Source organism: Anomalospiza imberbis, chromosome Z (genome assembly GCF_031753505.1).
Source record: "Anomalospiza imberbis isolate Cuckoo-Finch-1a 21T00152 chromosome Z, ASM3175350v1, whole genome shotgun sequence".
Taxonomy (NCBI): Eukaryota; Metazoa; Chordata; class Aves; order Passeriformes; family Viduidae; genus Anomalospiza; species Anomalospiza imberbis.
This window is the reverse complement of record NC_089721.1, coordinates 9,768,434-9,840,522: the sequence shown is the minus strand read 5'-3', so window position 1 is coordinate 9,840,522 and position 72,089 is coordinate 9,768,434. Positions and strand designations below refer to the sequence as shown.

The 72,089-nt window shown below is 41.6% G+C and overlaps 1 protein-coding gene and 2 long non-coding RNA genes across 4 annotated transcripts; 1 reads left to right on the top strand and 2 right to left on the bottom strand.

Annotated features, from left to right (window-relative positions):
• Positions 1-18,841: 18,841 nt before the first annotated feature.
• On the bottom strand, positions 18,842-22,875 carry LOC137464701 (uncharacterized). Its single transcript, XR_010994369.1, has 2 exons — positions 22,684-22,875; positions 18,842-19,012 (listed from the first exon to the last, which is right to left on the bottom strand). It is a non-coding gene; the product is annotated as an uncharacterized lncRNA (long non-coding RNA).
• A 12,094-nt stretch (positions 22,876-34,969) lies between these two features.
• On the top strand, positions 34,970-36,564 carry LOC137464970 (uncharacterized). The gene is made up of 2 exons (XR_010994512.1): positions 34,970-35,117; positions 36,424-36,564. It is a non-coding gene; the product is annotated as an uncharacterized lncRNA (long non-coding RNA).
• A 22,301-nt stretch (positions 36,565-58,865) lies between these two features.
• SUB1 (SUB1 regulator of transcription) lies at positions 58,866-71,266 on the bottom strand. Of its 2 annotated transcripts, none has more exons than XM_068176582.1 (5): positions 71,178-71,266; positions 69,203-69,275; positions 67,655-67,774; positions 61,807-61,915; positions 58,866-59,114 (listed from the first exon to the last, which is right to left on the bottom strand). In XM_068176582.1, the coding sequence occupies exons 2-5, from the start codon at positions 69,272-69,274 to the stop codon at positions 59,035-59,037; spliced, it is 381 nt and encodes a 126-aa protein (XP_068032683.1). In that variant the 5' UTR covers position 69,275; positions 71,178-71,266; the 3' UTR covers positions 58,866-59,034. The 2 variants fall into 2 exon arrangements, with proteins under 2 accessions (XP_068032683.1, XP_068032684.1); XM_068176583.1 differs by lacking the exon at positions 71,178-71,266 and adding an exon at positions 70,261-70,401.
• Between the last annotated feature and the right edge of the window lie 823 nt (positions 71,267-72,089).

Here is a 72,089-nt window from a genome sequence, read left to right as displayed (position 1 = left end):
ATCATAATATCTTGTCAGAAGGCTTTCAGGCAGCTCTTGGACTGCACTATGGTTTCTGTTTGGTGTCAAGCAAACATAATATCAGTATTTTCCCTGCTGACTACTATTTACTGACATGATTTTCTGGATGGCACAACAAAAGATACAACTTACAGAACATACTATTACGAAAGAAAGTAGAAACAAATGGAAGTGTTGTTTATTTGGTAGTTCAAATTATTTTATACCTAAATCAAGGAAGGATATCCCTGCACACAAAACAGGGAACAAATTCCTGTGAAAAGGAAGCAGCCACAGAAGCCCAGCAAAGGATATACTGTAATATTAACTGCCTGTCTATTCTCTGTGCATGTATGCACAGCTATGACCAAAAGGCAGGATGTGATCCTGGCAGAAATTATTTGTAGGTTGAGTTTTTAATTTAAAGATAAAGAAAAATGTGCTGAGAACATTTATGCATGTAATGCTACAGAATTACGCATGACTTGGCTGCTGCATGGGATATCAGGTTCCTCCATAAGCACAGAACACTCTCCTTTATATATAACCTAAAATATTGAAAGGTTGATACGTTTACCTGATTCCCATCAGTTGTTGTTAATCTCTGTGTGAAATATGCCATAAAACTCACTGATTTATAGGTACTACTCTTCCTTCTCAAATCAAAATTATCCATGAACTTGAGTTTAATTTTTTTATTTCAGATTTGCTTTTATTTATCCCAGTCATTATTTTCTACACAACAAATTTTCCATTAATCAGTAAAGTGTTATGAAAGAGATCAGAAATGCACAACGAAGTGTGAGAACTAATAGTTATTAATAACTTTAATGAAAATATTGCTTCTCCGTCATTTCTTTTCTCCAAGGACAAACTGAAAGATGTAAAATTAATCCTCTTTGCCAAAATTAAGCAACAAAACTTCCAAGGGGAATTTTCAGTGAACGCATATCCAAGAAGAAAAGTTGAGTGTTTTTGTGGTTCTCTAACCATCTGTGAAGCTGTCACAGAAAGTTTTATGGCCCTTTTTTGAGATGTTATAATTCTCTCGTAAGTGTATTGGACATAATCCAAACTCTCGTAAGTATTTTCTGGGTACCATGAACATCAGTGCTCTCCATGCTAGCATGAGTTGTGTAGAAGTACAGCAGATACTTTTCCTCTGTTTAGACAAAAAAGGGCTCTTTCTTCATATATAAATGGGACCCTTTTGGGTACTGTGTGTAATTTTTTAAGCATTTTAATATGGTTAATTAGTTCCTTTGTGAAAATCTGACTTGTGTGTCGTGAAGTGGAAATGTAGAAGCTCTTGAAATGTACAAATACTTACATGGATACTTAGTGAAATTTCTCCACTCTTGGTGGAACAATTAGGAATTCCTGCAGCTCGTACAGCTCCCCTCTCTCAAGTTCATTTTCTTCTGCTAAACTCAGTCTTTGAAAAAATGTTAAATGGATTAAGTTCATCCTTCTCGGCTGGTGATTGTTCATAAGGTTAGAAGTTCATGAATTCAATTTTCACCAGTGCGGGAGGACCCAGCTTTCTGGCAAAGAGAGCACTAACATGTTTGTGGAGAGATTGAAGCCTGTCTGTCAAATCAGTGGCTATTTAGAGATCTTCTACATCTAATTTCTATGTTCCTAGACCATGGCTAGACCATGAAAAAAATAGTCAAGGGCAAGGAAAAGATCTTTAATTACCCATTGCCCTCTGCAAATGGGATCACCAAGGCCACGAGCTTATTCAGCAACCACCAGCAAAATGTTTTGGTAAGAGGTCAAACCATAACCACATGCCAGGCTCTCTCCAGCCCCAGCTGCATCTCTCCCAGAGGGACAGCAGCCTCCAAGAGTTCTCTCCTGGCAGGCTCAGCTCTGAGTCATCCTCCAGCCTCCAGGTCCCTATGACAGCCGTGGTATTGAGTGCAGGGAAGAATAATAGCTAAAGAGAGAAGTTTACACTGGCCATATCTGTACTGGGTGCCCTGTGCACCCTTCTGGGTGTCTTGTCTTTACAGGCCTAGCTCTGGTCTGGTCCCAGGGGCCAAATGCCTACTTGTGCCTCCAGCTCTCCTGATGTACTTCCATCCTTGTAGCACCAAAAAGAGAGTCCAGTTCATACACCCTGACACTGCTCCACGATGCAAAACAAACCCTGGGAAATGGGAACAGGACATTGTCTTCAAAAGCACTGCTGGTCCACACATCATGCCTAAAGGTCGGAGTCAACCTCTCCCGACAAGTGCACCCACTGTCCTGCTGGGGCAGCCATTCCTGGATGGTTCTCTCACCTCCTAATTTGTTTCCTAATCCACACAAGTACCAGTAATTAGCAGGGGGAGACTGACTTGACTCCATGGCACCTCATGAATCTTTTTCTATTCCTCATGGACTTTGCTTCTCTCATCCCTCTGGGAGATTAAAGCCCAAGGTCTAGATAAGCAGTAAAAATATTTCCAATCAATTTTTCATTGTGCACCTGGAAGAGGTGGGGATCAGAATTAGGCAGACAGTTTATTTACTACATAGAGGTTTATCCCTTCCACCTAGGGGAAAGAATTTTCTGTGTGAAGGAAAGCAGCACTTCTCTTTGCTTTTGAAGCCGGCATCTTCCGGCAAGCAGCAGATGATACATCTCTATTGGAGTTCTCCATATAAAAAATAAATTATTGGCAATTATTTACAATGCTTTCACGTTTCTGCCTTTCACTTTAGTCATTGCATTAGGTATTGGCATTGCAAACTCTTGGTGACCATGGGCACAGTGGAATGAGAACTAGACCCCATGGTGTCACGGCAGGTCGAGAGGGGAAGGAAAAGTCACAAACTGCAGCATGACACAATTAAACCTTTCTTATATCCACCGTGCCCAAGACACATCATCCTTTAAAAGAGAATTACTTTCTAGGGGGAGTGTAAACAAAGGTATGGTCTTTAAAGGAAAATAATTTGCTTCACAAACATTTTGAAGCCTTAAAAGAAGACTGACCTCTGGCCTCTGGGCAGCAGTCTGACTGGCTACTGTAAGCCAGCAAAACAGCCAAAATGCATTTCACTGAAAGTAAACAAAATCACAAACCTAAGCATTCAAAATAAATTTTGAGAGCATAAAATAAACTTTTGCCAACAATACGGTGTCTATTTCAATGAAAGTCTTGGGTTCTATTATTTTAAAGAGGAAGTTTTCATGATGTACAGTGATATAATTCAAATACTTCAGTAAGCTTTGCTTCAGTTAGGAACTCTGAAATTCTCCCTCCTGAAGGGAAAAACAAAGGACACTTTATGCTTTAGCAGAGGTGAGGAGGAGAGGAAGAGTTTCTGTCCCAGGGAATTTGTTCTTTTTTGTCCTGAAATGTACAGACTGTGTGACTAATCTCCCTTTGATTCTGAAATACCTCAGTGACTTGAATGGAAAAGCCCTTCTTTCCTCCACGGACAGTCCTGATACCATTTCCTTATGCATGGTCTTTGACATTTCTGTGCAATTCCTAGAAATCTCCCAGCAAGCTGCCTGCAATATGCTTCTCCTCAAGGAGTTTCTCATATCCAGGTGCAACACATCTGCCTTAACCATCCACCTTGAAAACATTTAAGTTCCTCTTTTATACTCACACCTCCTTTCCCTGTTTTCCTCCTCTTGCAGCCACTGCAGGTGCTGTGCAACCTGCCCAGAGCTGCACAGAGGGTACCCCTGCAGACTGACCCTCTGCAGATGGCATGAAAAGAGCTCCACTTGGTAAATGGAGGGCAATTTTAATTATTTTAGAGTGGGAAGTGTAAAGTTCCGTGTAACTCATCCTGTTCCTCTGGCTTCAAATCGGGTTGTACCAATGGCTCTGGAGCAGATGACTGAAGTCAAGAGCAATCTCTGCACCCAGTGGACTTTTACCCATGGAGCTATAGCCGATATCCTACCATGTTCCCAGATTCCTTTTCTAACCTTGTGTTAGCCTGAGAAATGTGTTTACCTATTCCTCTTCACTCCCAAGGAAACTGAGTGCAGCAGTGATTACCTCCAAACAAATTTTCAGGTTCAAAATGAGGAAAAGTACAACAGAAAGGCACATTCCACTACAGATTCGTCTTGGAAACAATTGCTTAGAAATGTTACTAAATGCTTTCGTTCAACCTGCATTTATGTTAGGGAAAAAAAAAAAAAAAAAAAAAAAAAAAAAAAAAAAAAAAAAAAAAGCGGTGGTCTTTCCACTTCCCTTCTCCACAGGTCGTTATCTACTACTTTTGATTTAGGCCAACATCTTTTCAGCAGGCTTACAAAATTCTTGTTGGTTTCAGTCTAACCATTTTCCTCCATTGCACAGGTTTTCTTGCTTTTGTAGAGAAAAATGTGAAATACATACTTGTGCAATAAATGCACAAAAAAGAAAAAAAAATAAAAAGCAACCCACAGGAGGCCTCACAGCAAGGTTTCACTGATGACTTTTCCACAGAAAAATGCTGGCCAGTCATTCTGCATCTTGTGGTTCTGTCCAGGGGTGCTGAGACCTCCAAAGTCAGTTCTGCAATTTTTGTGCCCATACCCAACCATGCTTGACTGTTTCCCTGTTACAGCTCTATCCTCTGTGGTGCTGGTCATCTCACCACCATCAAACCACAGCTCCTACACCTCACAGGGCCTGGGACAAGCAGAACAGATTCATAGCCATTTTCCCTCCATGCTCTTCCTTTTGGCTCTTTGGTGAGGATTAAGGAGGTGAAGGAAAGGTGAGCATCTCAGTGAATGTGATGGATTACTAATCAGGTGTGAGGACCTTTTGCTTTCCTGAGTTTTTTTAAACATGATCAGCACTGGTGGTATCTGGGAAAGGACTGAGAGACAAAATGTCATTTGAGCAAACAAAAAATGGCTTATCTACAAAACACCCTGACAAACAAACAAAACAAAACCCAAACCAACAAAATAAAACAAACCAACAAAAACCCAAGCCAAAACAAACAAAAAAAAATTAATGGAGTTGTCAGAATGGCACAGTAAAGCAGAATTGGAACTTAAACATCTGTGGGTTCTTCCTCGGGCTGGTCACTGTTGAAGGCAATAGACATACTTTAGTCAATACCAAAAATAAATCCAGAGTTTTGTTGCCATGGTCTCAGCATGGTGTCATTTCTGTACAGGGTGATTGGATAAAGAGAGACCTTGCCTTTCTTCCCAGTCAGTATGAAAATATAAAATCATAATGAGAGGTAAAGATTTATAACTAATAAAGTATATGTGCACATTTATCACTTTTCTTCTCTGAGGGATGTCATAGTGATTTTATGATGCTGCTAAGGAGAACCTTTGGCTTGGATTGGTTTGGAAACACAAATTCTTTGCATATCATAGTCATTAAGTAGCCTAGTTTAGAATTACACAATGTTAACCCTGATCTACATGTATTGGAAACCCCTTGATATTAAGAGATTTTTCATTCAGTAACCAAAAAAAGCATTTTTTCACCATGGGTCCACACTTAAAAAAAAAAAAAAAAAAACAAACCAGCGCAAATGCTAAATGCAAAAATGAACATTTACACTAAAAGCAATTTGTCTAAACTCATGCAACACTATTTCTTATATTAAAATTGGAACTATTTCAACAATTGTTGAAAACAATTGAGGAAAACAGTGAGCCTTGGAGCTCAGAGAGCTTAAGGGCTGCTGTGGCAAGTTTCACCATCCCACTGCTGTGCTTGGAGAGTGTTGTGTCATCACAGTGAGGCACAGCTGCGACGTTGGAGGGCTGAGTACGTAGATTTGGGTTTGGCTACAGTCCTTGCTGCCCCCAGCACGGCACAGATGTGCACCCTTTTCCCCTTATAGCAAATGCTTGAGCCACTGCCAGCAGCAGGGAGCTCCCCTTCTCAGGGGGAATTTGTTCAATGTCTCTCTGGCCTAGTTAACTGAGTGACCAAGGAGTCCAGGGTTTAAGTATTTCTGTAAAGAGATTATCACTACAAGAGCTTGATTGCAGAAACAGGAGTTTCTAACAAGCAATTTTAAAGTAACGAGTCAAGGTGCAGGATGAGGAAGGAGCTGCTACTTGTGTTGTTCCAAAAATTGCTTATTCACATTCTCATGCAAAACTGCCTGTACCACATCTCCTGGGTATTTTTAAATGAACAGTTTTTTTGTCCATCAACCAACAGTGATAAAAGTTTCCTACGATTTAAGTACGTAACAGAAGCATGACACACAGGGTTTCTGGTAAGAAGCTGTGTTCTGGTTTCCAGCTCAAGCCCCAGGATGTCATTCTGGACTAAGGACGTCACTGTATGGCAGGTTGCACCACCTGGGGCTGGCAGGACAAGAGGCTGTGGGGTCAGTTCTGGCTGCAGACATGTGAGCACTGCTGGGGCTGCAGCCACGGGCAGGGATACAGGAGCCCTGCAGGATGGCCTGCTGAGCCAACTGTTTGAGTTTGTATACAGCCAGGATCAAGAAAGGATTTTAGCCTACATTGGAGGATGTTTTTTAGCCTGTGCAGGAGAGTTTTTTGTCCTTCCACAAAGAATGGTTGAGTTGGAGGACATACACAGGAGAAAAACGAGCTGTGGTAAACTGCAGACACTGAGGGAAATGTTTCTGAGACAGAAGGGAAATGAGTTGTGTTGAGAGGGAAGAGTCAGGGTGAAAGACAGAGCAAGTTGGTGAAGGGAACTGGTCACATGTGCAAGAGTAGGAGCAACAAACATGTAAAAACACTGCCTGCTCTTTGGATATCACACCATGGCTTACACAGCTCCCTCCAAATGTGAGGTAGCCACAGCAAGTAAAACATCAGGAATAAAAGATCCCACTGCAGAGATGTTTTACCATCTCCATTTGAGATGAACTGTTTGGTAGGTTTTTTTCTTTTAAAATGACATTGTTTTCTGGCTCACAACTCATCATTAATTTTGCCTGGGAGCCTCAGGGAAAAGCAAGAGAGTCTTGGCAAGGAATGTCACAGTTGCAAAGCTTCTTCTCCGGGTCTCCTGAGCAGAGCTGTGCTCCTCCAGATGCATTGCCCCCCGTTGTGCTTCTGCAGCCTTCAACTGATGAATTTGGGCTTGTTCAGAGGGGGTTTGGGGGCACATACAAGGATCTCCCACAGAAGACAGTCCTCCACAAATCTGAGCTACAATTTGACTCCTTCCCACACACTGCAGCTCTCCACGAACTGCTCCAGTCTGGTCCCCTCTACGGGGTACAGTCCTTCAGGAACAGGGTACTTCAGTGTGGGCCCCCCACAGGGTCACGAGTCCTATCAGCAAACCTGATCCAGCACGGGCACCTCTCCACCAGCCACAGGTCCTGCCAGGAGGGCTTCCCATGGGGTCACAGCCTCCTTCAGGCACATCCACCTGCTCTGGTGTGGGCTCCTCCAGGGGCTGCAGGTGGATCTCTGCTCCCCCCTGCCCCTCCAGGGGCTGCAGGTGGATCTCTGCTCCACCCTGAACCTCCAGGGGCTGCAGATGGATCTCTGCTCCCCCTGCACCTCCAGGGGCTGCAGGCGCACAGCTGCCTCACCATGGGCTGCACCTCAGGCTGCAGGGGAATCTCTGCTCTGGCACCTGGAGCAGCTCCTGCCCCTCCTCCTCCACTGAGCCTGTGTCTGCAGAGCTGTTGCTCTCTGTGTTCAGGTTTCCTCCCCCTTCTTAAATCTAATATCCCAGAGGTGTTGTCAATGTCACTGGTTGGCTCAGCCTTGGCCAGAGCTGGTCCATCTTGGATCCATCTGGCACTGGTTCAGGGGAAGCTTCTGGCAGCCTCTCACAGAAGCCACCCCTCTAGCCCCTCTATTAGCAAAATCTGGCCCTGAAAGCCCAATACAATAAGAAACCATTATTTGTGTGGTATTGGAACAGATTGCATCCAGATTCTTCCTCTGTTGGAGCTCACTTGTATTTTATTCCACTTGGAATAAAATAACAGCCCTGGACCCGTCTTGGAGGGGTGGGTTTGCATTTTGGATCATTGACTGACAACTGCCAGAACAGGACCCCTCCTGCAGAGGTAGCTTATACCACAGGGGTTTTTTCAAGGGCGTGGAGTTGTGGGAGAGTGTTACATTTTTTTCACAACACTTAATATATAGTGACTCAGAGACCATTGTGGTCTCATTTCTGCTTCATTCAGCCCATTGTTAACTTTTTGCCTCCTTCTCTAAAAGTCAAGGGTGGGTGAAACATCAGTTGGCTCTGCAACTCGTGCTGTGGCTGGAATTTGTCAAGTTAGAACTGAACAGAGTAAGTTCCAAAAGCAAAGTTGCTTTGGAGGTTTGTGGGATGGTTTGGTGGTTTATGGTTTGTTTGGGGAGTTTTAGGGGGGTTTGGTTTTTTGTGGGGTTTTTTGCTCCCATTTGTCAACGTGGGTATTTTGCTGCAGCTAAGATCGTTGGGCAGCAGCTGACACTTTAAAACTGCTGTCAAGGCCCTGAGGGCACCAGTAAACCCTACTGACCCTGACCAACATGCCACGGGGCCTCCCTGACACACACAGCACCCTGAGACAAGTCGGGATAGATGAAGACAAGGATGGAGCCATTCCTCTGATATCATCCTGCTTAGCTCACTACCAAAAATGCATGCAGGTGATGAAGGAGAACCAGAGGGAAAGTAACCAGAAGAAATTACTGAAGAGATTTGTAGGGAATGTAAAAGCACAGCAAACTGTGTTTTTTCAGATTATTGCAAATGTGGCATGTAACAGAAATCCTCTCTTTTCTGCTCATTCCAGCAGAATTTACTGTTATGGAGGTAGTTTGATAAGCTGTCATGTCACGGACAGGGTCAGGACATGACCTGGGAAAGGTCCCAGCTCCCAGGTCTGTAGCTCATATGGTTTAAAAGGGTGCCTGGGTGGAAATCAGTATTACAATGTTCGCCAACAACAAGCTGCTTGCAGTTCTGAGGAATGTGACTGTACCCACTTCAGTGGGCCAAGGCAGGAATTTAATGGCCAGAAGGGTCACCTGGTGCTGTTACTCTGCTTATGTAGCAACACTGAACCTCCTCCAGCCGACTGACAAAAAGCATTTTTTGGCCTTGTATATAGCAGCACAAGGGAAACAAAAGCAAGACTGAAACATTTTTCACAGCGGTGCTGTGTCTTTTTAAGTGTTTTAACTCTTTCAGACAAACATGTGTAGTTCAGAGAGCACTGAGATAGATTACTCAGCAAGGCCTGGAAACACAGACCTGTCGGTGAGCTCTCAGGTATCTCAGGTATGAGCGCAATTTACCTCGCTGGTTTTCCAGTCCCCTGCGTGTTCTCAGCTCCCATACCGCGGCCGGCGGTGCCCTCTAGCTGCCGGAGATGCTCCTGGTCCCGCCAGCCTGCTCCAGCCTTCCCGAAACAGCATCGGCTCTTATCGCTTCCGCTGAAAAACATCTTTGTTTTCACTCGAGGCGTGAGATAAAAGGCCGGTGTTTCTGCGCAAGTTGTGTTTTACTGCGCTTTCAGCCTGTTCGTGTTTTATTCATCCTGCTTCTCTCCTTTCTTCTGATTTCAGTCAGTTCTGGTTTCAGTCAGATGCTGCTGTGATTGCCTCTAAACCTCTTTCTGCAAAGAAAGAAACATTCCCCTCTCCTCCACCTGCAAACTATCATCGGCTCCTCTCTGATGTCCCAGTAAGTTGACAAGAAAGAAGATATTATCTATTCAGATTTTTATATTTCTTTACCACTATTCAGAGGAAAAAAAAAAAAAAAGAAACTTTTTCATGCAGATCAGCACTGTTACTCATGAAAGTGTCAGCAGTTCTAAAGAGGATTTCATTGTGAAAGAGTTCACCCCTCAGTAGACTCTGTGAGCCACTGGAGACCTCCTGGACACTCCCATCATCAATGGATCCAGGCTCTGAAGCCATCCAACACCTGTGCAAACAGAGCTGGTGTTAAACAGGCAGTGTGCCCTGCCACAATATCCCTGTGCTGGGCTCACATCTTTCCAAAGGGAACCAGTGCAGCACTGCCCAGGGATGACACTGCACCTACATGGTGAAAAACTGACATGAATTGATCTCAGGTCTCACAGAAGCATCACAGGATGGCCACGTTTCTGCCATGACTCATTTGTCCTGAGGTACTCTGAGCTGCTAGTAATCTGGCCATGAGGGAAGATACCATGTTCTGAGTCATACAGGGCAGATGTGAAATACCTGCAACTCAGCTGGTGCTCATTAGCCACTCATTACCCCTCTGCCTATTCCAGGAACTGGTCTCTGCCTGCAGAATATGGCCCATGCATCTGCCATGGTGTGAGAAATGCAGCCAAAAAGCCTGTGCTTGACACTCAGGAAAGGATCCGCTGGGATGGGGCTGATGGCTTCTCCCTGAAAAATCCCATGCTGTGCAACATCAGCAGCCAGCTGCTCTAATTTTGCTTGGGTGTTCTCTGTGTCTGTGCATTCATTACTGCAGAGCATGTCAAGGCAGAGGTGGTGGTGTGAGAAAAGAAGGAAATGGATGGCTAATGGAGTTAAGGACAGACCAAGCTGAGCAAGCTGGAAACCAGGACTATGTGGATAAGCTGTTGCTAGCACATTTGTCAGAAAACTGAAAACCTCATTTCTGTGGCGCATATGAATGAATGTAGACAAGTCCTGAGAACTCAGAAGGGGGGTCTGTAACCCCTGCTGTCCAAAGCTCCTCTGTGCTAGAAATTCCTCTGTATTACCAAAGGTTCATCCTAACCAATTTCTTCAGCAGCAATCCCAGCAATTTCCTTCTGGACAGGATGGAAAGCTGCCCCCCACCTGCACCCTGCTTTGTTTGCTGTGCAGGTGATGAGGCAAAATATTGGGCTGTGACTGCAGGTAGGGCCAGTGGTTCAGCCTTTCACATTGCAGTGAAAGCTTGATCCTTTGGACTGTAAGAGCCTATTTTCAGGCACTTACAATGCTGCCAAACTATAACCATTTGGAATGAAATTTTCCATGCCAGGTATCTGCCTCAGGCTGAAGTTTTTGGAAAATGTCCACAAACTTAGCCTTTTCCAATAATGAGGGTAAGGAAAAATTCAATGTTTTGTCCAAGTTAAAAAGCAATTGTGACCTTTCCTTTGAAAAGCTCTGGCATCTCTCTTCCTTGGAGAGAATTTCCTTTCATTAGAGATATCCCCTTGGCCCTCCTGAAAACCTGCCCAAATCTGGCTATGTTATATGCCTTTAGGAAGCTGAATTTGAACATGCTCAGGGGATAACTCAGATTCCTTTCATTTTAGCAGTTGAACTCTTGAAGTTTTCATCCTTGCTGAGCAGGTTCCAACCACAGTTCAAGCAGGACTTCCCTTGCAGTTTCAGCTGTAGACTTTCACAGCCCATGGCAAGGCCAAGCACCCGAAGAAGGAGAGCCAGGAGTCCGTCTCTTGCACTTTTGGTGATGTTCATTGGGGTGAGACAATGTGGAGGAGAAAAATTTCTGGATTCAAATGCAGAAGGGACAAGAGCCAGATGTGTGGGTAGTGATGGGGGAGTGAAGAAGACTCAGGAATCCTCCCAACAAGACAGGCAGAAGGACAAGGCTGGGGATGGCCCGTGGATGTGACAGGCAGTGTGGGGTCAAGGCAGGACCAGGGTGGGAGTCAGAAGGATGTGGTAGCTGTGGAGAACAGGGGAAATGAAGTCAGAGGGGCAAGGATGAGCCCAGACAAGTCTTTTCTCACCTGGGACCTTGGTTCCCTGGAATAAACCACAGAGCCTGGAGTCAGAATTTTTGCCTGCCACATCTAATATGTGAAATGCACAGCCTCAGCCCAGACACCAAAATTAATATGTATTCTTTCCATTAGTCTTCACAGCTGGTGAGTGAAAGGGACTCATTTCCTTCACATTAGAATGATGCTGTAGAAGTTAATTATTTCTGAGAACTTGACTATAAAGGCAAAATATCATGGGAAGAAAAGTACATTAGAAATCAATAACTATTTAGGGAAAAGCATGAATAGCAATACATAATGAAAAGATGTTTTACCGCAGAGGACAGAGTTGAAATTCCACAGCTAACTTTAATTCCAGTGTTTCCTTAGCTGTTTGCTATTGAGATATCAAAGTCATGTGATATGCTTGTAATGCTGCCTTTCCTTTACTGACTAATTTTGTTGTCAGGGCTGTCATTGTCCAGAGGTACTGACTGCCAGCTTCTGCTGCAAAATGTGGAACAACAACGAGCATAGATACCAATGAAAGCTGGGATCTGGTGTTGGGATGGGTTATTCAGAGATTAAAAATATGTGGCACAAGTTGTCCAGAAAGGCAGGCAAGACTGGAAAAATCTTCTGGAAAGCTGATTTGGAGGGGAGAAAATAGATTATTATTTCAGAAGAGGAAGTGATCCTGGGAAACTCTCCTTCTCTATATTGCATTTTCTTTTAACATTTTTTCTCAAGGATACTGAGGAATGTATACATGAAATATGCACGTCTACATCATATAATTAGATTTAAATTCACTTCCTAGGAATTTTCATTTCTCCTAGATAATGTCCAGACTCCTGCAAACTAAAAAAAACTTTTAAAACTCTGACTAACATTTTGGAAAAGAACTTTTGAGGCATCAACAGGCTTGTGCTGACAAAAGGAAGCATTACAGCTCTCAGCATGTTTGCCTGAAGTTCTTTGTAGTGTATTGAATGAATGCTTGTAGCTGTGCCACAGGCACCCACTCTATTTGCTAAAACAGGCACTGGGGATGCTAAGGACAAGCATGTAACCCAAAACTGTGAGGAGCAGGCTAATGGCAAGAGCTTGTTAACATTGGAGTGCTGACAGCACAGTAAATGTTTGGTACTAAAGGGTTGGTTTTATAACAAAGGGAAAACTTGGACTTTCACTGTTGTTGAAGTCATGTGAAGGGGACTTCCTCACTGCATGACTGCAGGGAGCTTTGTGTGTCCTGCTCAATGACTGGACACAAAACTCCTGTCTGGGAAAGTGACCTCCAACAAGCCCTGCTACCTACAGCAGCTTCCCATGCAGCAATAATACTCTCAGCTCCTTGCTGCTGTGATGGGAAGTGCATAAGCACTGGGGCTGAATGGGATACATTTTTTCTTGTGAGAGATATGTCTTATATATGCAGTAGTAGTAATAATTACTGGGCAATTTTTACCCTAAACCATCACCACCAAAGCAGCCTCTATAACTATTATTTCCCAAGAGATCTCTGAACCTGGGAAGGTTTTACTGTCACTTATTTGCATGCCACTGGGGAGAGGACAATTACCATGCTGAATTTATCTCATCCTTCAGCCTTTGGGCAGCAAAATGTTCTTCTCTTTATCCAATATATTATCTATAGAGGGGCATCATGGTGTTTGTTTGATTTTTTTTCTCACTGCCCTCATGCTTCTAGAATCAATAAATTTTTTCAAAGCATCAGAAGTTTAGAAATACAGGAAACTATTCACACCACTGTCTGGAGTGTGGGTTCAGCTTGAGTGAATATTCAAATGTTTCTCCAAAGCTTATCTGGCCTAGCCAAAACCTCCTGAATTTACAAAATTGGGCTGGGCATTTTATGAGAACAGGATGTCTTACAAGATTTTCAGAATTTCCTCTGCTAACAGAAAATACCGTGGGATCAGCTTGGAAACCAGAATAATTTATTTTGATTCAAAGTGGACCATAATGTTTCCAGATCCTAAAAAGATTCATAGTGAATTGGCTTGTAGAAATCAATTGAGAGTGGAGGAGAATGACTTCTTTTATTTTGCCTTCCTTAATCCAGTTTGCTCTTCTCCAAAGGCATCCAAAATAACTCCACTCTTGGCAGACGTGTTTCCCATTTCAAACCCAGCCCTCCTCTTGCTCCAACATCGGCTTGCTGTTGGAGCACCTTGTCTAGAAACAAATTATTAACTTTAAATTCTAAGCCAGCAATTAATTTTCTTAAAGGTCAGACAGATCAAATGACTTCCACATCAGCTCAAAGCTCCTCCATCAAAAAGGAGATGAAAGTGCTGGTGGTGTTGCTGATCCTCATTCCAGTCTGGCATCCCAGGTTTCAAAGGCTACCCTTTGGTTTGCAGGCTGAGGATGGACAGCTGGATATCTGGAGGGGTTTTGTTGTGGTGCTGATGATCTTTCTGCTCTTTGAGCATTGAGCACATATGTCAGATCTTTAGCATTTGTGCTCTTCAGGGTGGCTTTTTTTTTTCTTTTTTTTCTTTTTTTTTTTTTTCTGTCCACAACTGAGCTGGGTTTATCTGGAGCAAAAACTGAAATGCTACCTCCCAGCAAAGCCCAGGTGAATCTGTGCTGTGAGACATGGCTGGCATGGTTCTGCTGAAGGGGAGGCACAGCAGCACAGCACCTCTCAGCACCCATTGCACCTGCACCTGGCACACACCGCCCAGGCTCCTGGGGAATGTTTCAACACAAAAGGGTACTTGCAGTTCTTAAAAACTTTCCCCAGAATAGTCTGTTTTCTTGTTGTTGCCTGCAAGAAGGAGTGCAGACCCTCTGGTGGCTGCAAACACACAAAATGTAGACACCAAGTGTGGTGGAGCTCAACCTTGCTGTGGCCCACTGGACAGGGCCAGGAAATCTGCAGTGGCTGCTCGCACCTGCTCTGCCCTTCTGTTTTCAGTTTGCTTTTATTATTTGTTTCTCCTCTGGTGAGTAGTTGACTTTGATGATTAAATTGTCCCTTTAATGGCCCAGAAGACTTTCAGGCCCTGATTGTCTGCTTTGTGCACAGACTGTCCCATTCCCTGATCTGTGCCAGGGGGATAACAAAGGTGACCAGAATGGGGCTACTTTTCTCCTGCAATGCCAGTTGAGAAAAACATGGTTGTGTGTGCCTCTCCTGAGAGGCAGTAGCAGCAGTGTTAGATCTTTTTTCACACTGCAAGGAAAGCCAAAGCCAACTTCAAAGAGTATAACCTAGTGGCTATGGCTCAGAGAACAGAGAGATCTGGCCAAGTCTGGACTGCATTCACAAATCTCATCCAGAGAAGCCATAGCCCTGCCATGATGAGAAGAAGCAGTCATTGATCTGACATAATAAATGTGTAAAAGCCCCTTTAATATCCTGCTCTGAACTACAGCTTTTTATTTTTAAAAACTTGCTCAATGTCAGAACTTGGAAAAGTTAAATAATTTGAGAGGGAAAATCCCACAGCTGCCAACAGATGAGAGAATGAGTCCACTGGTCACCGAAATGGGAACAGTAGAGAGTAACTGTACAGCAGCACTCTAGGTGATCTGCAATCCTTCTTCCATTGATTTAATTTGTACAGCCTGGCTTCCTAACAGTGATGTGTTGAAACCCAAAGATTGTACAAGACCAAGCCCTTGGGAATGCATTTTGGAGGGGATGGTGTTTGGCCTGGTGATTTAAGGTGAACAAGTTACCATGGATTTAATTTTACTCCAAGACAAATAAGTCTTCCTTTCAGGACATCAGAGCTAGCTAGCTAGATACATATATAGTCAAATATCTGTATTTCTATCAATATATAAACTTTTATGACAAGAAACTACTTAAAACTAAAAGGGAAGCTCCCTTTAGCCAATAGATCAATCACTTCTCACAGTGCAAATCTGAGATCAATGAGGCTGACTTGTTGGACTTATAAACTAGAGCAATGGCATCAGACTGACGTATTTCCACTTACTGAAAATAGGTGTTAAGTTACTTAACTGGAAATTGAATAAAGATTTAATGACAAATACAGCTATTTACCAAAGCAGTGTATTTGTGAGGTGGATACTAAAGCAAATCAACATTTTCTTTAAAAATATCCCTAACTCAAGAACACATACTCAAAACAGTGGTTAACACAGGGAATTCTAAAGAGATCAAGGTAAATAATGTCTAAAAGACTTTCTGGTCTTGGAAATTTGCAACAAATATGCAGCAGCAGAGAGGCTGTTCTTGGGTTTAAGTGGCCTAGTTAGTTCCTAGTGCTTGAAGCTGAAGTAGCATCTTTGAAGCTGTGGTTTAGGTGTTACAAAATCATGTAAGTGGAAAGGGAGGGCTTATTCAAATTCCTTTCTTCTGTCACACCCGGTATGGTCCAGGCTGTTGGAGAGGTACAATATTCCCTGTACATGGTGGTGTCACCACTCAGCAAATACTTGGTGACCACAACAGAGCCTTGGCTCAGATATGGCTGAGCACAGGAGAGAGATCTGCATTCTTTCCCTTCTGAAAGGTGAGATATGAGTCCTTTGAACAGCTGTGTGTATCCTGAAGTCATCCCCTTCAAATGCAAAGAACTGCCTCTCTCCAATGCAGTCCAGACAGGGAAAAGGCAAAGATTCAGCAAGAAAAGGCCACTCAAAATACAGGTCTTTATAAGAAGGCATTTCATAGTGTCCTCCTCTCCCTCAGTCCCTGAAGATGTCTTTCAGCAAAACACAAAGCCTATCTATGACTTGAGACTGCACAGGGCACACCAGCAGTAAGTGGAGTTTAGAGGGCATGGGGGAACTATTGTAGGGCAGCTCATAAGGAGATTCCTCCTTAAACAAAATGTATTTCTCCTTATTCCCAACTATAGTGGAATTAAAATAAATCTAAAATTACCAGAAAAAAAAACTAACAGAAAAATGCAGAGGGCAAGGGAACAAAAAAATTCTGGACCTGTGTCACCCTTGCTGCCAGATGTCTGTCCTGTGTCCTCCTCTCCTGCACACAACATGGTTCATATTTCTGCTTCTCCTTGTTGGAAAACCCTGGCAACAAGCTCCTTGACCAGTTGAAGGATCCAGGTAAATTTTCAGGAAATGGCATCTCTGGTGTCCTGGGATAGTACACAAACCTCACAGCTCTTGTGGTAATGTTTAACTGGGACCTTTTCACTGTGAGCTGATTATTAACACGGATTTCACACCCCCGAAAGAATGTTCGAAGCCTACAAAGAAAGACATTGTGTGCTTTGTTTAACAAATGACACTATTTCCCTTCTGCCTAGCAACCTGGCCAGAGGATTTGTAACAGGGAGCAAAGAGGGTGAGCAGGACAGAGCAACTCAAACTAGCAAATAAATCTCATCCCTTCATTGCACTTTAGGTGAGAACTTGTAATAAGATAAAAAAGCATGTCTCTCTTAATCTAATAACTGTAAAATAACTCCAGAAACTCAGATGCTTACCAATCCATCAGAACTATAAGAAAATACAGCTTCCAACACCATTTCAAAATACATTTTTTGAAAGACTGATTGCTTTGCATATATTTCCATGCAGACAGTAAGATCATCACATTATCATGCTCTTAATTTCTGATAAAATAATGTAACAATGTCACTTCAAACATTAACATATCCATAAATCTCTGACATTTCTCACTTGTCTTCAAAGGCATCATTCTCTTATCATCTCTGACATGCTGCAACTGAAAGTATATATGTCTTTTAAAACTTCCGTATTTTATGCCTAGAACTGATCAGGTTTGTTCATAGCCAAGCTGTATGAGTCAGGCTGTGCCATTCACACAGAGGGTGCAGTGGTTGAAGGAAAGAGTCTGGCCAAGGACTGAAACAGCCAGCTTGACCAGTCGCTGATGTGCAGGTGTTGTAGCTGCAGTAGAGCTGGGGAGGAGAAGAGAGGATACTGCTGCAATATAACTAGATATTTTTGTCAATCCAGAATGAGATGACAACTTGGTAAAGCAGTGGGGAGACCACAAGGCATGTCAGGAAATAGCAGGAGCTGGATGCTCTGCAGGGGACAGCAAGCTAGAGCCAAGGGTGACAGCAAGGCCATGAGGGAGGTGACACCAAAAGCACCATTCCTCGAGTCCATGGATGCTCAGACAGGGTGAGCCACAGCCCTTTTTCACTAGGGCTTGTAGTGATAAGACAAGAGGGAATGGCTTTAAATTGAAATCGAGTAGGCTTAGATTAGAACTTTGGGAGAAGTTCTTTACTCTGAGGGTTCTGAGGCACTGCTACAGGTTGCCCATAGAAGCTGTGGATGCCCCATCCCTGGAAGTGTTCAAGGCCAGGCTGGATGGGGCTCTGAGAAACATGGTCTAGTGGAAGATGTCCCTGCCCATGGCAGAGGGGCTGGAACAAAATGATCTTTATGGTGCCCTTCCAACCCAAAACATTCCATGACTTTGTGATTCTCAGACAAATCCACAGTGATGAAGAAGCGCAGAGGCCAAGCTGCGAAGGCAAGTCAGTGGTTTAGGGTGACTGGGAGCAAGGTGCAAGGCTGGATACTGGCATTTCCACAACACAGCTCAGAATGGCACCAATGGCCTGTGCTTTACTGGAGCTGATGGGCAAAGCAGAGGAGACCTCAACCAGGATTCCTACTTCTCTTCACAATTACTGTTTTCTCAGTATCCTGGGAAAGTGCCCCTTTTGTATCAAGTGAGTGCTGGCCAAGGAGCCTGGGCATCACAAATCCCTGGGTGTGCACAGGGCATGGGCAACAAGTGTGATTTGACACCTTACCAGCTTCTTCCTGGGATGGAAGGAACTGAGAGGTGTTGAGTGTATTCACATACATCTCTTTTGGTCATTAAAGACCTCATTAAAGCCCCTCTCCTGTTAGTAGGGGTTGAAACATTCACATGGAGGTGGCACTTAGTGTCCCCACCAGCAGATGCTTTGACAATTGTGAAATATAGCTCAGTTTAAGGGGAGATTAGGCTAGTACTTAGGAGAGAAGTCCATTGAGGGTTACTAAATGCACAGAAAACCCAAGCAGCTGAAGAAATTTCGCAAGCTGAAGAGAGAGGTTTGGGAGGATGGTCCAGGGAAGCATCCCATTTGCTTTTCCTGGCTTTGCTTCTCACTGTTTATCACAGCCACTGCTGGAGACAGGATACTGAGCTGGAGGAGACCTTGGTCTGACCCAGGACAGCTGCTTTGATGAACACACAAGTGACACTAAATGATCAATTTCATCCCTTTTAGACTAGGAGTGATTCAGACTCCCTGCATAGAGGAACCTGAGTGAAAGGCTTGGCCGAAACTCATCTTCCTTCATTCATCACTCAAAGACCATTCCCTCAGAATCCTGTGGCTATGTAGGATCAGACTTGGTCTTAATGTTGTTTCCGATCCTACTGCAAAAAGAAGACAATAAAAATAATTTGCGAAGTTCTTATCCCTTCAAGAATTACAGGTGAAAGTTGAAATATCTTATTTTCTCAAATAATTGCAAAACTGGACAAGTAATTTGACTCCTGCTGTAAATGATATGGTATTGTAAAAATTTCCTCTGAGGATACATGTAATGGTATTCTTCATAAAAACAATCCTTAGATATGTAAAAAACTTATCCTTTGTACAGACGAATGTTCTGGTTTGTTGCATAAGTCATCAGGTCAGATGAGAATTTTTTTGCAGATACATTTTTCTATGCTGTTACATTATCTCCTGTATATGACAGAGAAGTTCTAAACAGGCATGGCCCTGTGAATGATCTCAGAGTCCCTTTTGCTCTGCCTGAAAAGGCAGGTATCTGTGCCCAAATAAACAATCTTCATTAGGGAAAAGCTAAACAAAACACTAAAAAATTCAAAATCTGTCTACAAGTGGCCCAGCACAGCATGCCCCAGCTGGAGCTGTCTGCACCCGGTTGGCCAGAAGACATCAGAAGGTGCCTGCAAAACAGCTGGAAAAAAGCAATAGCACAAGCAGGCTCTCACAGCCACACACAGGCAAGGGAAAAAAGTTAGGGGAAATATAAGTTTTAAGAGAATGTTCAAAGCTTGGCCCAACTTCCATTTAATTGTAACTGAAAGTCATTATTGCAGGACAGCACAAGATGGCCTCGAATTTTATTTTCCCCTAGGATGGCTCTGTGAGTTTTTGAGCACTACAACAAAACGTAAACCCAAAAATATTCACTGTGTTTGGGTTCTCTTTCAAAAACCAGGATTTAGAACTTAGATTAAGGTTTCTAAGCAAGTAGTGTAACCCCAGGTATCAGATAATTAAGCAATACATTTAGTTTTGTTTCATTGGTAATTCATCTATATACAGGAGTGCGCAAACATATGCAAAGTAGCAGTGAACTTCATTTTTTTCGCCCACATCACACGGATTCTGTGATTATTTTAACAGGAGCATTTGTTTTTCCTTATTCCCATTGTTTAATTGGAACAAAAACAACCTGCAGTCCCACTCGCAAACAGCATAAATCTCCCAGTTCAGTAATCTGTTCAGATGAATTGTGTTCAAGCTCTGGGGCAGTATGAGAACTCAGGCAGTCCAGGAAGTGTTTATGGAGATAAGAGATTTGCAGAGAGAGGAGGGGTGGGGGGTGAAGAGAGTGATTCCTGTGGGATTTTGGTTGCTCTGGGGCTCAGGGGCTGCAAAGAGGGCTACAGGACCACACAGCTTTGGTCCCCTCGGAGGGGCTTTGTCCCGCTTTGAAGTACCATAGAGATGCACTGAGTGCCAGACTGGAAAGGTTTGGTCCCATGTGCGTGTCCAAATTCAGGCCTGAGGGGCTCCTGGCAAAGTCCTTCACCTGCAGGACTGGAGTGACATCACATCAGGACTGACAAACAGGCACTTGGGGAGACGTGAGCACCTTCCACGTTTCCCGGAAAGCTTGTGATGGGAGAGTTAAAGAAACAGAGAGTGCATTGCGTGGCTAACAAACAAAGGCCAAAGTAAACAAAAAGCAATAACTTATCCCTCAGAAGTCATTGATTTCCCCTATTCTCACACTAGAGTGCTGCAGCGTCAGGAATCTGTGTCCACAGCCAGCACCAGGAAATCCTGACTCCCGCGGTCTAAAGCTCAACGGGATCATTAACTCCGGCAGATCAGCACACAGCTGGGAATGAGACATGCGGGAGCCTCATGTGGGCAGAAAGGGCCCTAGAAAAATGGTAGTGAATGGAAAAGGGCGTCAGGCTGTGTCCTCTGCTGCTTTCACACTGGGAGAGTCAGGCACGGCTTCAGAGGGCAGTGAGAAATGTGAAACAAGATGTCAAGGTGCTGAGAGTTTGAGTTCTGGAACATGGATTTTATGCAGTTATACACAGCAGGGAAAAGAGGGCTCTTTCTAAATTGCAAAAATAATCAAGGAAAATATAATATTAAATGCTTATTAACTAATTAAAGGCGTATACAACCAGTTTCCAAATTAATTTGCTCTGGAGAGCTTGGAAACTCTTGGAAGTTGTTGAATCCAATGTCAGAAGAGCACAGGAATACAGTGGCAGGGTCTGCCTTCCTATTTGCACACGGTGAGCAAGTAATTTAATTTAATGCAAATAATACAGGAAGTTTCCTGAGACCAGCCAGAGGACACATTGTGATCCTGGAAAGGAAGGTGTTGAAGAGGCACGAAAATTGAATAAATTACTGATTTCATGGTCCCTGTAAAAGTTGTTGAGAACTGGGTAAACAAACTCATTTTCCCAGTAGCATTAATGTAGTGGGAAATGAAAAGATTAATTTGATTTAACTTGTGACAGAATGCTTACAAACCGTGCTAAGGGCTTATGCCTTGCAGATGGGGTGTTTTTAAAAGCATATCCCTTCTAGCTGTGTTGCCTTAGCTGTTCAAAGCTGAAAATTTCTAAAGACATTTCAGGGAATCTGGTTTAAATGCCTGCCTGGAGACATGCAGCTGTCACACAAGTAAGTAAGTCTGCCTGAAGCCTTTCAACAATGAAGGCAGAAGTCAATGTTCCTTAAATTATTTAGATTAACAGAGAGGATGTGGAGATTAAGTAAGAGTACTAATGGGCAGTACAGAACCACTAGGATGTCCTGGCTTCTTGATTTGTGTAACTAAACAGGACAAATGTGAAAGCAAGGTTTCCAGGTTTGCTGTTTGGACTTGGCAAATCTCTGCTCAGATACAAAAATATGTGAAAGCCTCTACAATATTTTGGAACAAGCAACTATCAAACATAGTTCAGAAGAGATAATTGAGGGATAATAATGCTGGAAGCAAAAATTCACAGCAGGAAATACATGTTTAAAATGCAGGTGCTGTATCTGATTGACCAGGGACATAAGATTGAGTTATTACAGATGAAGTCCTTACTCAATGTACAGCTGCAGACATGAGCTGCATTTGAGGTGATAGCAAACACACTGCACTTTCAAATTTAAAGAGACAGGTTTTTAATTGATCAATTTAAGATACACCTTTTCCCATTTTACATGCTTTTCCAGTGCTGTCTCACAATTGTTGGCTCCTTCATGTATACAGCCAAAATGGAATTGCTAGGTGTCAAGGACACCCTCAGAAGGTTCACTGCCATCATCTCCTGGCTTCCTTTGGATCCCCCTGTGGCTTTGACATAACAACTTACAGAGCCATCTAGACACAGGCAGGTATGATTTTACATGATGAGATAGAAAGGATGATATGAAGCTCTTACTTGGACAGTTCATAGTAGACCCTCATCTCCTCTAAAGCAGCTGCCTGGACACAGGCAAATGCATATGGATCTTTTAATCACACATCTATGTTCTGCACATGGCCCAGCAGCAAGGCAGAGTGCTGGTGGTTTTACTCTGCCACTAAATTGACCCAGGCTTCACCTTGCTTTGTCAAGGAACCAGATGTACTGGGGACTAGCAGATATGATGTCACCTGCTGCTCCCCTCTGTTAGTTGTGTGCAACAGGGCACACAAACCCTGCCCTTATCTTTACCCATTTCTTCTATTCTAATTAAATTCAAGCTGGCGTCTTATCTCCACAGCCTCTCAAGTAAGTCCTGACAAAACCAGGAGTCAGTCCCTCAGATGAATTGCAGATACCTCTACTTTCCTGATCCCCTCAGGTCGCTGTCTGGGAGGTCTCCAGCTCAGCATATAGAGAGTTACAAGAAACACATGCCTAAGGTTCTATAGCCCGTGGCCTGCTGTGGCACAGCTGCCAACTTCCCACTGCTGGTCCTGTGATACTTTATCCTATGTCCACTTTAGAGCTATTGGGATTCTTTTGGAGATTTTTGCTCTGTTCAAAGAGCAGCCACCCTAGCTGTGCTTCCTTGCCACACCTGCAGAACAGGAAATGGCCCAGTATCTCACAGAAGAAAGGGCAGAGGCCACTGTTCATGCAGTGCATAGAGAGGATGAAGAGGACCAACCCCGCAGCTCTTCATCAGTGCTCTGAGTAAAACCAGAGCCTGGTGGCGGGGCCCAGCAGAACAACCTATGTCATTTTTGTGTGGAAGAGCTTTCAGCCTGACTATCCCATCAGCAATGGCTTGCTCCTACCCCATCACCCAGCAAACTGCTGTGTTCATTGGCATGCTCCCCTGTTTATTTAGGTGTGACAGGTTTCCATTGTTATTTGGATCAAACCTGCCTCAATATGTTCATTCCAAGCACTGCTTGTGTGCTGTTTTGTTGACATCTCCTAGGCATGCAGGGCACCAAGGAGATTAATAACATTCATCCAAGTGTTTTTGCAGAGGTCAGTGCATGAAAGAAATACTGGTTCTGACCTTGCAGACTTGAGATACAGATAAGAGGCATTCGGAATATGAACGGACTTAAGTCTTGTTGCAGCAGAGGGAGAATGTTACCATCCACAGGATTTCAAGTTGGTTTTTTTATTGTTGTTGGTTGGTTTTGTTTTCGGGTTTTTTTGTTTGTTTTTGTTTTTGTTTTTGTTTTTGTGGGGTTTTTTTGTTTGTTTGGTTTGGTTTGTTTTTTTGTTTGGGTTTTTTTGTTTGTTTTGTTTTGGTTTGGTTTTGTTTGTTTGTTTGTTTGTTTGTTTTTTCTGGAGGCTCAGTGCTACTCCCTCTAACGCAGGACCTCAGGTCAGAACCTGAGCTGACCTCAGGTCAGCTGCTCTGTGCAGCTGGAGCCTACAAAGGAGGGTGGTTGAGCACTGCAGGAAAAGCCTCATGCAATGTGTCTCTTCAGAGTATCACCTCACCATCATCTTCAGCACACAGACTGTCCAGTTCTGTTAATCTTTAATCTATGCTTATCACCTGCAATAACCTGAGGAGTGATACTGGGACACTGACACACACAGTAATACTTTGGGATCTCAGTTCCAAAGCTTGCAGGAGGTATAGCAGGAACAACCACAGCAGTTTTTAACTCTCTGGAGCCAGAAAGAACATCATTTACCTGCTGCCTAAGAAGAATCTGTGCTGGCACTCACAATACTGTAAATTCAAAAAAAAAAAAAAAAGTAACCAAACTTAGGAGAACAGAATTGAAAAGGAGGAAGCTGTACAAGCTTCCTCTTGCCAAATGCAAGGCTTTGGGTGGGTTTCCAGCACCATCAGGACCTCCTAGGATCTTCTATATCTCAGGACTAGACTTTTAAATGTGCAGTTACATGTACTGATGATTGGATTCCTTCCTGACAGACAAACACACAGTGGGGCCCCATCCTCAAATACCAGCCCTTCCATTGGCTCTATTCCCAAATGCCAAGGGGGATCCAGCCTGCCTGACCCCGAACATAACATGGCACAATGATCACAGAACTGAGAGGCCTCTGATTGACCCCATGAAGTCTCCTGAGGGCAAGGTCTGAGTTTTGCACAGCCGTGTACCTGGCTCAAGGAGTGACCTGCTGCTGGGGACGTAGGAAGACTTGCTTCCCAGCCTTCTGCAGGCACAGCAGCCCTGTGACATCATATCTGTCCCCCTGATGGCACAGCCACCACCCCTGTAGAGTCACTTGTAGCTTCAGAGCCATGGAATTGCCACAATGTGTGCCACCAAGGCCATTTCCAAGCTGTGACTCAGTTACAGACAAACTCCTTTTTCCTGGTCTGCTTCCTGTTTTCCCACTTCCCTCAAAGCCAAATTTGCTTCCTGCATTAGAAGAACTGCAAAGAGTTTTCTTCCTGCTGCCAAAGTGGAATTCATTGTCTTTCACCATTCCATTCTGGCCCTTGACACTTTCTTGTGCATCCTATTCTCCCTCAGATACATCCATGTAAAACCAGGCTCAGCATTCAGTATGTGTCCAGGTAAGAAATACCTGACTTCCAGCATGTTACCCTGTGGGGCAGTACCTGGGGTCCCTGCATCTGAATGATGTTTGTCCCCTTGGCCCTTGACATTGTGCTGGTTTTGCCATCTATGCCTGGCTGCAGTTTTTTAGCAGCTTCTGCCCAGGGTTCTTGTTCTTGGTTGCTTGGTTTGAGCACTTCATATTCCAGCTGAGGAGCTAGAAGATGAAAAAGATGAAGAACCTTGTCCTTTCCACCCTCCAAGACTTGACTACTCATGTCCCTAACAACCTGATCTAATTAGATTGGCTTGGAATGGAGGTTGGATTCAGTGGTCTTTGAAGATGCTTTTAAATTTAAATCACTCCTCAACTGCAGTGCCTGCAACAGGGACTCAAGAAGACTAGCAGTAAATCGAAGTGGATGATCAAAGATGAGGTTAAACATGCAGCAGAGGAGTGTGAGACATCCGTGAGGCCACAAAAGCAAGGCTGAGAGAGCTGGCAGCTGGGCAATGAAACCACTCGAGAAAGGTTCAGGAAGCCATTTAGTGCCAAGAAGGTTGAGGACAATCAATGATGTGGAGCCCTACAGTACCAGGCAGGAAGCTGGTAAAGCAATCTGAGCATTTGAAGAAATCACCTAAGCAGAACTGCAGTATTTGGGAAGAGAAATATAAAACTTTATCTTTAGTAAGGGTACTTTACATCATCAGGATAGTTAAAAATTTAACACTGCACTTACAAAGATCAGGGACCCCTTCTCTGCTTTTCTTGGATGAAAACAAAACAGCAGTTCCATGAAGAAGAAAAATGTTAAAATGTATTAAACACAGCACAGTCTGTGCATTCACAGCACCCCATCAATACAGAAAAATATTAGACAGGCATGGGTAAGGACTTAAATACTTGACTTTTATATTCTTTTATATTTTGACCAGCACAGATTAAAGGTATTTGTCTCCTTTCCTTACTAAATACAAACCCAGATCTACCATTATCAAGTCTAGAAGACAAGGAAATATTAAGGTAAGGTAAGGTTCATGCTGGTTTTGGATGAAGACAGGGTGCGAAACCCATGAGTGACTTCATTAAGAAAATAAAGATTTACAAAAGAATTTACCAACACATAGGCAACAAGTGGAAGAGTGCAGAGTTACACTTCCAGGGCCAGTTGGACATGGGACATAGGGAGATTTTATGTGAAGGCTTTTTGTTTTCTTTCTAACAAAATATGATTCTACAAGTAGAAATCATGTTTATGATCCTTTTCATAAGCCTTTAAAGCCACTTGTTAGTGTTGGACACTAAGTGGGATCTTGGCAAAGAAGTAACAAAGGAAGAAGCCTAACAATCATTAAAACATTCCAGAGGAACAGAGTAAAACACATATACCTTGTGACAATTATTATCCAGAAAAAGGTGATTTTGTCTTTGAGGGATACAAGTGAGGTCCAGTGATCTGCCCTCTCAGTGAGGGTAGGGAGAGGAGAGCCACACAGCAGCAAAGACCCGAGGATTATTGATGTATTAGAAACCACAGAAGAACCTAAGAATGGTCCCACAGGAATTAGAGCTTCTTCCCACAAAAAGGCTGTGGGATCAATATCCCAATTGAATGCATTTACACCAATGCACGCAGCATGTGCAAAAAACAGGGGGAGCTGGAAGCCCAGGAGTGGTGGATAAATTGCAAGGAGGAAATTCTAAAGGTACAGGAAAGTCCCCATGTGCTGAAAATTGAGCCAGCAGGGGAGAAGATTGGCCCAGCTAAACAGAGAGCTTTGGCTGACAGTCAGGGGAAAAAAGAGAGTTAATATCTAGAAGAAGGTGCAGGTTACTCAGGAGGACTAAAAAGATATTGTGAAATTATGCAGGGAGAAAATTAGAAGGGCTAGAACACAACTACAATTTAATCTGGCTACTGCTGTAAAAGGCAATAAAAATGTTTCTATAAATACAACAGCAACAAAAGGAAGGCCAAGGAGAACTTATATCCATTACTAGACATAGTGGAAACATAGCAACAAAGGATAAGAAAGGCTGAGGTTCTTTATGCCTTCTTTGCCTCAGTCTGTAATAGTAAACCCAGTTGTTCTTGGGGTACACAGAACCCTCGGGGTACACAGCTCCCTTCCTGTGAGCTGGAAGACAGGGATGGGGGGCAGAGTGAAGCTCCCATGATCCAAAGGGAAATGGTCAGTGACCTGCTGCAGCACTTGGATGCCCACAGATCTGTGAGCCAGATGGGATCCACCCAAGGGCACTGAGGGAGCTGGTGGAAGTGCTCACCAGACCTATTCCCATCATTTACCAGCAGCCTTGGCTCACCAGGGAGGTTCCAGCTATGTGGAGGCTGGCAAAAACAATGACCATCTACCAGCAGGGCCAAAAGAAAGATCCAGGGAATTACAGGCCTGGCAGCCTGACCACAGTGCTGTAGAAGGTCATGGAGCAGATCATCCTGAGTGCCATCATGGACACACAGGAAACCAGGGGATCAGGCCCAGCCAGCATGGGTTTGTGAAAGGGAGGTCCTACTTGACCCACCTGACCTCCGGTGACAAGGTGACCCATGCAGTGGGTGAAGGAAAGGCTGGGAATGTGTCTACTTGGACTTCAGCAAAGCCTTTGACACCATCTCCCACAGCAACTCCTGGAAATAGCTGGGTGTGAGTGTTGATCTGCTGGAGGGCAGGGAGGCTCTGCAGAGGGATCTGCACAGGCTGGATCCATGAGCCAGGGCCAGTTGTGTGAGGTTCAACCAGGCCAAGTGCTGGGTCCTGCCCTTGGGCCACAGCAACCCCCTGCCGCTCCAGGCTGGGACAGCACGGCTGGAGAGCTGCTGAATGGGAAAGGACCTGGAGGTGCTGGTTTTCAGTGGCTGGACATGAGCTGGAGTGTGCCCAGGTGGCCAAGAAGGCCAAGGACATCCTGAATGTATCAGCAGTGGTGTGGCCAGCAGGACCAGGGCAGTGACTGTGCCCCTGTTCTGGGTACTGGTGAGGCCACACCTCAAATCCTGGGGTCAGCTTTGGGCCCCTCACAGGAAAGACTTTGAGGTGCTGGAGTGAGTCCAGAGAAGGGCAGTGGAGCTGGGGAAGGTCTGGAGCACAAGTCCTGTGAGGAGCAGCTGAGGGAGCTGGTGGCGTTTATCCTGGAGAAAAGGAGGCTTAGGAGGAACCTTGTTACTCTCTACAATTACCTGAAAGGAGAATGTAGACAGGTGGGGGTCGGTGTCTTCTCCTGAGTAAACAAGCAAAAGAACAAAAGGAAATGGCCTCAATTTCTGTTAGGTGTTGTTTAGATCGGATATGAGGAAAAGGTTATTCTCTGATATGCTATCTCTTTCAAGCACTAGAACAGGCTGCCCAGGGAAGTGGTGGGGTCACTGTCTCTGGAGGAATTTAAAAGTTGTATAGAAGTGGCACTTAGGGACATGGTTAAGTGGTGGAGTTGGCAGTGCTGGGGTACTGGTTGCACTTCATGATCTAAAGTTCTTTTCCAACCTAAATGATTCTGTGATTCTATGAGTCTAAGCAACAATCCCAAGCAGCAACTATCTGCACTGACAGCTATATTAATTCATCTGAACTTGGTTGGAGAGAGGGACATCAGACCTTTAACTTCAATTCAAGTTACTTTCCAAAATCAACATTCGCCAAAGTCTTGTTGAAATGAACAGGCACAGAGCCAGGATTGCACATTCATACCACTATGTTCAGCTCCTATTGAAGTTAAAGCAAGGTCTGCCTTTAGCTGGAGCTGGGGTTTTTTGCACACAGCTGATGTCTGGTGAGATTTGGGAATGGTATTTGAAACCTGATGACTCTGAATCTGGTTGATTTATTATATCATTAACTTATGTTTTTCATGCTTTTGAGATCTAGTTGTGATAGCTGACAAATCTGTTTTGCTTCCCCATTCCACATCCAGCTTTTAGACACCTAATTTTACTCTAGTATAATCACACTATTTATTAACCGAGACAGTCTCATGCTTGAAATTCATTCCAGACCTCGACCTTCCCAGAAAAGACATGTGATGGACTGGTTTCTTCAGTTATTTTCTTACATCAATCTGCAGAAACTGGGCATGGGGCTTGGAAATCAGGTACCTCTTCATTGCTGGATACATGACAGCAAGGCCAATCTTGTGGATGTCCAGCTGGCATGTGTTCCCAAAGGTCTCTCCTATTCCAGCAGTTTTCCAGACTGTGGGGTTCTGGGCTGTACCTTGGCAGCCTTTGTGCCTTGCCTGCTGACATCTCACCAGCCTTGCCAGAAGTTGTTTCAGGGAACATAAAGCAAGACTGCTATGTCTGTCCACCCCAAAGGCCTGGCACGAAGCATCCCAGCCCTTCCAAAGCCTCGCGTGCTGCACGCAGGGAACCACAGTGCATACTCCAGCACCTTGTGACCCACTGTACTTTCCATTGCTTTCACAGGATTATAAGGAACTGAAGCTTCATTAAAATCTCGTAATTGAGCTTCATATTTCTTTGCTGTTTTCCTCAAGGGCTCACACATTTCAATGTGTTTTGGTCACAGACTGTGAGGGACTGGGGTGAGAAAGAGGGCGGAGTGAGGTACTTTCCTCCTTTCCCAAAACTGCAGCCACATCAAAACATACCATATTTTTTATGGCAGAAATTGCATTTGTCACAACCCAGAAAAAATCCCTTTGCATGCTGCTGTTACCCCTGATGGTAACACTGTTGAAAGCCTCTTCTCCACACTGTGGCTCTATGTTTCACATTCCTTCTCTCTGAACAACACCATGGGTCTATCCCAAATCACACCCCTTGGTCTTCACCTCAGGTCTGTGGATTGCTCCAGCAGGGCAGATGCACTGTGCAGGTCAGGACAACTTGGCTGACTGTCCTGCTCCAGACTGCAGTGTTCATTCACAGATCCAAATGACAAGGATGTCCCTGCACAGCCCTCATCTGCTGATTTGCTTTGCCTAAGTTATTTTCTCTCACTCCCAAGTAAAAAATCCATCCTGCTTCAAATAGCCACCTGTGGTCCTGGCTTTGCTTCTTTTATACCGTTTTTTCACTTTGTCTTTGGTTAGCAGCTTCACTTTGCATCATTCAAGTAATGACTCCTTTCACATCTTTTGTCTGTAAGTTTCACCCACTTTTTTAAACTAGTTTTACCCCAGGTTGGGTTGGTTATGTGCTTTCCTAATGCCCAGCAGATTCTCTCACTGCTACTTTTTTAGTTGTCCTCCAATGGATTCTTCATCCCCAGAGATTCAGGCAGATGCATAGCATTAATACTCAATGTTGGCAATAGTTCTGACCTAAGCAGCAGGCTGGACTGGATCCTTGGGTTACATAGGAGTCTCCACACCACTATTTCTATGATTCCTGCATGGCACAGCACCTGCAAGGGTGTTTGGGACCTGTGAACTATTTCATCATATAGTCTTTGAATTACAACTTTGTGCAGTCTCTGCTTTATTAGGCCTACTTGTTCATGCTCAGAACAAGACCTTCACAGGAACTAAAATAGCGTAGGATTTCAATGAAAAAGGATGTTCTACTAAAACTCAGCCACACTGACAGCCTGTCTGCCAGGGAATAGATTTAACAACACTCCTCCATCACTTGATCACGCGATGCAAAACTTCCAGCAGGCTGCGTCCTTTCCTGCCATCACATAGTTATTTTGTTGTTGGTTCCAGGCTGGAGAGCCAGTGGAATGCATTCTTGCAAAGCCTAATCTTAAAACCATTGAGATTTGTACAAAGTATTGGATCAGAATTCCAGAAATGGGCAGATGGCAGAAAGCAGAGTGTATTCTAAGAGAACATATTGGAATGTCATAAGAAGCAATAATGAGTAAAATTTGTTTTCATAGTGAAATATTTAATATGCATGACATACACTGCACAATTACTCACATTCTTAAAATGAAATGGATAAATGTTTCCAGCAGGCATCATCTTCCAACAATTCTTTCAAGTTGATGCCAAAGGAAAAAAAAGTAAAAAAGCAGCTAGTAAAATTTCTGTACAGAACATACCAATATTGTCTCCAAAGCTATCAGACATGTTTTCATGAAGATTAAAGTCAGGTTAAGAGAGAGGCATCCAAAATATATTTTTTCTAAGGGTGGGGATAAGTAAGTGAATCACGTAGGACCACTGTTTCACATAAGATATTGTGTTTCCATTAGAAAAGGACTGTGGATGAGTTGGAGCTCCAAACCATATTTATCTGTATTTACAATGCTAATTTAGCTTAAGCTAGGTTCAGATTTGATCAAATGTCCCACTAGATATGACTCCCAAATGGGTGAATATTTGCAGAGGAGTGTAAAACTCTGAATGGTAGTGTAGCTGGCAGCACCAAAATCTGTCCACATTTTAAAAAGATGCTTCCATCCCAGGTTTACAGAAACAAAACCAAAAAAAGCTGATTATCTACTTTCTGAATGCCTTTTTATTACTAGCCACATCCTTCTTGCACACAGCACTTGAAGCAGTCCAAAACACTGTCTAGTCAATGTCTACCCAATCTTTCAATTTCAAGTCTGTCTCTTCTTTATCTGTCTCTTCACCTGCTATCTGTACAACTCTTTCCAAGTAGTTTTAGAAAATACATTCCAATATTTTTGCTTTAAGAGGTTGGTGCTAACTTCACACTGAAATAATCTGTTGTTATTGCCCCACCCTTGCATCTGTTTCTCTGTCTAACCAAACTTTTTATCATTTCTTGTCCATCACATGCCAGATGCTGACACAAATAAATAATAATGTTCAGCTTGCAGGCTGGGATCATATCTAGGTTTTACAAGAGAAAAAAAGACTTTAGTTATTACCCACTATTATTGATCTGTTTCTGAACAGTGATTTCAGATGGCACCTTGGCTACTCTGCAAATACCTCAACCAGAAACATTCAAAATGTGGGCCTGTGATTGCTGAAGTGGTGAGTGCAGGGCAACAATCAGCAGCCAAGATTGAAACAGGCCATCTAACAAACCAGGATACACACACAGCTATGCAAAACTGGGCAGGGAGATCCAGCCTCGGGACTGGGCAGGTCTTGGGAATGGGAGGGATTGCTGCAATTTAAACTCTCAGGTTCATGCATACAAAATGTTCACAGATTCTTTGTTATGCTCACTTTTCACACCTTTTTCAAGACTTCTCCTTGAAGCTGGTGGTGCTCTTGCTTATTTCAGCAGGTTTTTTTTCCTCTCTTAGCTGCTCTATTATTTTGTGTATTTTTTCCAAGACACTTTCTTCTCCTTTTCTCTTTCATGTTCTTACATGTTCTGAAGTCTTACATGTTAATTTGCTCGGTCTTCTCATCATTTGAGATATCAGTCATGGTTGCTACCTATTGTTTGCAGCAGTAACATATTGCTTGCCTACACTTGTAGTTGGACACAAGTAAATACCATGGAATTTACCATCTTTGCTCCATCCACTGGCCTTTTCCATCTCAAAGGCATGGACACTGACGTGGCTGCAGGTTCAATTGCTTTGTCCTACTGTTCTTCCCTTGAGGAAGCTCCTGTCATGGGTACCAGCTGGTTGACAGCTTGCCATGTGGATCGGGTGTGAGTGATCTGGACAGTGAGGTGTCTGGTTCTGTCACACACAAATGGATGCTGAAACCACCCATATATGTCATGCACAGGGTCTCATATCCTACATCAAATCCTATTTAGGAAAAATTAATAGGTTAATTCATTGCTGAGATCAGTAGTTAGAAGGTAGATATTGCCTGTGGCATTAAATCATGGTGAAAATCATTATCTCATGCTATAAACTGTTGGGCCAGAAAATCCACAAGCCTTATTAGACAATTCTCAATATGACTAATGATGTGCCAAAAATATCAGACTGAGTGAGTGGTCTATAATTTTCCTTCAGCTTTTCTCTCTGTAAAAATGATCTATAACATTTCTGCAGTATTTTCTGCTGATTAGTCATTGGGTTACTCATTATGCACTAAATTTCCAGGTAAGTAACTCTCTGTGAAATGCTGTTTTTATGGCATGTTATCCAGCCATGTAGCTACGAAGAGTTAGAGCTATAACACCTCCCTGACCTACACTGTTCATGAAAAGCAATGCTCTGTGCTGCAGCATTTCATCCCTAATTGCCCCCTGAAATAGCTGCAAAATGTTTAAAATCAAGTGGCAATTGACAGTCTCTGCAGAAATCTAGTTCACTACTTCATCCTTAAAAGACTCTGAGATAATTTAACACAAGACATAGGAAAAAAGCTAAGTTTGTTTTCAGGCACTTAGGGTCAATTTGTTTCAGACCTCTTTGTCTTCTTCTGGATTCTTAACTATCTTAACTCTTCTTTCCTGCATATTTTCTCCTTTACACAGTCCAAAATTCTTCAGACAGCGATTGTCTCTTTTCTCATGTAAGGAATGTACCTACTGTGCCCTCAGTTCTCCAGCCCGTGGCCTCTAAACATAAAGACATAAAAATATTATTACTCAGGATAACAGAATAATGAAATGTCCTCAGAATCCTCATTAATTCCATGTGCCCCAGTGTGTGTCCTGTTTTTGTCCCCTCCTTTTGACCGATGACTGGGCATATGAAAGAAGATGCTTGATTCAGGGTTACCCTGCAGAGACTCGTTTGCTATTCTAACCAAGTTCTGGGAATAACAGCACATTTTTCGTCTTGGAGAAACAAGATACAATAATAAAGAATATAAATCAAATATTGTATTGTGTTCTCATCTTTGGTGAGCCTGAAACTATTTTTCCACACTAAAAGAAAATAAATAATTAATAAAGAAAGCTTTTTTGTAAAGGAACACAAGCTGAAAAACATCCTATAAAGTTACAAAGTAAAACGCAGTGTGTTTTTATAGTGGCCTATGAAATGCTTATAAATATTGTTTATTTTCAGTACCATGGACCTCTGAACATGCAATAGATGACAATTAAGTATCTGATTCATTTTATAGATATTTTTCTCTACAGAACCTGGTTGCATATTTATTGAAGCATGCCACATGCCAATTCTTCTCTGTTTGTCATATGAGATGCCAAATGCCATCTCAGCTGGAAAAAAGTGTCCTACAAAGACTAGATTGTATAACTCAAAAGAAAAAGGGATTGTAATGCCAGTGTGTTCACTGTTTTTGAAAGGAAAAGCATCATGTTTTAAAGCATTCAATATATGCAGGAAGCATTCTTCAGGATGCCTCTCCTGGTGTTTTTCTTCTCTTACTGCACTGCAGACAACCCCTTTTGTTATTTCCCTTTTTTTCCATATCCTAAGTGTAGTTTTCCCACTCTAGATACATTTCAGCACAATGGGAAAAATGTTTTGTCCTGTGCAGTGTGTAGTAATTTCCTCTGAAATGCCCTCTCCCTGGAGAAAAAGAGCCTGTGTGTCTGGCAGCACAAAGTCCCATTTTCCAGTGGTCATGCACAGCTCACAGGGTGCTGCTTGGTTCAGAGACCATTCACCCAGGAGGAAAACTGGTGTTATCATGGGAAGGTAGCCTACAGGTTGTCTCAAGGAGGACAGAGGAGCCCTCATGTCCCACCCCAGCCAGAGGGAAACCTGCAAGTTAGGATGTTATAACGCCCTGGTTACACAGCTCTGGTTCAACTGCTGGTCTCTGCATGAGACAGTGTATAAATACACACATAAATTAGAAATCCTTACTGGTATGACTCTGATTTCCAGGGAGGCTGAGCCCAAAACCAGCCCAAACAATCAGACATTTTAGCCCTTGTCTTTAAGAGCATTTAAAAGCCTAACTCTGGAGCTGGTGTGCTTCATCTTTTGATAGATTCAGTACCTACTCATTGAGCAACCTTAGATGGGTTCAGATGGGTTAGCTTATTTATCTGATCTCCCACAAAGCAAGAGCAGAACCATTCTGCAGGGTTTTACAGCACATTATATGAACATTTACATAAAAGATTTTAACCACTATACAAAATTCAGAGAAATGGGTTCTCCTCTCCTAAACCTCAGTTTTTGGCTTCCTGTATCTATGTATTTGGCATAGGCTGCAAGGAAAAGAGGTTTGCTTTGCATGATGCATTTCTGACATATTTTGTTAATAGGTTCTTAACAGGGAATTCTGTGGAATTCCCTAATTTCCTGGTTTTATTTGTTGTTTACTGCATGACAGAGGCACGTGGAGTAAAGGGATTCAGCTGCAATCTTTATATCTGCCTGCTCTTCACCTGGGCTGTTCTGGAGCGCTGGGGCTCAGCCTTGGCCAAACTTTTACTTGGAGGGTGGGAGTGACCCTTAAGGTAAAGTGGCATACTAATTGAAATACAAATAGTGTTACAAAGTAATAAGTAATTGCAAACTCAGATGAAATGTGTAGATGGTACCAGATTTATCAAAATACCCAAGGAGATGTAGCCCTTACATTAACCACAAAAATGAGTATCAAGTGGGGTGCCATGAGATTGCTAATGAATTGTCTTTTGGAGGACTTGGTGGCTTTCTCAGGATATCTCCTCAAAGCTGATCTGGGTCTTAAGGCCCTCAGTGTGGCTCTGACCCCCCTCACACAAGTTCCAGTTGGCCACTGAGCTGTGTGAGCTGGAAGCCCTCCAGTCACCACAAGCACAGGACAGGGCTCTGGGGCTTGAACAACTAAAAAGGGCAGAGGGCTCCTTTTCAGGTGGTGATTAATCCTACTGGAGCAAACAATTACACTGCAGCAGAAATGAGTAAAGGGATCACTGGAGGGTGGTTTTCACTGTGAGTTTCACTGCTCAAGCTGGCAAGGTGTAGGACAGAGGTGCAGCCTTGAAGGGTGGGTGAGCCCTGCATTGATCCAAAACTGCAAGCACTGTAGTTACAGCCAGATACACAAGAGCTGTGCTAGCGCAACATCACAGTTCCAGTAAAATTCACAGCATCCAACTGAGTTTGGACCAAGGGAGATGCCAGAACAAGGGAGCCATCAGTAAGGCTCCCACCTTCAACTATAGCTAAGATGCAGCTTCCTCCTCCACGACCTGTGCAGTAGCTCTGCATCTGTGCTATCTTGCTATTTGGCAGGAGCTCTTAGGAAAAAATAGAACATAAAAAAACCCTCCAGCAACACAGAACAACATACTTTTTGGCAGATCCTTCTCAACCAGACATGTCTAGGTCTGCAGGCAGTTGGTCCTCTGTGACCAGTGGACATTTCGGAGAGTTGGAGCATGCACCTGGAGCAGCCCCAGCCCACTTGCTGCATTAGCAGAGATTCAATCCGTCATCACTTGGAAATAACAACAATGGAGAAGTGGTTGGAAACACAGGTGCAGAGTGAGGCATGACAGGAAGTTCCACTGAAGTCATAAATCTGGGGGGCAAAAGCAGATGCTCACCCCATCCCCAAAACTGATTTTCCCTAATGTGAATCAGGCCAGGCTTCAGTTGCCCACAGACAGGGTACATGGTGGGAGCTGCCTGGCACACTGAAAAAGATGACAGGAAAAAGTAGTGTGAAGATGCAATTTTCCAGGAAACCTCATGGGTTTCTAAATTCTCCTCTCAAATACCATTCCTTTGTCTCTGCTTCTTCTGCACTCCCTCTTTCCACCTCTTTATTGGCAGGAGGCACTAAAGTGGGAACAGCAGAAGGAGTTGGTGGAAGAGCTGCAGCCTGACCTCTCCTTCAGGAAGGTGTCCCACCAAAATGATGTTTCATCAACTGCTCTGCTTTCCTCTTTTCATAAATTTGAAGGCGTGAACAAAGACCCTTCCCCACCTTTTTCAGCAGGAAAAAGAAAGTATGGGAAAGGAAAACAAGCTGAACACTGCACATGTAATTTGAAATTTAATTTGTACTGTTTAGAGGATTTGGGGGATTTGAAGGCCACCATTCTCTGCATCTCTGCATGCATTGGGATCACAGCCACACAACAGGGCAGCCCTCCTGCTCAGGGCACAGTGTCACAGCTGCATCAACTGCACATGTCAGTGTACCTGCAAGGGTGTCTGCAAACCTATGAGAGTTGTTGGCAATGGTTCCAGGGTCTCTGCAGCTGGCAGGCTGGTGGGCTACCATTAGCCAGGATTGTTGTGCATGCATTGCTAATCTCATCTAAGTCTCATCTGCCCCTCTCCAAGCAAATGTGGCAGCCTATGCAAGAGAAAGTGGTGGAGGGTGCATTGAAACATGCCTTAATTTTCTGGTTTCTTGGCTCATTGGTCTGGCTGGAGTATTCAGATTTTGGCCACAAAATTCGGGCCTTGCCCTGTGCAGATTTGAGATGTGAAAAATGTGCACACCTATATTTTAGAGTTCAAAAGTGCTTCTGCATACCCTGAGCCAAACACAACCTGAGAGCCTGGTCACCCAAGAAGAATCAGAAAGATACTGAAGCCTGAATAAAAGGAAACTAGACCTGTCTGGGTTTCCTGCAAGGGAATGCAATGCAATTCCAGTACATTAGCTCTAATCCCATCTACAAGGCAAAGTTACACACTAAGGAGAGCCAAGAAAATGCTCTCAGCAACAGCGATGTGAGTCTGAAGTTTAGGATTTACTTTCTTCTGACAACTCAGATTACTCAGTATATCAATTAATGTCCCTGTGCTCCAATGATGACTCTTTTAACTGTGTTACCGTGTTTATGGGAACAAAGTACATTTTGTTGCATGTTCATATGTATGAAATATTTCACATGCTGGGCCTAAAAGTTAGACCAAGCACAGTATCAAGCACCAAAGAGCTATAGTCTCTCAGTAATTTATGTTATACAGAAAGAATAAAACCATGCTTTGAAGACAGCTTGGTAGACTATGAAAGGCATATCAAAGGAAAGACAGCATTCAGGACTTCTGGCCCCTATCACTGAGGAGTTATTCTCTCATACATTCTAACACTAGTATTTTCTATATAATTAGACATGTGCCACATAGCTACTTATCTCCACATCAGACAGGCACAACACAGCCACTAATTCAGAAAGCATAACATTTTATCATGTAAATGTGAGCCAAAGAAATAAGCTTAACTTCTGATTAGGTCTCAGATTCCAAAATAAAAATCCATCTTGAGTCTTTTCAGCTAGGAGAAAAAAAATTAACACAGTTTGGACAAAGTTAAAGTTCAGTGTAACCTTTCCTAAGAAAAGCTGAAAGCCACTAGAACAGCATTGCATACAGCCTTGTACCCTTGCAGACGTTCTTCCAAAGAGCCTGGTTTACTGTGCCCAAAACAGCACTGAAGTCCAGTGAAAATAAAGTAACAACCCATGTGAGACACCATCAGTCACTGACTCCAGAGGATTCACGTAGCCCATAGAGATTACACTAAAAACTGCTGCAACTGAGAAAACAAGGTCATGTTTCAAGAGTGTTTGACTGGAATAGCTGATCAGACACTGGCTTTGGCCTTTCCCCCAGGAACTGCAGCAGATTTTTTTTTGTTTTTTGCTTATGTAAAGCAATATGCTGAAATAGGATCTGTGTTCAAAGAGAGTAACGTGTTGCCAGAAGATGAACAAACATCTCTGATCGCCAAGGAGCTGCTGCAGCAATGCAGTGTAGGTAGTGAGGAGTTGGATATGTCCAATGCAGTACTCCTGTGTGCTGACTTTGCTGATTTATAAAAAGTGATAATATTATGAGCAGCATCAGCAGGAAATCAAGCAATTGAAGATTAATTTTTAACAATGGGAAAATCTCTGATCCCATCAATTTTTACTTTGGAACAAATTAAGAGAACTAATTGCCTTTCTTTGCAGAGCAATAAGTAAGATAAATAATTCCACTGGGATACACACTCTGGACATAAAAAGCTGCCTAAACTATTCCTGATTCCTGTTTGTAATGATGAACCAGATTTAAGCAGCCCATATCTAGGGCTCAAAAAAGGCAAAACTAATCATACGTGAGTCAGTTACTTCAGCAAATGTAATAGCAAATGAGGGTTGTGATTTTCAAACCAGACTGTGAACTGGATGCTGGTTTACCAATGAGAACCAGAAGGATTTGGGTGAAAAGGATCATGTGATAAGAGAGATGAAGATTAGCATTTTAACCTCTGTGTATTATCTCACTGACCTAAGGATCACCCTTTTAAAACAGGGTAAATGGTGTTATGTGGCTCATATTACACCAAAGTAATCTTCCTGAAAAAGTTGTTTTCTTTCTCATCCCCACTTGAGCCCTAGAGAGGTTCCAACACACACAAGGTGTGCTGAGGGTCACTTACCTACTGTGCAGAAGAGGCAGCAAAAGAAAGCACTCTGTTCTTTCTATGTGTTTTTTTTTAATATTTCATAGGCATAAATAAACGACAAAAGATTGTGAGATGTCCAGATGTACATTTTTGTGCGGTGCAACAGAGATTTAGTCAGATATAAACAGTCCCGAGTCTTTACTTTCCAGGTTACCCCATTCCTTCCAAAGGACTTCAGTCCCTTAACTATTCAAAATATGCTAGGATAAAACAGAGTTTACCCCTCATTCATATTCTTTAAACTGAGGATGAATGTCAGGGTGTAGTTTTAAAACCCAGATAGAGCTGAACTATACCTACACCATTACCAAAAAGAGTGAGCTCACTCTTTACCCAATGCCCTGCTCCAAGCTCCCGCTCTTTCCTCTCAGCCTCCACGGCCATACAGACAGGAAGATATGCACTGAAATACCTGAATACTGACCCATCCCACCCCCAAAATCTAAAAAAAGAATCACCTGAAGCTGATCTTAAGGCATTGTCCTTTATTTGTCTCTGGGTCACCCCTGCAGCCTGGGAGCCCTCTGTTGATCCTGTGACAGCAGGCACACAGTGCCATGGGACCAGCGCTCCCAGAGACCAGGGCAGAGAACACACAGGAGGTGAAGATGAATGAGAATATTTATCAGACTCAGAGAGCTAAGAAAAAGAAAGAATGAGATATCAAGGTGTAAATTGAGAGTTGTGCAGGAGACAGCGAGAACAGGTGAGGACAGGAACACAAAATAAAGGGAAATAATCTGCCCTGGCGACAGAGAGCTATGCACTGCAAGCACAGAAATACAATTTGCTGTGTGCACAAGAAGCAGAAATTGAGAAAAGCAGTCAGCATAGCTCCTCACAACTGAAGAAGTGAGGAGCCAGAAAAAGCCATTTACAGCAGATACAATTTACTATTTAATAAAAGTAAAGTACTAAATATTGAGCAATGCAGTCTACACCTGTTAAATTTATTTATAGGCAGAGAATTATATTCTCTGTGCTTCCTAAAAAGAATACACTGAAACATAGTAAGCAAGGCTTAGTGCTCAAATTTTTAGTTTTGTCCAGAAGAAAAGATGCTCCTGGATATTTTGCTAATTAAGATTATGGCCTGACTGAGCCAATAAGATTAAAGTCAACAGGATTTTTGCCATTGAATACTCCTCATTGCTTGCTTTTCCTTTTGAAGACTGATGGCCAACAAAACCTTTTTAAGAAATATGGGAATATAAATAAAGTGATGCTGAAAGGAGAGGTTCTACTTCCAGGTTGATTGACTTTATGAAGGATAATATAATTTGTATTATTAAGAGATAATAAAGATACTGCCACTTGGACTAAATTCTTTCGCCTTTTCCCTTACTTCAAGTTCACCGTTTGGGACAAGTAACATCATAGCTAAGAAAAAAGTTCTCCTACTCAACACACTCAAGAGTGAAAGATGCTGCCAGATCATACCTCCTGTGGAAAACAGAGGTAGCAGAGCAGTTGTAGAAGGGCTGAAAAAAAAAATCAATAAAAGGTCTCTGCTAGGCCTTGGAAGAAAGATTTTTTGTGAGTTTATTTCCCCCATGAACAGACTCATTTGTACTACGTGTGTGATTCTGTGATGAAGGGGCACGTACTGTATGTTCAATAACCTTTAAATCTGGTAGAGAATTGACTATGCCCTTGTCACACTAAGTCTTTGTTTCCTGAAAAAAACATTCATCATTTTTTAAGATGTCACAAGGCCTCCTTATCTTGCATTTTATTAATGCAATCACTTATTCCCAAATCAGAATATATTATTTCATTCCTTTTTGGGTTTTTTTCTCCCTCTGGCTACATCAAAAAAGTGCATTAATAGCAATATAAGTGTAGTCTGTAGGATTCCAAGCAGGAACATAGAAAATCATAATGGATTAGAAACTTACACCTAAATGCTTGCTTTTCACTCTGACACTCAAGGACCCAGGTTATTTAATGAGGTATTTTGCATAACTGAAGAGAGGAAGTAATTGCTCTAAAAATGGATACAAAAGATCCACATGGATCAGGTGGATAAAACAAGAAGTAACTTATTGAGAAAACATCTAAGAAAAATCACAAATTAGGAATTATCAAATTCTACAGGTTCTGTGGGTTAGCTCTGCACAGGAAGCAGACTAAAAGGAGTCAGGCAAATTTGGACAAATGAAAAAGAAATTTAACCTGAAACCAACTTTAAGGAAAGTCAAGTGCCACAGAAAGGCACATATACATCTAAACATTATTCTATCTACATGTTTAAGATAGATTTTGATACTTGTTCAATAATATTTTTAAAGAATGAACTAAGAAATTGCTCTCTAGCTACAGCCACTTTTTATCAGTCATATGTTGCTTAATTTGCAGATCTTCCAAAAATAAGAAAAATATTATTAAAAGCTGAAATAAAATATTTTTGAATTATATTTCAATAAGCTAAGAAAAGATACCCAGGGCCAAATTAATCTCTGTTGCCATCACACTGACCACAACAGAATCGCATTTGGAAACTTCTGCTTTAGCCTTGCCAGATATGTATCCACATCTTGCAAAACTCGGAACTAATCCAACAAGCCACATTTCTGGTACTATTCACTATCCTGAAAGTTCATTTGCTGTCACAGCCACTCAGAAGGAAACTTTGCTTTTCAGTTCTGTCGCTGCATAGGTGTGAACTGCCAGTTATCAGAAAAGCAACAGAGCTGGAGCAGGGTCTGGAGCACAGGTCCTGTGAGGAGCAGCTGACAGAGCTGGGAGTGTTTAGCCTGGAGAAGAGGAGGCTCAAGGGGGACCTGATCACTGTCTGCAACTCCCTGACAGGAGGGTGTAGCCAGGTGGAGGTTGACCTCTTCCCCCAGGGAACAAGTGACAGGACAAAGGGAAATGGCCCTGAGTGGCACCAGGGGAGGTTTAGATTGGACATTAGGAAAAGTTTCTCCACAGAAAGAGTTGCCAAACACTGGAACAGACTGCCTACAGAAGTGGTTGAGTCACCATCCCTGAAGATATTTAAAAGACATGCAGATATGGCACTTAGGGACAGGATTTAGTGGTGGGTTTGGCAGTGCTGGATTAATGGTTGGAGTCGGTCTTAGAGGTTTTTTCCAGCCTTAACAATTCTGTGAGTCTTACACATGAGGACCTTGTCTCTCTGCTTCACTAATGAGTGAAAATGTGAAACAGGATCTCTAAGAGCCCTGACTCTGTTATAAAACTGCCCTTGAGTCAGACCAATGGTCCATTTAGTCCACTATTACATACCTGGCAGTAGCAAATGAGATACATGGCCTCATGAGAATGGTACTTCCTGCTGTCCATTCTCCTATCCTTTCCCAGTATCCAGAACCAGGGATGTTAGTGAGTACATTTCTCCTTGGTTTCTTCCAGATTCCCTTTATGCCTTTGTCACATCCTTTTGAACCTACCCCCATCATCCCCTGTTACAATAGGCTCCCAAAGTGTTTTCCTAAATCTGTCTCCAAATTAGCTTCCTCCAGTGCCACCTACTTCTTGTGTTGTGGGAGTTGTGAGAACAGCAATCCTCCATTTAATATATCCACCACCTTCTGTGTTTCTTAAACTTAGTTGTAAATCTCCTTAGCCACCTCCCCATGGTCTGGACAGTCACAGTGTTTGCTGGGCCCTCACACAGGTATGGATCTATCCAGTTGTCCAAGAGTGTCTGCCTCTGAATTAAGCAAGTGAACTTCTTCATTTATGTCAAAAAGAAATAGGCAAGAACTGCCTAATTCAGTAAATATATCTTCAGGATGAAACCCAGATAGAAAGGTTTGAAAGGCAAATATTCAAGATTCCAATTAGTCTTTGAAGTACTTTTTCTACTAGCATATGAAGGAATTCATCACTCATATTTAGGGACTCATACTAAAGCTACCAGTACTGCTCTTAGGCACAGACAAGATGGATTTAGCTAAAATAGGTTAAAGCACATCCCATAGAAACTCTGTGAAACCTGTGACCTACCAGCAGTGGTAGATTAGAATGCCTACCTGGAGCTGAATTATGCTATCAAAGAAGATGAAGCCCAAACAACAGCCTGGGAACAATCAAACTACACTAAAGATCTCTGTCATCACCTTGTCATATTAGGCCTTTGCAGCTGGGTCTAACAAAGCACTCAGACCAGTCAGGCTCTGCTAGGTAAAGTAATCACAGTAAAATGAAATATATAACAGTCCTCTAACTGCAATTACTATTTAGAAATTGTCAGTGAGATTCATATGTACATTACAGGGACTGCCAAGGAATGAAATCCACAGTAATTCTAAAACACATCACAAAGTTCTGTCAGGCTCTGTGGTAAGCAAAAATCTAGTTTATCATATAGACAAGCCTAAATAACATTCTCCACATCACCTAGTTTATCTAGCATGAAATACTATTTTGTAAAACAAAGGGAAAACCAGCTGATATTTTTTCTCCTTCCAGTTGCCCTGCAAAGCCAAGCATCTAAACAAATTGCACTCACATTTCAGAAGTCACCGGCCTTCCAGGCTGAGCTCTCATCTGCCAGATTTTAGCCTGAAAGATAATGGGGGATGGGGGAAAAGTTACCAAGTGTAAATTCCACTGGGGATTATAACAGAAGCACTGAGAGCACAAAAACGTAAATGTAACTCTGTCACCTTGGGTGCCCCTGGTTCAAGATCAGGTGCTGCTGAGATGTGTCATTTCCAGCTATTCCTTGTGTTACTTGCACTCAGTGTAAACTGTTCCTGAGGACTCGGGGCCTCATTCCTGCAAGTTGATTCTTGTGAGCCTGCACAAAATCCTATTATCTTCAACAGGGCTTTGCGTGGGTGTAAGGGTTTGCCTGAACAGATCAGTTTGCAAAATCGAAACCTAAGAGACTGCACTTAAGTGCATTTTCATCTCTCTCTCCTCCCTGCAGCTGGACTTTAGTTATATCTCCTCCTAAGACATCCCTCCTCTCCAACTCAGTCAGTCAAGGCTCATATCCCAAGTTTCTCTGCACTGAAGTCCAGACATTCTTGCACTTCATCTTTTTACACTAAGGGCAATATACTTCATTCATCATTTTTTATTTTCCTCATTACCAGCCACCCCTTTACTCTCCATTAAAACAGACCAGCCGAGAGTCAGCCTCAGCTCATGATAACCTTCACTCACAAAGACAGGTCAGAATCATAAGGTGATATTTTCTTGAACTAGAGGAGATTCATGATAACAGATTCTCCAGGCCAGAACTTGACTCTTTGGAGACATATATTAATGGTTAAATTCTATTCCAGAATAAACTTCTTTTGGAGTTCTTTTTGAACTTAAAAAATACTTCTTTGTACTAAATCCTACAAAATGTGTTTCTAAAGAAAAGCTATTTGATTTTCTGTAATTTTCAGTCTGATATATTAGACTTCATTTGAATATTTTATTCCAAGACCAAACTTGAAAAACTACTGGGGATTCTACTGAGTCTCCATGGTTTCTGAGCCTCATTTTCACTTCATTTGTTGTTGATTGCGATGGTAAGATTCAGGCTGGTTTGTTCTGATTCAAAAGACCTGTTGCTGAAAACTATTCATTATGCAGAAATTTATGTTTGTTTAATCTTTTGTAAGGACCAGTATTTTCTGAAACCTTACACTAGATGCAAGGTCTCCCTTTGTATCACAGAAGTCTGTACAGGGTGGAAAGCCTAAAATACTTCACAGTCATTGGGTTTTAAATGTGAGGAGAGCCTGTTTAATTTCTTCACATTTCCCTGTAAAAAAATAGATGCCTTTTTTGAGCTAAAATCTCTGTTGGTCAGTAGAAGTATTAGCACAGTTATTCTCAGCAATTACCACATCTGAAAGTCCTAACTACACAGAATACTTGCTTGCTGAAATGCAAGTCCCACGGATAACAGGCGGTTAAAGTTGGCTACTACAGTCCCCCTTCATAGTAAAAAATAACTTCAGCAGCAGATTTATTAATGAAACATGCCTTCGCACTTGTACTATAAGAATCGTATCACTTGGCCTCCCCATTTATTCTATAACAAGCCTTTCCCTGAAGTTTTCTAGAAGTGTACATGGTAAGAGGTATACTGATTAAGGTGAACTCCTACAGGACCTTTTCAACAAAACCAAACACCAAAACAACCCTTTTTGCTCACTTTTCCCGTCTACGATCCTACAACACCCAAGAATCATTGTAACTCCAGTAAACCCTTTGTGCTGGTTTTGGCTGGGGCAGAGTTAGTTTTCTTCACATTGGCTGATATGTGGCTGTGTTTTAGCTTTGTGCTGAACACAGTGACGGTAACACAGAGATGTTTTAGTTACTGCTGAGCAGAGCTTACACACAGCCAAAGCCTTTTCTGCTTCTCAGACTGCCACGCTGGCAGGGAAGCTGGGGGTGCTTGGGACAGTGGGAGGAGGGACAGCTGGGAAAGGCAACCCCAACTGACCAAAGGCATATTCCAGACCGTGTGACATCACCTTCAGGGTATAAAGTGGAGGGAAGAAAAGGGAAGGGGGCATGTTTCCCATGATGACATTTGTCTTCCCAAGTGACATTTAGATGTGATGGGCACTGCTCTCCTGGAGATGGCTGAACTCCTGCCTGCCCAGGAGAAGTGATGAATTAACTCCTTGTTTTGCTTGCATTTGTGGCTTCTCTTTTCCCTATTAAACTGTCTTAATCTCAAGCCTTGAGTCTTCCAGCTTTTACCCTTCCAATTCTCTCCCAGTCCCACTGGTGGGGGTGTGAGCGAGTGGCTGCCTGGGGCTTGGCTGCTGGCTGCAGTTAAACCATGACAATCATGTATCACTCCCCAAACAGAGATACTTTGTGACCCTACAAACAAACCAGACCACAAGTTACCCAAAGAGAGGCCCCACCTGGGGCATCCCAACTCCCTTCTCTCAATTTGCTGTGCCCAGGAAATTGGTCCACATGCACCTACCACAAAAAAGGAGGTTTTTTTTACCATTCCTTGGTTCTGTGTAATCCTGCACCCCAAAGAAAGGTGTTATGCATCATAACTTCTGAGACACATAAGAGATTTAACAAAGTCAGGGGCAGTGGCACTTTCAGATGGACAGGATTTAGAGTTCAGAGTAGGATGGGCACTCTCAGCTTTTGATAAATGCTGAAGGGATAGTACCTGCACACTCTACATGCAGGGTAAATTCATCCCTTCATCCCTTCATGTATATTCAAACCAATTTCTCTCCATCTTTCCACTTAACAATAAAACAAAAAAGATACTGAAGTGTATTACAGCTTAACAAGATTGACTAATTCTGATTTTTTCTGTCATTTAGTTAGTCAAAGTTGAACAAATTGTAACGCACACCTTGCCATTTTTCAGTGTTAATTCTTTTATTCTCTCTTCTTTTCCCAAAATAACACTAATTATATTGAAAGAAAATGTCAGTGTTTTTTTAATTACTTCTGGGCTAAGACCAGGTTTCTAAGTGGAAACAAATTTTCATGTCCAAGTTATAACCTCTGAAAAACAACTTATAATGAGAATGCTGACACAATTTTCAGTGTAGTGACATGAGTGGCGGCAATATAATGTAGTCCAAACCTGTGGGAAATAAAGTATTTTGTTCCAGGAGGATATGAATTTCCCAACTCAGAATAAAGTATACGTCTGATATTTACTGGACTCTAGCAAACATAACAGTTTTGCAAACATGCAAGTGCTTCAGGGAGTATAGGATTCAATCACAATTCAAAACCTCTTCATATCAGACACAATTGAGACAAAGAGATTCATAAGCCATGGGGGCTACCTTCTTTTCCTCCTCCAGAAAGTCAAGTGGGATTTACCCCAAGTGAATAATAGTAAGAGATAAAATAGGAGTTCAGCAAGAGATATACCTAGAAGAAGTGTTCAAATGTCTACAGAAAATAAAAAAATTTATAAAGCACCTAAAATTATGCACTGCATTGTAACCAGGCAGCATGGGAACCATAGAACACACTAAAATGATGAGAATGTGAGTTTATATGTCCTTTGTGAGACAGCAGATGTAGTTTCAATGTTTACATGAAGCAGAGCCTGAAATAAGCTATTATCATGTTATTCTTTATTAGTTGTTAAGCACTGATATTTTATTCAGGTCTTCACCAGAGAGCCCTTGTCCTATTGGATTTACAGTTGCAGGCCCTCTGCCATTTGTTCCAGCCAACTCTTAACTCCTCTCAAACTCCTAATGTCAAGATGTATAAAAAGATCTGCCAAAACAAACCCAATGCTTGCACAAAAAACTACATTGAAACAATCATACAAGGCTTGAAATAGAGAAAGAGTTAACTGCACTTTTACAAATTACTTACTGTGGGAAATAGAGAAAAAGGAAATGTTTAAGAGTGATGTGAATGGGAAGAGATGGATTAGTAAAACAATGGATTAGTCCTCTCTTGAGGACAGGAAAATTGGCACTGAGAGCTGTAGAGAACACTTGAGCTCTACCCAGGAAATAGGAAGGAATAGCTGTCAAAGCAAAGGGAGCAAGAGGATGGAAATCGAGTCTACAGCACAGGTAGATATTGTGCCTCCCAGGTAAAGAATGCAAACAGAAAATAGGAAAAACCTAATGACTCACATTTGTCACAGAGTTGTCCCTCTGCCTTTCTTTAATCTTGCCTTCAGCTGCACAGTCTCACCCTTGGGCTGACACAGGGACTCATGTGATGAGAGAGAAATCATCTTCCCAAAAGAAGACAACTTGTTTGTTCTCATTGGCTCATTTTCTATCAAATTAGCCACCTGAAGAGCAATGGAGAGAATATAAGACTGTATCTTGCGTACACCAGTGAGTCACTAAATCAATTTAGCCAGCTTCCCCCCTAAATGCAGCCCTAATGTGCACACAAAAGTTCTTCAGCCTTCCTCGGGGGCTCCATGATGTAAAAGCTTTTTTTTCTGACAGGGAGCTGCCTCACTCCCTCCATTGATAGATTCAGACTTGAATGCAAGCACAATTGAACTTCAGAAGACTTATTATGAAATCCTACTTCGTTCTCAGCCATTTGAGCAGGTACTGGTGTCTTTTTCACAGTTTCTAAAAATGTGGGAAATTATTAGCAAGATTCATCCTGGTATGCTGCTAGCCATACAGGTGTCACTGAGCATTTCATAAATATGAAAGGCTGTAGCCTCTAGGCACTAGTTACCAAGTCTCATCAACTTCACATCAGCACATTTTAAGCAGGAATGGCCAATAGGTAGCACAGCTGTTTATTTTTAAAATAATGCTGACATCTAGTGGCTGGCTCCACTCACAGAGGTCTGTGCAGGTCTGAAAGCTTCATGTGTCATTAGCCACCCTATGGAGGCAAGAGGCTCCAGCTGGAAATGTCACATCTATCCTAACTATTCAAATTGTGTACTATTCAAACAAAGAAAATGCACAGTTCTGCAGAGAACATAAGCTAAATTTAAAAAAAAATACAGGCAGAAAAAAAAATCCCCCCTCTTTTGTAGTTGGAAATTACCAAGCAAAAAAAAAAGAAATTAGAAGCCAGATGATTAAAAGATGATGTGGTAAAAAATTGCTGCCAGCTGAAGCTGAAGAAAAATGAAGAAGAGACCAGACTTTCCCAGAAATATCAGATGTCTGAAAATAGTGGGATTTGATGATCTGGAGCAAGGCATGTCAAACACTAACCCTACCGCAGCTCCTCCTCACTGTCAGCTAAGAGCACTGCTGCTGCTCCTCGGCTAGCCAGGGAGGAGACTTCCTGGGTTAAAGTGTCAGAAGCGACCCATATATAAAGAGAACACATGCAGAATAAGCCAGACTTTGAGAAACCTCAAAGACAGCCTAGAGAAACCTGAAACATGGCCAGAGCAATGATTAACAGTGTCTTGTCCTGTCTTACTTGTACAGTGACCTTTCTGTTGAGAGACCTAGAGGCTGCAAATGAAATAAAATTATACAAGGTTGAACCTCTTTCTTATGAAGTCTTGCAAAGAAAAACTGTACATATCTCATTTTGTCCCCATACAGAAGCTCTGCTCACTTTAACTGCCAGAAAACTGTACAAGTCTTATAGATACAACTCATACAAATGATGCCCACTGCTCATACACCTCTCCCTCACTGCATTTGCCTTCTGATGTATCAGAAAGCAAGGACAGACCTCTTGCTTATGCAGCACATTTAGATTTTCCACAATAACTGAAACATCTGGTCCTTGAAGAAAAGACTGGAATATCTGTATATTCACGTGCCAACTAAACTGTGATGCAGTTCCCTCTCTTCATAGTTATGCAAAGCACATCTGAGATTTTCACAAAATATTGGTTGTTAAGAAGAGCATAGGACGATTCTGCCTCTCTCCTGGTGCAGGAGTAAAACAGACAACCCAGAGATGAGCAAGCCAGCCTTTCTTATGCCCCAGTTGCAATTGTGCCATTTTCTCATGAAAGGTGGTGCATGTTCATCTGCAAACAACTTACTGGAGTAAGAAATGAACACCCATCTGGACTACTGTACCCAGCTCTGAGGTGCGCAACATAAGGTCTTGGATCTGTTAAGAGTCCAAAGGAGGGACGTGAAGATCAAGAGAGATAGAGCACCTCTCCTTTGAAGAGAGAGCTGGGGTGGTTCAGGCTGAAGTAAAGAAGGTATATGGAGACACTATAGCACTTTACAGTACCTAAAAGGACTACAAGAGAGCTGGAGAGGGTCTTTTTACAAGGGCATGTAGTGACAGAACAAGGGTAAATGGTTTTAAACTGTAAGACGGCAGGTTCAGATTAGGTATTAGGAATAATCTCTTTACTCTGTGGGTGGTAAGACACTGGAACAGGTTTGTCCAGAGAAGCTGTGGATTCCCCATACCTGGAAGTGTTCAAGGCCAGACTGCACAGGGCTCTGAGCAGCCTGGTCTAGTGGAAGGTGTCCATGGCAGGGGAGTTGGAATTAGGTGACCTTTAAGGTTCCTTCCAACCCAAATCATTCTGTGATTCTATGAAATACACTTCACATACCTCTTGCGTTACTTTTTTCCCATCGTGGTCCAAAAAGACTGTTGCTGTACTTTGCAACAGTACCTGGTTTTCTTTCAGATCAGACTTTGCTGGAAGAAGGCTAGTGTCTACGTCTTCCAGGTGCCAGGGAGAGCTGGAGAGAACAGGTAGCAAAGCAGAAAGCAGGATCTCACAGGCGCCCTTGCTCCTGCTATCCCAGGAAGTATGCAGACTGGCACTGAAAAGCTGACAGGGATGAAAATTCAGGGAGAATCACAAGAAGTAGGACCGTACTAAGGTTACTGATCATTCAGGAAAACCAGCACATAGTGAATTCACACTTCATGGCACAAAAAATACACTGTATTTCAGTATTCAATATTTCAGGACCAGAAAAACAAATATGAATTGAGCCCATCTCATCGGATGACAAACCAAGAAGCAATGTAGCAATCCAGATGCAGCAATCCATCGAAATTGTAAATTTCATATATCTAAGAATAGTAAATGATTAGTGTTGCATGAAATAGCAAAGTCCTGAGGCAATAGAGGCACTATGTGATCCATGTGATCTGTGCTGTTTCTCATCTCATTGCTCTGGCAGCTTTCCTACAGGCTGAAACAGGATTCTTAGCAACAGTAGACACATTATTCTAAATGTCTTGAACAATGAACATTGTCTTAAGATATTGCATAACGAGACAAAAATATATCTGCAAAACTTTGGGCCATTAACTAATTGACACAGGAACAAATTCAAAGTATTTACTGAAGATTCATGTGTCAAGAAGTGGAAAAAAGGCCTCCCACAGATATTTCATTTCTGAGTGCTGCGAATGCCTCAGCACTACTGGCAGCCAACAGTACAGAGAACTCAACTAGCTTTACTCATAACTACTTGCCATCCTTACCCAATACTCCCTCTGAGGTGACTATGTTTTCCCAACAGAGTCCTCCACTGAATACAGAGGAGGCTGACTCTAAAAGATAAGAAAGTATTTGGAATGTTTAGAGACACTTTCCTACACAGTAATGCAGTATTACTACAAGCCATACACAAATAGCTGTCAGTTCTACAACAAATACTTGAAATGATATTTTCTACTCTACAACTCCACAGCCAAGAAATCCAAGTGCATGGAGTGACACCTAGGCATCACTAGTGATTTATCAAGTCACTGTTGAGTTGTTAATTAAAAGAATTTGATTAATGATTTAATTATGATCAAATGATATGTAATTGATGATTGACTATAGACAGTAATCAAATGTGATTAAGTGATCACTTGAGGGTAATTAATGGGTGATCTGACAAAGTCCTAGAAGATGACTTAGCAATTCAGACAGCTGTCAAACACTGTACTATTTAACACACTTTTAATAAATAAGTAGATATTGAAACAAATAAAGAGATGGATATTTACAAACATCACTAGCACACAATATACCTTTAGGCTGAAAATAAAATGCTCCTCACCTTACTGTAGAGATCAGACACAGGTAAAGAGTCTCTCAGCCCTGAGGAGTGACCTGGAGAGCTGTCCCTGCTGCCAGGGACGTCAGGGCCCGGCAGCGTGAGAGCAGCAGAGCTCAGTGGCTGGAGGCGGCCACAGGCACTCGGAGGGCAGGGTCAGGGACTTGCAGCCAAGCCCTGCCCTGGCGCTTGTGCACCTGCGTGGCTGTGGCAGCTTTAGCTTTGTCGGGTCCCAGCTCGGGCTGCTGCTGTTATGTCCTGACAAGACATGGCCCAGGAGCCTCGGTCCCTGAGGAGATGCGGCCTCGCATGGCTCTCGGTGGGATCAGCCCGGCCGGCTCGTGGGCGATGCCTGAGCCAAGGCACTGCTCAAGCCCATCACCAACCTCACCAGTACACATATCTGCCACATTAAGTATTGCTGCCAGCACAAAACTTGCATGTAGTATCCCCTTATACAGATGTTTGTCTGAATATTTGTCAGAGAAAATATAAGTTACTCAAAAGTCATTATTGAGGTTTATCCAGGAAAAATAAAAAAATCTCACTTCTCTGAACTGTTACATTCACTGCTGAAGATTTGCCAACAGGTTGTCATGCTCTTTTATATGAAGGTTTTCAATTCAGATCTTGCATACATTGAAGTGAAAAGCAGTGATATGAGTTATTTCATTACACTTCCCTACATTTTCCATACATCCTGCATTCAAAAGATCCGTAATGAAAAAAAAGATCTGTTTGGAAATAGAAAAGTATTCCCCTCCCTTGCATGAGGACTACCATCCTAAATGCTGTACTGATCAATGATGCCTATGAAAGTACAATGACTAAAGCAGAAACCAAATGCAAAATACATCTGAACATTATCTAAACTATACTATCAATTGCAGAATTAGAAATTTCTTGATTTAAGTGCTCATCTCAATCCTCCTGAAGACAAAAAAGAATGTTTAATTAATAATGCTAAATATCCATGCAAATTTTACTTTTGTGGAATACACAAAAAATTCTTAAAACAAGTCTGTTGTACCCTTCATTTGATACACCAGACCAATAACTACCAAGGCTTTGAGGTGATACTGACCTAAGGCAGATCAAACTCCTCGCCCAGAGGACTCAGCAGCCACTTTGACCCAAAATTTCCACACAAGAAGCTAACAGGTCTCTTCCTTCAACCAAGGACATGACCTCCACTTGTGAAAAGCTTCAAAGTCCTCACAAAGCTTCCTAGAAATTTACCTGTTTAGTTAAAATAATTGTTTCAAAGTGTCAAAACCACAAAGTCAGTTAAAAATTATATCTTGGTATAAATTCACTCAGCTCTAAGAATTTTGTATTGGTAAATGAAGTGTTAATCTATGAAGATTTCTTTGAATATTTCTTCAAATATTGCTATTAGGTTTTTCAATAACATTTAATAAAAAGGGTACATTTGATGAACTTGTGTTTGAACAGAAGCAGTTTCAAATTTAAGTGGAATGCTTTTTAGTGGTTTTGGGGTTAGTTTTTACCTTCAAAATGCAAACATACTGTTTCCAGATCATGTTCTAAAAGGTTCTGAAGAATAATTTCTTTATCTGCGCATTTTCCTCTCCTCACCTTCTCACATGGCATTACCACAAGCTTGCAGTTTAACAGACTCTCTTCAACAGTTACTCAGACTACAAAGCAGTCTCAGGCAGGTAACAATCTAGTAATCTAATAGAAAATGCATTCAAGCATGACCTCTGCAAGCTGATTTTCAAAATCCGAAACTGCAGTACATTAAAAATAAGGATTTTCATAGCTCCTTAAGGATCAAAAGGGAAAAAGTTCAATCTCCTGAAATAAAGTGCCACAAAATAAAAACACCAAGTCATAAACACATTTATAGGAGTGATAGAAATATCTAGATAACTTGTTTACAAAATTTTCCCCAAACCCCAAAATGTTTGTTCCCAAGCATTTTAACAGATAAGCCATAAATATTCTCCTGTTACAACTGATTGTTTGGATAGATGAAAGGCACATTACTATTAACAGAGTAATTGTTATGTTACTAGCTCTCCTCCTACTGAAAGGGGACTATACCACATAGGCTGACAAATCTCTGAAGAACAACAACAAAAAAAAAAAAAAAAAAAAAAAAGGGTTATATAGAAACAGGCCTGTGGCAAATTAATATTGTTCAAATGTTTCTTTGGACAGGAGGGCAGTCGTTTCATCATAAAAGATACTCCTGTACTATGGGTCACTTTAGGAACTTTTGAGGCAACCCACATACACGTTTTCTTTCCATTGACCAAACCATTGCAATTACAATCACCCTCACTCATGGCAAGGATATCCATCCATGTGACAGCTCTCAGCACTTTTTCCCCAGGAACTATCTCACTGGTATTCTCCAAGCTGTTCATGACCACTTCAGGGGGAAAAGCATTTGTCCACTACTTTCACTGCAGACAATAATCCAAGTACGAAGAAAATTACTTCCTTTGGGAAGTATGCATGTTGCCATGAGTAATTAAGTATACTTTATCACAGTACTAAAATTTATACATACACACATTAATTGACCTTTATTAGCAATAGCAGCTTTATCTGCCAATTATCACTAGGATACAATCTTTGAGATGCTCCTTGTCTTGTGATAGCATGAGTTCAGCCAGAGATACCTGTGTTCCAAGATGCAGATGGATGATTCCACTCAGAATACAGTAAACGAAATACAAAAGGAGCTGCAGATCTCAGTAAGGGATGTCAAATGTAATGCACAGGAAACAGCAAAGCTGTTTTACATTGATACAGCTAGCAAAAACCTTTAAAGGTTACATAAAATCAATGCCACAAACACACTGAAAAGTATTATTGCAATATACACTGCCTAGCTTTAATATCAAGCAGCCAGTTGTTAGGGTAATGACAACCTCAAATTTGCTCTTAATATACCATCATCCATCTCTGTCTCAGATCTGGGGTGTGAGGGTATTTTAGTGAACAGATAAACTGAGGTTTAAGATGAACGAAGATGAACTAAGCTTTGTTTTCAACAGTGTAAAAATCATCCTGACACATTGGGCTATTAGTGAAAGCATTAAGTATTTGATTTCTTAAGGTGTGAAACAGCTCTTTTAGATAACATGAGTGAACAGGGTTATGTAAAGTCTTACAATTTCTTTACTTCCAACAGTTTTCATCTCATTATTTCCTTCCCAAGTGAGTGCTGATAACTAACAGCAGTCTACTAGGCATGCTGACCAAGCAGACATGTTTTTCTTTTTTAGCCTTATCAAATACAGCTAGAGATTTCCTAGAACAGTTTGTTAACTGCACCAGCTTTCAGTTCTACAGCAAGCTCCTTTAAATTTAGGACTGAGAACCTGTCTCCTACTAACAGGTAACTTTTAAAAACCTGAGTCCTCAATACAACCTCAATCCCTACCTCATTTGACATCTGATCAATGATAATTACATGAAATCACTGAAACCAGAAAGGAAGTACAAAAAAAATCAGGCAGATCTTATAAAAAATTATTAAATTTTCGTTAAATCACGTGCGATAACAAAGGCACAGATGCCAGGCTCCTAGAGTACCCCCATGACTGGCAGCATGTCCATCTGCTCACATGACAGAATTAAGCTTCCCTGACAAACCATCGTTAAGCCAAGGACCATTTACTTCAGTTTCTCAGCAGATGTTTTCACACTTCTATGTAACTGCAAGCAGGGGACATACAGCCTTGATTCCACAGGACAACCAGTGCCTATTGGAATGCTCTTCCCTGCACAGCCACTGGAGCTACATAGATGAACCACATCAGCAAGGGGAAGGCAGTGATTAAGAGGACATGATGACCCTCCATCAACTCCTCACACCATTTCTTCTCTTTGAGCCAGAGTAACTTCTGTTTCTGTGGCTAAACTATGCAAAATTACTTGAAGAAAACTCTGTTAGGTTCAAGGCTACAGTCCACTAATTAATACACTCCCTACAGATCAGTTATTTCAAGTGTGCTAAAAATAAATAACCCTCCTGAAGAAACCTATGCAGACATAACTGACCAATGACAATAAATGCATGAGATTTTTCTACCGTATCTGTGACAACATTTACAGTCAAAGAGAAACTCCACTGAAAAAAGATAATCAGCCAATCTCATAACAGTAACAACTTACCAGGCACTTTCCCCCTAGCTGATACTTGAAAATGTGTTTGTTATCTGCTGCTTCTGTATTTACATGATAGTTGTTTTTCTTATCCTAGTGAAATATTTCTATCCCTCTGGGCTACACAGTTTCCTATCTGCAAACACAGACCAAATACAAGAAAATCAAGTTTTCAAATTTCCAAATTACAACAGCTGCAAGAAACAAACAGCAAGTACCGTAACGTTATAGTGCAGCTAAAATTCCATTAAAAAATAACACCATGTCAACAGAACTTTTTTTATTTCCAAGTGTTCAAACTGTTATTACACATATGCCATTTAACCATTTTTTATTTTAACATTAAGGTAATTACAGTTGAAGGGCTCTATTTCCAGTGGCCTCTTTGCATTGGACACCACCAGAACAAAACATGAAACATTCCACACAGCTAACAGTAAGACATTTGAATTACCAGAATTACAATCATCAACTTTTTTTTTGCTAACAGATCACATACGTACATAACCAGGGCCGTTTTCTTTAGAAGAAATACCAAAATTAGTACTGCATTTGTTTATTTTCAAAATGAACATCTCTACATACGAGCAACATGGTACATGACAGTTTGATTATCACACATACAGTACTTTGGCAGCTCTGTGATGTGTTTTTTCCCCTAAGCTCCACAGAAGGCTTAATTTATAAAACATATTGCTAATATGCCCTGCATAAACACCAAGAATCAAATGTTTCTTTCATCACCTAAATGGGAGAGGAAGCAGTGCTTTTATCTTGCATTAGACAGCTTCGTCATACATGCAATTTTCTTCCATGGACACTTCAACACATATCCTAGCTAACACTGTCTGCAAAAAATAATCTTTAGTCAAAAAAGATTTGAATTTTCTTCTCAAATTAAAAGAAGCTACAGATGATTACATGACAAATCACTAGCATTTATTTCAAAATAATACTAAATGTGTCACACTTTTATTGAGGTTACTTGCATATTACCATCTTACAAGCACATCAGTCACCTGATCAAGTCATCCAATTTTGAGTTCATTTGTGAAACTGACTTGTCTCTTTTGATACCTGTTAATAACTCATGGTTCGTGGTTAACAAATTCTAATTTCTTTGAATACCTCTACCATCAATTTCCACATGAACTCTAATCACTATATTAAACCTTTTTACTCAATCTCCCCAAATGAATGATTTTAATTTCCCACCTTCCTGAACACAATTGACCTTATTAGCACAGCAAACTAAGGACAATCTTCCCTCTAATATAACCGTGCACTTTGAAGTAACCACTTCAAAGTTCTGAGGTAAAATGCACAAAATCTGGTTGCAAATCTTCAGACTTAAAGGAACAAAATCACATTATATATATATATATATATATATATATATATATATATATTGCAATAAAAACCACCTAGAACCTGTCTATAGGGATCTGAAGCAACTTATTTTACTCATCTATGAAACTTTAGCAGCTATTTCGTATTTATTCAATTTGGTCCAAATAGCCCTACATGTTGTCAAGAGTCACTCAAAAAAGAATGCTGTGCCCAAAACCACATCTGCTACCACAAACATCTCTTCACCCTTTTATTTACCCGCTAACAGTTCTTAAAAACTTAAGATTTCTTCAGCTATACAAAGACAGACCTTAATTTTATTTGTAATATGTCAACAACGGGTAAGTTAAAAAGCAGGTGAAGATATGCAACATACTTAAAATAAGTAACATGCACTTAATTTGATGAAGTCTCTCTTCCTCAGCCTTTAATACCTATTTGCATTGAATTATGAACTCTGCAGCACATAAACAGACAGCATATGGCACTTACAATCATGTCTGCAATATAAACAACTATATCAAAATGTTCTGTAACTAAACAAACAGTAAATCTTATTTATCTATACAAAATTTAGAGACTATATTATCATCAAATGGGAAAATTACACAAACTAATTAAGTTGGACATTCACCAGTTTTGAAATGTCCTTTTTCATGAAGTTGTTTTATCTTCTTGCTTTGCTTTATTATGTCAGAAAATGAACTCCTCCAATTCTGCTTCCATTTCTTCACTGTAGTTTTATTGTGCCAGCAAACTTTGATCTTGCACCATTAACTTCCACCCTGGTGTGCCCCTCACATCTCCAAGTTCTCCATCACATTCTCCCTTCCATTGTTTGTGACTCCGTGTCACCCAGAAGCCCTTCCTCTAGGGCAGCATCTTGTGTAACAGAGTTTCCATGGCGCAGAGGTTTTTCTGACCAGGGTACCAGGGTTGACCAGCCAAGCTCGCTGGGTCATGGTCCACCGTGTACCGAGTTAAGCTCCCCATGCGCACTAACTGCCTCTGCACCAAGATAAACCAGCTGTGCACACGTGAGCCACAGGAAGCATCCCGAGCTTCAGCGTGTGTGAGGCACAAAGACAACAGACAGACATTTGGGCTGCAGCAGTTTTAACCCTGTTTGATTGTTAAATCTGTGTTGCAGTCTAATTTAAGTATCATTGTTTATGCAATACAAATGAACAAAAACCCTACAGACAGGTAAACCACTCCTTTTCCATAGAATAACTGGTTACTATGTGTTCCAGAATGAATTTAATGGAAACCTTGAAGAGTGTTCTAACTAATAATCACATTTGGAACCTTTAAATACTGTCTTACTCTGAGGTATATGTCTATTACTGTAGAAGTTAATGGTTCACATCTGAAGTCCAAAAAAAGGCTACTTGTATTTTCTAGGTCAAGCAAGTTATAGAAAAATGGGAAGAGAGAGCATGTGTTTTGTTTTGAAGTGTTATTGTTTAGCATAATGCTTCATGCAAGTAATGCAAAAAAAAAGCTTTATGTTCAAGACTGTTAACATCTGAATAAACAGGGTAAATTAGCAAATACAGTATTGAAAATTATCTACAAAAACGTGTTTTTCCAAGTATTCAGTGTTTGTATTAAGTCTTAAAGCAGAAAGCTGCAGGGCAATACCAAAGAAAATTGAATGAAAGAAAAAGTGAAATTGAGATATTTCAAGAAATCCCCTCATATAACACATAAATATTTACTGTAAACTGAACTAAAATGAAAACAACTACAGCTATTAGGTGGCCTTTTCAGCAAACACCTTCAATCAAAAGGCCATAAACAAGTATGCTTTACATATTACTTAATTTGTTTATTTTACATGGGCTGAAAGCAACACAATTCCTTTTAGTAAAGTATACACAAATAGCCTCACTCAGAATACACTTTTAATGCACATAAAAAAAGTATTCCTCTTACAAATTGTTTTGCAATCCAAATATACAATAGCTTGGAAAACAATATTTTAGAAAACTAAAACCAATGTAAAAAGACTGCTTAAAACAATTAAATGATATAAGTTTTTGTATGGCTCTGTCTTTAGAGTTTTCTTACTGCATCATCAATATCAGAAATCTGTTCCTTCAGCTGGTTCCACTGTTCTGGATTTAAAGAAATACCTGAAAAGCATTAAAAATAAACACTTAAAGACAAAAAGAAAATTGTGGTGCAGGATCTTGTGCAACTATTCATAAAGGCTGCTTTCATACACTAAGTCTATGTTATAATATTAATACTTGAGTTACTTCAACAACCATCTTAATTACAAAGTGAAACTACCCACTTCCAATGCTTCAACTGAACTTCAGGTTATTTCTAGACAAGTTTACAAAGAAAATGCGTGTAACACGACTGTACAAGTACTAGGCTGAACACAAGAAGTGAAATATAACTCTGGCCTTGACAGAAAGCAGTACAAATGTCCTGGGCGGTAAGTAGGAAATCATTTATATTCCTGTTGGCTCTTAAAAGCTGTACCTATGCAGACAGGTGCACAGGTCTCCTGTGCACTTTTCCAGGACTGTAATTCTGGGGAGGCTTTTCCCTCTTTTGTTTCTTAAAGCACTACAAATAACAGGTGTTCTAAGTAACCTTTTGGAGAGACTCCCTAGCACTCACAAACCAACACCAAAGTTAGTTTTTACTTCAAGTTCTCTACAATTTCTAGTGACATTCAACCAATAATCATTCAGTACCCCACAAACTATCATTTCAGTTCTAAATTTTATCTCATCTTCCCCTCAAGCTTGAGTACAGGCACATGTTTCATTTGTGCTTTGGTCCACTCATTCTTACCCAAAGATTTCTACACCCACTCTGTGAAAATGCAGGCTCCCAGGGCTCCCAGTCATCTCATACTTTCTCCTGTCAAGCTCTTCCAACTAATTATTCCTACTCTTCACTCCCAGTGATAGTTTTCCTTCATTGCTTTCTCCCTGAAGGTAGAGCAGGACCTGAAAACAGCTGAAACTTTGAATTCCATCTTTGGAGCCCATAGCCTTTTTTCTTCTCTTCCATCACTGTCTTATCAGAGCACCACCACAATTTAAAACAGCAAGTAGCGTACATGGGGCTTCTCTAAACAGTCTTCCATTGTGCTAACCATTATTATGGGATTAAATGTCATGAAGATATCCCTCAACCACAGACCAGATGAACCGAACAAAATTCAGACCTGCTGTTTAAGACACTGACTGTAATTTAAACTGCTGGGTTTATTTTTGTTATATTACAAAATTCTGACTGCTTATACTGGTTTCAGGATAGATAAGCAGCTTATGATTGCATCAAGGAATTAGACTCACATATTTTATCAGATTATTTTTTTATCATAATTAAGTTCAGACTCTTTTGCTGCATTGATATCTACATCATGTCATTTTTGTCACTCAGCCCACCCATCAAATCCTGTTGTTGTTTGCCATTCCAAGAGCATATACTATTGAATTCTACCTTGAAACACAGAACATGAAGTCCTTAGAGTAACCTTTTTCGTTAACTAGCAGCAAATCCAAAACCAGCAATTTTCCTGTAGAGCACCAATATACCTGTTAATGCAAACCTATTCTCAGTGGTTATTTAAGAAATGTTGAAAATGCTTCTCAAACTTTCTAAATGACTGCTTACTGAGTTGCTCCTGAACATATCGGAAGAATGTAACAAACCTTACTGTGATTGTACATTAGATTTCTTCAAACTTAGCAGCCTGCTAGTATATGAGGCTGCGGAAGGACTTTTTGCAACAGCATATAGTGACAGAACAGGGAGGAATGGTTTCACACTGGAAGTAGGTGGATTTAGAGTGGGTATTAGGAAGAAATTCTGTAATGTGAGTGTGATGATGCACTGGCACAGGTTGCCCAAAGAAGCTGTGGATGACCCATCCCTGGAAGTGTTCAAGGCCAGGCTGGATGAGGCTCTGAGCAATCTGGTCTAATGGAAGGTGTTCCTGCCCACAGCAGGGACTGGAGCTGAACGAGGTGAACTTCAAGGTCCCTTAAAACTCAAACCATTCCGTGGTTCTACAAATCTCCAGGGCAGAACATTTCATACTTACCTTTCAGTGATATATATAAAAAAATGGTTATATATAAAAATGGATAAAAAGTAGGCTTTTCAAAGAGAAGCAATGTAACATTAAGCACAGCACCACCACTGCAACTGCAGAACCCATCTTGAGATGAGGAAGTTTTGAAAATGGTACACAGTGAAGCCTTGCCATGAAAGGCAACTGTGCAAGTAGCAACTAGAAGTACAATGGCTTGTGCTGTGCTACAGATTACAAACTTGGACACTTGAGATATTTCCCCTTCTGCTAAAAGATTTTTTATAGATTTTTTTCATAATTAGTCACATTAAATGTTTAGGTTGTTTTAATCTAAAATTTAGTAGAAAGTGAAGAACAAAATTAAAATTTTATAAAAATATTATTAAATATTTTCAGCTAATTCTGAAATGAGAAACCCAACCATAAAAAGAAATTCAGTTCATTAAGTTAATCAAGGGGATGGCAGGGGGAAGAAATATGGCAATGGTATAAATATGTTTATAACTCCCCTACAAAATTTGCTGTATTTGAGATCTTGATTTTCATATATCATGGAGGATCTCTTTAGGAAAACAGACTCACTTAAGATTTTATCCATAACGCACAGATAAAACTAATCCTTTGTAAAAACACAAATCATAAGAAAGTAAAAATAATACTCAAAAGTATCATGCAGCAACAAAGGAGGAAAATATTATATAGGAAGTTCTACTGTAAAGTGCAGACCATGTTTCAATACAAAGTAACATGAAGCAGAACAATACCTTTTCTGCCAGGCTTCATTTCACCTTCTTGATCCATCCAATATTCTCTAATATCAATTAAGACTTTCCCTTTAAAGTCCCGAACACTGACATACCTCATTTTGCCAATCTGTCAAAACACATATAAGGGTCTATTAGGTATTTTACATATTAGAGCATTCACTTTCCCCAGCAGCATTAGACTCTGACATGTGACACTGCACATTGCAGCTTATTTTAAGACACCACAGAAACAACTAGATTAAAAGCTTAATTCAGAGTAGTCAGTAGGCTAATAAGTAATGACTTAAACTGGTCAAGCAGGCAATGCTCAATGCAAAAGTAGCTCTCCTAGAATAAAAATACTTGTATTCTTTACATGCTTGCTTCTAGCAAGTCATGAATTTACTGTTTTCTGAAAAAAAGTATTTCCTTTCTTTGCAACAGTTCTAAACAAAGACAGAAAAAGGGAACGCTACTCCTAAATCTTAATTTTAGTCCATTCCAGAATTACAGAAAGCAAATTAAGATGTACACATGTGATACCCTCCCCTTTTTTTTAAACACAGCAAATAGAGATAGAAATGAAAGCCACCAGTTGTCCCATGCCCACTCCCAAGTCCTCATAGGTACCTCACTGTACCACTAGGTCTTCAAAAGAACAGTCAAATCCTTTAAGTTTACCAGTATGTAGCACAGTATGGAATTATGGAATTTGGATTTTGGAATTCCCTAATTTTCAAACCAGTGTCACAACTGAATTACATGGGCATCTCTTTTTTTGGGGGGTGGAGTGGGGAGAAGCTGGGGAAGAATCATACCACCAACTACACAATACACTCCGTATTTCAGCTTATTCAATACCTTTCCAAATATGACAAAAATCTATCTGTTCAGATAAATTCCATGTACAAGGTGAATCTGAGAACCAGAAACTAGATAACTGAAACATAATCAAATAAAACTTCTTGCAATTCTAAGAAATCCTTTGAATTCTGCAAGTACCTTCTGGATACATTTTATATAACAAAAGAACAGATTCTAAAGTACACAATTTTAAAATAAAATATTCCTTCCAGGTAAAATTTCAACTTCCTTTACCTCTGCATGTTGCATTTTGATACAACTTCAGGATGAGCTCTACAATTCTGGCCCAAAACCACTAGCATTAAGTTTGACACAAAAGACTGAAGAACTCTCCAATCAACTACAATAATTCACAGACATTTAAGTCATATGCTCTTATTTCACAAAATAGATGCAAACATGAATACTTTATATTTGCTTAAATGAATTATTTTTCAGCAGATGCTATACGACATCTAAAATTGATTTTATAACAATTAAGATAATGTAAGTCTGAAGCACTTTTCCTACTTCAAAGCATCCTTTAAAATTATTAAGACATTACTGTTCATAAGACAGTATTTTAAATTTATGAAGCTGCAATACAGATTTAAAACTCAAAAATAAAAGTATAACGTTATGGCAGTTTAGCTCTTTCAGACCAAACCTGGTACTCTGCCCAAGTCCATCTGCACTCCTGGCAGAGAATATCCTAAATAGCCTACATGGACAATATTTCTTAGTTTTACCCTTTAAGGCTCCAGCAACTTTTAAGGTCACCTCCAGGAACAGCTTCATCCAGTAGCATTCTCCAGCACTTTTTTTTTTTTTTTTCCCTGGCTATTGAAGAGTATTAGTGCCTTGCCATGAAACTCCAGATTTGTCATAATAAAATCTAATTCAATATAGCACATTACAGCTGCAAATACAGTAAAAGGGTCTAGAATATGAGTTTCAAGGATAAGAAAGATTCTATGTCTTAATTCAACTACAGTACAGCAAGGGGCAATAATGCAAAGTTTACATTCACTCAATCATTAAGTCTATATTAGATAAAAGCATTTCTCTAAGTAAATGCTGAAATTAAGTTAGATTTCACATCACATCTAGATTTCAGATTAATGTTACCATTAGATTTCAGATATTTAGTTGAACAATGCAAAAGCTGCCACTACTAAAATTATTAAGCATGCTTCTAAAATACAGTTCCAACAGACATCTACACTTAAAAACACAAACAAAATCTACACTTAACTCATGAATTAAGTAAAATGATGTTCCCTGATATTCAGCTACCTGTAACTCCAGTACAGGTTAATTTCTGAACAATTCTTTTTTCATGCACCTGCTGATAACGTTGAAGAGTAATTTCAGTGATTGAAGGTATTATATTTGAAGGTATCTACTAACGAGGGCAGCAATTCTAAGGGTTGCTTCACATTGGCTGATATGTGGCTGTGTTTTAGCTTTGTGCTGAACACAGTGATGGTAACACAGAGATGTTTTAGTTACTGCTGAGCAGAGCTTACACACAGCCAAAGCCTTCTCTGCTTCTCAGACTGCCACGCTGGCAGGGAAGCTGGGGGTGCTTGGGACAGTGGGAGGAGGGACAGCTGGGAAAGGCGACCCCAACTGACCAAAGGCATATTCCAGACCGTGTGACATCACCTTCAGGGTATAAAGTGGAGGGAAGAAAAGGGAAGGGGGCATGTTTCCCATGATGACATTTGTCTTCCCAAGTGACATTTAGATGTGATGGGCACTGCTCTCCTGGAGATGGCTGAACTCCTGCCTGCCCAGGAGAAGTGATGAATTAACTCCTTGTTTTGCTTGCATTTGTGGCTTCTCTTTTCCCTATTAAACTGTCTTAATCTCAAGCCTTGAGTCTTCCAGCTTTTACCCTTCCAATGGGTAAAAGCTGGAATGGGTGGGGATGTGAGCGAGTGGCTGCCTGGGGCTTGGCTGCTGGCTGGGGTTAAATCATGGCAGTTATCATGGTTTATAGCTGAGTGCAGTTCAACCTTAAGAGAGAAGTTCCTACACCTTTTATTAAGTAGTATAGATCCTTAAAATTATATTACTCTATTGACTTACATAAATCAGTAAACATTAAAACCATAATTTGCAGGTTTCTACTTATTAGAATAAAAAGCACTGGAATGTATCTCTATTCCTTTCCAAGATATACAAGCAGACGTCCTCTGAGTTTCAGCAAGCACCTTCTTCATCCTTTTTCCTGTTTTCAGTTTCTCTGGATTAAACTGTACACCCACAGTGCAAGCATAAACAGCAAAAAACTCTCTCTCTTCCCTAGCCAATAACCATGTGTAAGGAGCACAAGACTCCTGTAAACAGTGACATCTGCAATGAAGCAAATTGTGAAATGCATCAGTGACCACCTATGTTTCATAATTAGTGTGCTAAACCAATCATAGTTTCAGACCATCATAAATTTCTATGTTTACCTTCTTTCAGGAGTCTATGATAAGGACACTGGGGAATTATACCGGAAAAAAAATCAAAGAACTTCTAAAAAATCAAAGCCCATATATGGTGAAAATTCAAAAAAAAAAAAGCCACAAAAAAAGGGTTGGGAGGTCGATGGGACAACACAGAGACAATTTCTGAAATAACAATTTCAGTCAAATGCACCATCATGCAATGTGGCTCTGCTCTGGGTAGCCATTAATGAATCCTGACAAACCTTAACCAAATCCGCATAGGTAGATGATAGGATTAGTCAAACTTACCAAAGCACATGCTGCCAAGCTCAGGTTGGCTTGAAGCCACAGACAGGAATCTAATGCATCAAGGCTAAACCCTTCCACATTAACACAAATAATGCCTGTCCTTAGGGCCTCGAGTAATACATGACCCATGGGAATAACATAAATTCTGCAACCTAACAGCACACAAATCCTTCATCCAGTTGAAGAGTATACCAAGTTCCCTGTAAAACCTAAGGCCAACACAGGCAAATACATGGATTGCACCTTGTCTCTCACATTGAACAAATTGTCTTCTACTTCCATTAACACTATTCTTTGTAAGTAGTTGCAAAAAAACCATTACACCAACAATTTCAAACAAAAATATAAAAGGTACATATTTATGAAAATTATGAATTTTCTGACTAGAGGAGTCACAATGAACTCTATATTAAGGGAATCTGTATGCTTCAAGAACACAGCCTGAGGGTGTAGAACAAGAAGACTCTTGGTTTCACATCATCTGCAGCCACTCCCACACACAATATGGACACCACAGAACTTGTGACTATCCTATGAATGCTTTACAGCCTGATTTCCATCAGCTGAAGCCACTCTTGTAAACCTATACTGCAAAGTCACTTCCACATCAGAGATCATTTTACTGCCATGAGAAAGAAACTCATCAGAATGGTTTCTAGTATCACTAAGAGGCCTAGAACAAACAAAACTATATTTAAAAAATTAACGAGCATGCCCTCCTGGGCAGGGGGGGAGAAGGGGGAGTATCCTCAGACCCAATGTAGTTTTATTTCTATAGTTTAACATCTGCATGTTAGTTACTGCACAGAAGTTGATGTAGACTACAAAAACTGACAATGCTTCACCATAACACAATGAGTAATCTAAAAAATATTTTATTGTTGATTACTTCAAAGGCAGGCACAGACTGGGTAATGCTGATATTTTAGGTCAAGGTGATATTCAAATATCTGTATGCTACTCAACACCAGAAGAACCCTGTTCTTATCAGAGTAATATGAGTCTTCTACTGTCTGTTTTTAGTAACTTTTTATTATCTTAGGTCGAAGAGGTTTCAAGAAACCAGAGCATGCATATTTGCACTTTTATTTGAAAGGATCTGGGTGTGGTTTTGCATCAGAGGCACAAAAAATTTTGAAGTTTTCTCCAAGGCTGGAATTTCTGAACTTACTACAAACATAGCATTAAGGTTATACATAGTTCTTTGGAGTTCTACCTGCAGTTCACCTCCTAAGTTATAGAATTCATTATTTCATTTTTCCTACAGGGTTCAAAGTACGCCCAAGCAGAACTAAAAATATGATACACTTCCTTCAATACAGAAGTCCAGACTCAGCCTTCAAGTGAAGTCTCCCTTCTAAACATAATTGGAAAAGTAATAACTCAGACACTAAAAATAGCTGCCCTGTATAACAGTATCAGTTAAGCAGGTATTCTCTCTAGAACAGACTTTTCTTCCCCTGTACTACTTCACATGGCTACAGCCCAGAACCATTTCATTTATATTACTCTGCACTTGGGTCATCTCACTAGGCACCTTTCCCATACCCTTTCACAAACCTGAGAATAAAAGCCTCAAGAATTTATGTTCCTTTCCAGCCCACTAGTCAGAGACCTTTCATAGATCTTGATCCACACCCCCAAAATAGCTAATTCTGAGCTGTGTATCAACCCTCAGCACACACTGCCACCGCCTCAGCTAATCCTGGGAACTGCAATGCCCTGAATTCAAAAATGCATCTTTCTACTGAAAAAAAAACATTAATCCCATCTTAAAAACAAGGCAATACCACAAGTTACTATCTTTACGGATGTTTAGTGATAAGACCCTACATCGTAACATAAAGGAACAAACAAAACTTATTCCAAGATGCTGTAATACCACAGGAGGCCAAGCTGCCCTTGACCTAGTTAAATAGGAACGAGGAGTCCACATTTTGGTTTCCAAGAAGATATTTTTCAACAGTCCTAATTAAAAAAACATTTCCATGTAAAGACAAACCTGATCTAATATTCCAAGTATACTGATGCTAAGTGCTGTATTTATTTATCAATTAGATCAATTGATACAACTCAGATTCTTTTACTCTGTTGAAACCTAACCAGGCTTTTCTCAGCATCTCATCTGAACACCTGCATCATAATCCCCTTCGGCCAAGGATTCAGGAGGCCAAGCAATACATTGTCAGAAAGTTCAGATCACCTCATAAAATTTATACAACATATGATGTAACATGTTACCTTAACCAGGCTCTATGAGTCATCAATTTTACCTGAAACATATTCTCATCTCTGTTACTGCTTTGCTTAGAAGAAGCTGCACCTTTTGAACTTTCACCAGTCTTTTGTTTCTTTACAGGTTTTTCTGGAGTTACTTGCTTTTTCTGCTTTGCCTTGGAGCAAAATAAAAAAAGAAAAGCATGAGCCACGGTCACTCTGTATGCTACACATAAGTTTACATCATAAGTCACAGCCTACTATCAAGCCATGCACTTTATCACCTTGTTGCTGTGAAGGCAGAAATTCAATACTGTACATTTAGACTGGAATTTAAAAACTTCAAAATGAGCCTGATTCTGTTCTCAGTGAAGTAATATTTTGGCTTTCAAGAGAATTTAATCAGATCAAAATACAATTCTAAAATCCTTCTCTTTCTGCACAGTAACACTGTCGGTTCAGTAGTTTTAATAAAAAATTTAAGTCTGATGGAAATGGCATCCTCTTCTCCACTAAATGGAACAAAAAGTACAGAACAGCTTGCAACACCTCCAAAAAACCCAAAAACCACATAGATAAGATAATCAATAATCTGGAAAGATTATTTATTAAGATAATTAGTATGATGATAAATCTGGAAACCACCTCTCCCAGACAATTGTGTTTTTAATAAGCATCTAATCGCTGCTCACAGCATGATAAATTATGCAACTTTTTAAAGCATTCAGACAATATCACCTGTAAATCAGATTACACAAAGAAGCTACAAAGTTACTATTTCTACTCATGTAGAAATAGGAGACCAGATCTCTCAATGTAGCATACTATGCCGAAAGACCTGGTGTCTGTGTTACCACCTAGCATTTCTTAAAAAAGATAAATTAACTAATTTTTTCTAAATCACTTTGATTTCTAGAATAATCTTGCTTTTGTTCAAAGTGATTGGTGCATCTATAAATATGTCTAACTTAAATAACTATTTAAGTTAAGTAGGAACATTTGATTTATACATTTAAAACAGTCATCTTAATATTTATCAACTCAAAGACACTCAGGTTGGCTCAGCTTTTAGGTGAGAAACTAGCAGATGGTTTAACAGCAAATAAAAAAATGAAGCAGAGAAAAAAACTCATGCAAACAAAGTAAGCAAGTGACACAAGGAGCACAGGGCAAGTGCAGATTTTTGTTATGGAGAAGCAATCCATATATTAAAATGGCAGAGGGTGACTGTAGGCATGTTCTCAATTTCAAATTCTTGCCACCAGAGCAGTTGATACAGAAGCGTCCAGAAGCTTGCCACAAAACAGCAAAGAATCACAGGGCATTTGCAATTATCATATGGAATGGCATGAAGAAAACAAAGTGCAACTAAAGAAAAAAACTTTTCTTCAGGGAAAAAATTATGCAATCCACCCACACTTGGAAGGTGGGTTGTTTGGTTTTTGTTGTTGTAGTTGTTGAGGTGGGTGGAAGAGAAAGTTTCTTCTAAGTCTGATAAATCATATGGAATGACATGCATGTTGTGGCATAATGCTCGCCTAATTTCTTAACCCCAGCCTGAAACAAAAGAGTTAATACAGTAATGAATTGTATGTATTGTTCACCTTTTTGTCAACTTCACTATCTGAATCGCTGGCAGATGAGCTTGAAGATACAAGTTCCTTTGATTTAGGCATTCTGGGAAAAGAAAAATAACATGAAAACACTATATAAGGAATGACATTCCATTTTGACTGGAAAGCAATCTTCAAACCTGTTTGTACTGGCTCATCTTCTTCAAGCCCTCCTAAAGATTTTCCTGCCTTTTCATTTAAGCTTTGATACGCACTGCAGATGCAATATCAAGCTCTCTTCCCTCTTATATCTCTTCCTCTTTTTGCTGCAACTGCATTAAAACACATTTAGAGCACATTAAATGCAGTGGTTTGGCTTCCGAACTGTCTACAGCAGAATGATTTTTCACAATTTTCATATATCCCTGGACATGGCAAAACCCACAGTACAATAGTGTCCTCCAGCTGAATCCTTTCTATTACATCCACAAACATGAATTATTAACACTCAAGCAGTATCTATACTCTGGCACGGGCACTTCACCCAGTTGGATTTAGAACCAACATGCTGCAAAATTGTCACACACATGACGCACAAGCTCCCACCTATAATCTAACAGTCTGAAATACACCTCACTTACAGAGAGTTACAGCACTGCAATTAATATTTTCACTGCAACTTCAACACAACAGTCACTGGAGACTATTAATTCACCAGACATTCAGCATTCCTTGAATGCGTGCTGCCAGGTGTCCTTGCACGTCACCCTAGTATGCAAACATGTGGTTAGATATAGCGGTTACACATCTTCCCTGCTGCTAGAAACTTTTTGTAACAAATATACAGCTCATTTGGTCTTTTAGAATAAAATTTAGCATCCCTGAAACTGTACAATACAAACCTCAGGTAGGAAAGGCCAAGATAGTATTACAGTGTATGTCAGGAAAAAAAAAAAAGGAGTAACAGCATACTTAAACGGGCAGTTAAAAAAAAAAACAAAAACCACATATGCAAATTAAAAAAAAAAACCCAAACCAATTAAACAAAATAATCAAACCAAAGTCCAAATAATGCTAATGGATCAACGTAGTGCTAAGCAGGGCAGGACCTGTGGTGATAGCTTGTAGCACAAGGACGAAAGCTGCAGCACTACACAGGACACAGGGTGTAAGGAAGCATACACAAGCCACGCTCTAGGATGGAGGCAAAGGAGCGTTGGAATGGGACAATGTGAAAATAAGCAAAGGGACGACAATGAGTCGGCGAGCCAAACGATGTTTCGGGGGATGACCCCGGGGTCCGCATGGGACGTAGAAAGGGACAACATGGAGGAAGGTGTGGGCGGAAACCGGAGGAAAAAGGGATGTGGGGTGGTTGGTGCCCCCCGGGAGAGGCCGAGCGTGAGGAGACACCGCAGCGCCGGCCAGAGGGATGGGATGAGCCAGGCCTAGGGAGAGCGGGGAAAGGTAAGGAAAGGAAGACGAGTCGGGAACTCCAGGTAGGCGGATCCCAGCCGCCATTTTCCTCCCCTATTCCTCTTTTCCACGGCTCGTGTCGCTCCCCGAGGATAAGAGTCGAGCCCCGAATAAGGATGAAGGCGAGAGCGCCCGAGTCTTCCCGTGGCAAGGCGGCGGCGAAGGGACTGCGGGTTAACCGTGGCGGGGCGGAGGAAAAGGCCAGCACGGAAAACAGCGGGCCAGGGGTCGCCAGCGCGCCAGGTCTACCCCCGGCCCGCGACGCGGGGGTTAGCGCGGCCAGGCGCCATCTTATCCCTCTATCGGACTCTGTGCCCCCCAACATGGCAGCTCCCCTGGGCAGCGGCGGCTCCTCCTCCCGCCCCATAGCGGGGTATCCCTCCCGCTGGGCACCGCAGGCACTCGAGGAACAAGGGGAAGCCTGGCCTCGGCGCCACCCGTCCGCGGCTGCCCGGGATGTGCCGCGGCGGTGACGGTGGGGGCTGTGGGAAGGGGCGTGCGGGAGAAAATGGCGGCGTGGCGGGGGCGCGCGAGGGAACCCAGCACTCACGTCCTACTCCGCGCGTGGCTCCTCCGCAGCGCGACACAGGCGGAACTGACGCGGCTCGGAACGCCCGCCCCGGGCCGCTCACGTGGGGCGGCGGGGGGCGGCTTTAAAGGGGACGCGGCCCTTTGTCCCCGTCGTCGCTCGTTCTCGCCTCCCCTGGGGTGGGGTAGGGATCATAGTGCTGGAAAGGAGATTTTTACAGGATCGCAAAAAATCCCGAGTTGGCAGAGACCCACAGAGGACATCGACTCGAACTCCTGGCCCTGCACAGGACACCCCAAGAATCCTACCCTGTGCCTGAGAGCGTTGTCCGAACGCTTCTCGGTGCTGTGACCAGGCCTCTGGGGACACTGTTCTAGTGCCCTACCACCTTCTAAGTGAAAAACCTTTTCCTAGTATCCAGCGTAAACCTCCCCTGACTCACCATCGAATCCTGTCGGTGGCCACGAGAGTGAAAAGATCGATACCTGCCCCTGCCCTGTACCCTGTTCCTGCTTCTCGCGAGGAAGCTGTAAATTGCGACAGACATTAGGAAGAATTTATTCACAGAAATTCCGATGGCATGGGCTAGAAAGCCTGGACATGGTACTTGGTGCCATGGTCTGGTTGGCCTGGTGGTATTGAGTCATAAGTTGGACTCGGTGGTCTCAAAGGTCTTTTCCAAATTGATTCTGTCGTTCTCTGAAGTATTCCCTCAGTTTTCTCAAGGCTGAAAACAACCCCTACAACAATTCATAAATAGCAGGGTTTTTTCACGCTCTGCAGCGGTTCCTCGATGCCGCTCGGAGCAGCCCGGGCAGCGGCGTGAGGCGAGATGCGGCCGCGATGGCTTTGCATAGCGAAACCACACCCAGGGCGCCGCTCCGGAGCCCCTCCTGGTGCTTCCCCTGCTGACGGTTCCCCTTCTGCCACCGG

What these genes read in the sequence shown, in the direction of transcription:
- SUB1 (XM_068176582.1), bottom strand. Translation starts at nt 69,274, where the DNA reads ATGCCTAAATCAAAGGAACTTGTATCTTCAAGCTCATCTGCCAGCGAT. An exon ending in ATAGTGAAGTTGACAAAAAG is followed by an intron (nt 67,775 to 69,202) that starts GTGAACAATACA and finishes TTTTGCTCCAAG; the next exon opens with GCAAAGCAGAAAAAGCAAGT. An exon ending in AATGAAGCCTGGCAGAAAAG is followed by an intron (nt 59,115 to 61,806) that starts GTATTGTTCTGC and finishes AATGCTTTTCAG; the next exon opens with GTATTTCTTTAAATCCAGAA.